Source organism: Tripterygium wilfordii, chromosome 4 (genome assembly GCF_013401445.1).
Source record: "Tripterygium wilfordii isolate XIE 37 chromosome 4, ASM1340144v1, whole genome shotgun sequence".
NCBI lineage: Eukaryota > Viridiplantae > Streptophyta > Magnoliopsida > Celastrales > Celastraceae > Tripterygium > Tripterygium wilfordii.
This window is the reverse complement of record NC_052235.1, coordinates 9,799,450-9,871,538: the sequence shown is the minus strand read 5'-3', so window position 1 is coordinate 9,871,538 and position 72,089 is coordinate 9,799,450. Positions and strand designations below refer to the sequence as shown.

Sequence of the window (72,089 nt, the reverse complement as noted above, 5' to 3'; positions counted from 1 at the left end):
TGATTTTACATCTCAAAATGCTAGAAGAGTCTTATTTAATTAATATATGAAATTTAAATTATTTTTTAAAAGATAATTTTTTTAAAGTTCGTCCACGCTCCCGAGGACTCTGGGATGCCAATAATCCCTGGACAAGAGTGAGCCCTAATCATAACATATGGGGACATGTTGTAATTGCACTGAGTGTCTAAAAATTCTATGTGATATAACTTGTTACAGTATTTCGTTATGTCATAATTTATACATTCAAGAGCGATGGGCAGAGGACCATTCGATTTCCTTGAAAGAATAAAGGGACAAGTAACGAAAAGGCCCATCTACTTACAAAAAAGGGTCAACCAGACCCCTCTATATTTTTTCGTACCAACGAAGCCCCTCTACTATGAAAAAGGGGCCACATTAGCCCTTCGAGCTCATTTTTCATCAAATGATGCTGACATTGCCGTTAGTGGATGATGTGGAATTTAATTGGTTAATTTCAAAACTTGAATTATGGAATTCTAAAAAGTTATAATTATCAATTGTTTAAAGCCCTTATACTTTTAAAAATGGGTCAAATAAGCCCTTGAAGTTTACAAAAAAGCGTCAATTTACACACTCATTTCAACCAGTTACAAAAAAAAGGCCTGTATTCCAAATATGTCAAATTAAAACCAATCAGATAACTAACATGCTTCAATTAACCAGAATACTACAAACTAGACATAATCCATGAACTTAAACACATGCCAATACAAATCCATATCAGTGCTAGGTACCCACTAGATGCTCCCTGTAACAACAACAGTAGAGTAGTCAAAACAGCTCCATATCATGTGCAAACTTAAACCAAAATCAAACTAACCTCATCAACTGAAATATGTCTTCTCACAGCTCTGCTCTTTCGATTGATCATTTCAATGGAATAAACAATAATATAGATCCAATATAGATGGATGAAACCTGAAAGAAACACAGGGACGAATTTGAACCTAACATCAAAAACAACCTAAAATCCAAAAATTGAAACCAATGACTGAAACCCACATAACAAAACCCAAATTCGAACACTAATACCTAATTTGAAACCCCTTAAATGAAATCTAAGTCAAATCGAAATCCCTAACCATGAACTACAAGCCAAAATCGAAACCCATACATTGAAACCCAACATCATTATCCAACCCAAACCGAAAGAAATGGCATAGCAACGACAGAGAAGAGAGTTGGAACCAGAGTGAATACAAACCTAAAAAAGAGGGAGAAGAGATCTGCAACCAGAGAGGGGCTAGAAGAAGACGTGCACAGATGTGAAAGAAGAAGAGGATAATCTAGGGTTTAGCTCAAATGAAGAAACACACCGTACGTCTTGATATTTGTTACAATTTACACCTATTTTTCGTTTCAACTTATAACAAATTCATGTAAGATAATGAGATCCATGTCAGCATCATTTGACGGAAAATGAGCTCAATGAGCTAACGTGGTCTGTTTTTCATAGTAGAGGGGCTTCGTTGGCACGAAAAAAAGTAGAGGGGCCTTTTTGTTACTTGTCCCAAAAATAAATAACGCATTGAAATTTGTGAAGAAAAATTCATTCAAGCAAACAGCCAAACACCAAAAGTTAGGGACTCTTTTCAAAAATTAATCTTCCACGTCATTGTTGATGGTGACATGGCATTTGCGTGTTAGTTGCAGATGCGAGAATGTCTGTCCTTACATACATGATAGATGTAATACCCCGTTCTAATAAAAAGGAAAGAAAAATATAGAATAATAAAAATAAAATGAATAAATGAGACTGAGTTGTGGAAAATAATAAAATTTGTGGGATGAAGTTAGAATGTTATGAGAGTTTAAAGAATAGCTGAATTAAAGTTAGGGTCAAATAAGTAAAAGAACAAAAAGTAATGGAAAAAAAATAATAACATAAACAAACAAAACAAAAATAAAACAAAAATAAATATAAAAAAAATAAAAAAGGGTCAAATGGGTGAAGGCGCAGATGCCTTCACCCGAGTAACCTTCTTATATAAAAAAAAAGGAGAAGGTTGCTTTGCTTCTTCTCAAACCACACCACGACAGCTCCACTTTCGACGACTTTCCGATGAAGCTCCAGACGATAAGGGCGCTCCAAGCTTGAAACCTACACCCACACTCCATTTGGTTAAAGAAGAGAGAAGGATTAAGGTAAATTCTTGGTTCTAGGGTTACGAGTTAAATGGGTTTTGGGGATTTTGATTCAAAGGGAGTTTTCTTTATTCAATAACTCGAAATTAGGCTCTAATCTTCCTATATTATTAGGTTCAAGGGTGGTTCTTGAACCAATTCAAGAGGAGACTTTGCTTTCTTGATTTGGTGAAACTAACAAGTTTCAACGTAAGATTTCTCGACTCAAAGTGTTCTAATTAAAATTGGGTTAGGATGAAAATAATATTGTGAAATTTTAATGGTTTAACCTTGAAAAATTAAGGTAGAATGTGAATATTTAGAAATGGGTTGGATTGTAGAATATGGAATGTGAGAGTTGAATGGATTGAGGAATATGAAAATTTAATGAAGCTTATTTTATTGAATAGGTTAGTGAATTTACGTGGAGTATACATTGCGGTTGTGGTAAGAACTTGAAATTCGCTTTGAGGTAGGGAAATTCCACCCTTTGCTATTCTCTTCGAATATGTCCTCCTATAAGAACATTTATCTTTTCTCATTGTTCATTATGATTCTCGTTCTCGCCTTAATTGTCCCTAAGGGAGAACAACCCCATTGTGTTTACTTTGTTATATGACTTGAGTTTTATTGCATACCCTACATGTTCAGTCTTTTATTGAGCATGGATTATTCTTGAACATGCATTATGTAGTAATATATATATATGTAGGTTGTATGTATACTTCATTGTTTGACCATGTTGGACATGCATTGTACTTGCACGGTTGATGTCGGGTATGGACCCGTACATCTCTTAGGTTTGATTGATGTGAAATGTGGAATGTCGGTGGGCAGTTCAGGTTCCTATGAATATGGGAACGTCGATGGGCCTAGTTAGGATTTCACATGTACTTGAGGCACCATGCGGTGATGCCGTTGGGCTGTTCAGGGTCCCGATGAGTATAGGGATGCCGGTGGGCCAAGTTAGGATTTCGTATGGTGTTGTTATCTACTTGTGTTTTGGGTGTACATGATGTTAGTTATCATATTGTTGCATTTATGTTTTTCCTTAATATTTCAGCCTTGTATTATTCATTTATTCTTTATTATTCCCTACCGGGCCTTTTGCTCACCCTTTTCTTCTCCTTATTACCTCCTCGCAGGTGAGTCTAGTTTCGGTACCAGGGTTACAGATCAGGAGGAGCGTGCGTGACATGGATAGGCCCCTGGAGAAGAATAAGACTAGATGGTTCCAAAATTTGATTATGTTACTAGTATTTTATCATACTTGTTTTCCTTGATTGAGACATGTTGTGTGACACCTCAATTCGATGATTGGATGGACGGTTGGGAGGGTGCTCCGTATGATCGGGACTCCCGAACTGGATTTGTGGACTTCGTGTCTTAACAATTGATTATGCATACAGGTTGTATGATTATACATGTTATTGTGTGTGAAAATTTATATGTGATTGTTAGGTGGCCTGAGGCCCTACTTAGATTTGAGAATTTATCGATGATATGATTAGTTAGGTGGCTTGAGGCCCTGTTTAGCTTTGAGAATTTATTTGTGATATGAATTGTTAGATGGCCTGAGGCCCTGCCTAGGATTGGGAATGTAATTGTGATATTTGTTGCGCATTGACTCTAGGTTGGCATCCTCCATAATAGGGGAGGTGCTGCCGAAATTTTCGGTGACTTAATGATTGAATTAATTAGGAGATTGATTAAGATGATACCAAAAGTAACACATTCCTGGTCGGGGCATTACATTTTGGTATCGGAGCGTTACGAAATATAGGATATGTGTATAGGTCCAGGGAAGTGTGTATAGTATGTTAGTGAGTCTCCAGGCCATGTCACGACCTCCACTAATTCGGTATGTATTATTTCTCCATAAACTCTTGTTTGAGTTGATTGTTGAATTGCATTATCTGTGGTGATGCAGATGGATAGTCGTAGGACGACTCAATCTTCTCGTACTACGGAGGCCACTAGTGTCGAGGGCAGGCGAGGGAGACCGAGAGGCCGAGTTAAGGGCCGAGATGGTAGGACGACACGTACTACTAGGCATACTTCCAGTACACAGAAGTTGGTACCTGATTCTGATACAGGGAGACGGGAGAAGGGGATTGTGCAGGACGAGCCACATACAGGGAGTGGTCAGCAAGCGAGGACCACGATTATTCCACCAAGGTAGGTGCAGGAGACCCCAAGAGTGCAGGTGACCCTCCCTACTATTGAGGAGCCACCAACATCTATAAGGGATATTGTGGAGATAGTGAGGTCACTAGCTCACGTGGTACAGACTCAGATGGTTAGGGCACCAGTGGACCGCAGTGAGGGGCAGATTTTAGAAGCTGATATTGAGGATAGAGTTGTGCCGAGGCCGGGACGAAAGTTATATGAGTTGGAGCAGCTGTGTAAGACAAATCCCCCGGAGTTTTCTGGAGAGGCGGAGGGTTTTGAGGCTGGGGAGTGGTTGCACCAGATGAGCAGGCGATTGGATACCTTGGCTATACCGGACAATAGGAGGATGATGTTGATCTCATATTATTTTAGGGGGACAGCTTTTGAGTGGTGGGATTCCTTGGATCAAAGGAAAAATGATTGACTTGAGTGTCCTTTGAGTTACTATTTATGCAGTGGTTCATGCCACGATCTTTCCAGGCGAATAAGGCCAAACAATATCTTGATTTGGTGCATACACTTGAGATGACAGTGTCACAGTATACCAAGAAGTATGAGGAGTTGTACAAGTATGGGAATAAGTATACTCCATATGATGAAAGCAAAGTTGAGAAATACCGAGACGGTCTACTTCCAAGCATCTACAGGATGGAGATTGCTTCTTGGGTGAGGACTTATGATGAGACGGTGGATATGGCACTAGAGTTAGAGCGAGAAGAGTACAACTCCCGCCAGTAATGGGATGTGCAGAAAGGTCATAAAGCTCAACAATTAGTGACAGTGGAGGAGGTAGCTAGAAGAAACTGATGATTGAGTTTCAGGGCTTGAAGGGCCAGAAGGTTGATTAAGGCAAAGGTTCGGGGCCAAGGGATTGCAAGATTTGCAAGTGCAGTCGGGAGGGCCATAAGAAGAATCAGTGCACCATCATGGGAGTCAAGTGTTATGGGTGTGGTATGATCGGTCATAGGAAGCATGAGTGTCCACAGAGTGGTAGAGCTTCGGAGCAGTCACAGGCATCGGGTTTACCACCACCAGCTCCTACTCTAGCTCTTCCTTCTACTGTTTCGTCAGGAGGGAGGGGGCGAGGTGGGGCTAAGCAGTAGACATCATTGACTCATGGGAGAGCATTTGCATTAGGACACTAGGAGGCACCTGAGCATCCTAACTTCATTGGAGGTACCTTTCTCATTTGAAATTGTTGGGTAAATGTGTTATTTGATTCAGGAGCTACAACATCATTCATTTCTGCATCCCTTGCACGTGCATTGAGTTTGAAAATCTCTCCAATGAGGTGAATGTTTACAGTAGACACTTCTTTTGGGCATTTCACCTTATTGGAGGGTATAGTTCTTGATTGTGTGTGTCGGTTTGGTAGTATAGTCCTAAAGGTTGATTTGTATGTCTTGGACTTCAAGGATTTTGATGTAATCCTTGGAGTGGATTGGTTAACAAAGCATCATGCATTTTTTGACTTTTGGGAGAGGAAGGTTACTCTTAATGTACCAGAAGGAGGGGAAATACAGTTACACGGATCGAAGGGGGTCCCATGTCCTCACTTCATGGACAACCCTTCATATCAAAATTGTTGGGTCACAAGTTTGATTACATCGGTACCAAGGGGTGATGTAGCTACTTCGACACCTGTGGTAGAAGAGTACATGGATGTATTTTTGGATTAGTTACCCAGATTACCACCGAAGAGAGAGATTGCCTTTACCATTGAGTTGCATCCGAATGTTAAGCCAATTTCGATTCCACCATATCGGATGGCTCCGGCAGAATTGAAGGAATTGATGACTCAGCTAGAAGAGTTGCAAGACTTGGGGTTTATTAGACCGAGTGTGTCCCCATGGGGAGCACCAGTATTGTTCATAAAGAATAAAGATGGCTCGTTGAGGATGTGTATAGATTGTCGGCAATTAAACAAGGTTACGGTAAGGAACACGTATACGTTGCCACGGATAAATGATTTGTTTGATCAATTGAGAGGTGCTAGGCATTTTTCTAAGATTGATTTACGTTTGGGGTACCACCAATTGAGGATTAGAAATGAGGATATTTCGAAGACGGTATTTAGGACACGATATGGGCATTATGAGTTTTTAGTGAGGCCATTTGGGTTGACAAATGCTCCGGCAGTGTTTATGGATTTGATGCAAAGGGTCCTTCGTCCATTTTTGGATAGATTTGTGGTTATGTTCATTGATGATATTTTGATTTATTCTCCGACGATAGAGGAGCATGAGGAACACTTGAGGTTAGTGTTGCAAACATTGAGGGATAATCAATTATATGCTAAGTTGAGCAAATGTGAGTTTTGGGCTACGGAGGTTAAATTCCTAGGTCATGTGATTAAGCAAGAGGGCATTGCGGTAGATAACTCTAAGGTCGAATCCGTGTTGAATTGGGAGAGGCCTAAAAATGTTTCGGAGATTAGGAGTTTCTTGGGATTAGCGGGGTATTATAGGAGGTTTATCCAAGACTTTTCACGTGTTGCTGCACCTATGATGCAACTCACGTAGAAAGGTACACCGTTTGTGTGGTCGGATGAGTGTGAGAAAGCTTTTGAGGAGTTGAAGGGTAGATTGACGTCTCCACCGGTATTAGTGGTTCCGGAGAGGAGTGTAGGATACCAAGTGTATTATGATGCTTCTAGAGTGGGGTTGGGTTGTGTGTTGATGCAAAGAGATAGGGTAGTAGAGTATGGTTTAGATTGTTGAAGATACATGAGAAAAACTATCCGGTTCATTATTTGAAGTTACTGGCAATTGTATTTGCATTGAATCAACTTAGATATTATCTTTATGGCGAGAAATTTGAGGTCTTTTCGGATCACAAAAGTCTTAAGTATTTATTTACTCAAAGAGAGTTGAATTTGCGACAAAGGAGGTGGATGAAGTATTTAGGGGACTATGACTTTAGTTTACAATATCACCCGGGTAAGGCAAATGTGGTTGCGGATGCATTGAGTAGAAAGCATATAGTTGCTAGTTTGTTTATATATGAGTGGGGAATTGTAGGGATAATAAGTCAAAATTTGGTTTGGGATTGCAAAGTATAGAGGAAAAGGTGTATTTGGGTAGTATGACTTCTAGACCGATGTTGATTCAAAAGGTGATGGATACACAGAATGGGGACCCGATTTTTGATACATTTGAGGAGGACTCCGGATGGGTTCGGGGTGATAATGGAGGTGTGAGGTTTGCGGGGAGATTGATAGTACTCGATGACAAGGAGCTACAAGAGGAGATCTTGAAAGAAGCACACCATTCTCGATTTGCTATGCATCCCGGAGGCACGAAGATGTACCAAGACTTGAGAAGAAACTTTTGGTGGAGAGACATGAAGGCCGATGTAGCTAGATTTATGGCAAGATGCTTGACATGTCAACAAGTGAAGGTGGAACACCAAAGGCCGGCGGGTTTGCTACAACCCCTACCAGTGGCACAATGGAAATGGGAGATGATCACTATGGACTTTGTGACAGCATTGCCGATGACACCTAAGCAAAATGATAGCATTTGGGTGATAGTCGATAGATTGACCAAATCAGCTCACTTCCTATTGATGAACAAGACGGACACCTTAGAGTCATTAAGCACATTGTACGTGCAGGAGATAGTGCGACTCCACCGAGTGCCACTATCCATTGTGTCAGATCGAGACCCGCGATTCACGGGTAGATTTTGGGGCAGTTTGCAGGAGGCCTTAGGGATATAGTTGGATTTCACTACACCATATCATCCATAGAGTGATGGGCAGAGTGAGAGGACTATCCAGATTTTAGAGGATATGCTACGTGCTTGTGTGGTAGATTTTGGTGGTAATTGGGAGAAATACCTGCGTTTGGCAGAGTTTGTGTACAACAACTCATACCAGAGTAGCATTGGGATGGCACTATTGAAGCACTTTATGGGAGGCCTTGTAGGTCACCATTGTGTTGGGCGAAGGTTGGAGAGAAAGCAGTATCGAGACTCAAAATGGTGAAGGAGGCGAGAGACGGAATTGAAAAGATTAGAAAAAGGTTGATCACGGCTCAAAGTAGGCAAAAGTTTTATGCAGAGAAGAAGAGAATGCCATTGGAATTTGCGGTTGGGAACAAGGTATTTTTGAAGGTTAGTCCACAACGTGGCATTCAAAGGTATAGCAAACAAGCGAAGTTGACACCGCGGTTTGTGGGACCTTTTGAAATCCTTGAGCTAGTTGGACTAGTAGCCTATCGTTTAGCGCTTCCACCAAAATTGGCTAAAGTTCATAATGTGTTTCATGTTTCTATGATACAAAAATATGAGCCGGATCCATCACATGTTTTAGATTGGACCACATTGGAAGTGGAGGAAAATGGAAGCTACACTCTTCAACTGATGAGGATTTTGGATCGAAAGGACAAGGTCACAAAATCAAGTGCGATACCATTGGTTAAAGTCTTGTGGATGCATCACGACACGGAAGAGGTGACTTGGGAGCTTGAGTCAAAGATGAAGGAGAAATATCCGTATTGATTCGCAAGTCTAGGTAAGTACGTAAATTTCGAGGGTAAAATTTTTATATGGAGGGGAGGATGTAATGCCCCTTTCTAATAAAAAGGAAAGAAAAATATAAAATAATAAAAATAAAATGAATAAATGAGACTTAGTTGTGGAAAATAATAAAAGTTGTGGGATGAAGTTAGAATGTTATAAGAGTTTAAAGAATAGCTGAATTAAAGTTAGGGTCAAATAAGTAAAAGAACAAAAAGTAATGGAAAAAAAAATAATAACATAAACAAACAAAACAAAAATAAATATAAAAAAAGAAGGTAAAACGGGTGAAGGCGCAGATGCCTTCACCCGAGTAACCTTCTTATATAAAAAAAAAAAAAGAAGGTTGCTTTGCTTCTTCTCAAACCACACCACGGCAGCTCCACTTCCGGCGATTTTCCGGCGAAGCTCCAGATGGTAATGACGCTCCAAGCTTGAAACCTACACCCACACTCCATTCGATTAAAGAAGAGAGAAGGATTAAGGTAAATTCTTGGTTCAAGGGTTAGGAGCTAAATGGGTTTTGGGGATTTTGATTCAAAGGGAGTTTTCTTTGTTCAATAACTCGAAATTAGGCTCTAATCTTCCTATATTATTAGGTTCAAGGGTGGTTCTTGAACCAATTCAAGATGAGACTTTGCTTTCTTCATTTGGTGAAACTAACAAGTTTCAAGGTAAGATTTCTCGACTCAAAATGTTCTAATTAAAATTGGGTTAGGATGAAAATAATATTGTGATAGAATTTTAATGGTTTAACCTTGAAAAATTAAGGTAGAATGTGAATATTTAGAAATGGGTTGGATTGTAGAATATGGAATGTGAGAGTTGAATGGATTGAGGAATATGAAAATTTAATGAAGCTTATTTTATTGAATAGGTTAGTGAATTTACGTGGAGTATACATTGTGGTTGTGGTAAGAACTTGAAATTCGCTTTGAGGTAGGGAAATTTCACCCTTTGCTATTCTCTTCGAATATGTCCTCCTATAAAGAACATTTATCTTTTCTCATTGTGCATTATGATTCTCGTTCTCGCCTTAATTGTCCCTAAGGGAGAACAACCCCATTGTGTTTACTTTGTTATATGACTTGAGTTTTATTGCACCCTAAATGTTCAGTCTTTTATTGAGCATGGATTATTCTTGAACATGCATCATGTAGTAGTATATATATATGTAGGTTGTATGTATACTTCATTGTTTAACCATGTTGGACATGCATTGTAGTTGCACGGTGGATGTCGGGTATGGATCCGTACATCTCCTAGGTTTGATTGATGTGGAATGTGGAATGCAGGTGGGCTATTCAGGGTTCCTATGAATATGGGAATGCCGGTGGGCCGAGTCAGGATTTCACATGTACGTGTACTTGAGGCACCATGCGGTGATGTCGTTGGGCTGTTCAGGGTCCCGATGAGTGTGGGGATGCCGGTGGGCCAAGTTAGGATTTCGTATGGTATTGTTATCTACTTGTGTTTTGGGTGTACATGATGTTAGTTATCATATTGTTGCATTTATGTTTTTCCTTAATATTTCAGTCTTGTATTATTCATTTATTCTTTATTATTCCCTACCGGGCCTTTTGCTCACCCTTTTCTTCTCCTTATTCCCTCCTCGCAGGTGAGTCTAGTTTCGGTACCAGGGTTGCAGATCAGGAGGAGCGTGCGTGACATGGATAGGCCTATGGAGAAGAATAAGACTAGATGGTTCTAAAATTTGATTATGTTACTAGTATTTTATCATACTTGTTTTCCTTGATTGAGACATGTTGTGTGACACCTCAATTCGATGGTTGGATGGACGGTTGGGAGGGTGCTCCGTGTGATCAGGACTCCCGAACCGGGTTTGTGGACTTCGTGTCCTGACAATTGATTATGCATGCAGGTTGTTTGATTATACATGTTATTGTGTGTGGAAATTTATATGTGATTGTTAGGTGGCCTGAGACCCTGCTTAAATTTGAGAATTTATCGATGATATGATTTGTTAGGTGGCCTGAGGCCCTGCCTAGGATTGGGAATGTAATTGTAATATTTGTTGCGCATTGACTCCAGGTTGGCATCCTCCATAATAGGGGAGGTGCTGCCGAAATTTTCAGTGGCTTAATGATTGAATTAATTAGGAGATTGAATAAGATGATACCAAAAGTAACGCATTTCGGATCGGGGCGTTACAATAGATCCTCTCTCACTATCAAAATAACTTTAAATGTGGAAAATGAGGCAAATATCATTAGGTTTAGTAAACTATGATTATTACGTCACTAAAAGTGTTTTTCTGGTTAGAATCTACAATCTAAAGATAATTCAGAGAAATGATTTTCATTGTTTAACATAATACAAGCCAGAGATATATATACAACTAGTAGTACTGATACCGACGGCTAGAAGAGATAAGACAGATATGTCAGAATGCAAGGCTGACATTATCAAGATAGCAAGGAGCCGTTGAGACTCTGACTAGGGTAACTAGAAAGGAGAAACTACTTATGATAATGTAACTAAGTGGGCTGTGTAGTTTGCTAAAGAGCTTGGGCCTTAGAATGATAATGGGCCTTAACAGTGTTATGTTCTTTACAATCACCACTATTTTGTGGGTGTACACTTGATAAGCCTGCATAATAAGATACAAATTATATGTGTTAGGCAAATTTATGAACAATTCACGTGTAAATTCATCCATGGAGAAGATTGAGCCCCGATGATAGCCTTTAACCAACCAATATACAAAAGAGTGTATTCATTGATTCAAATGGTTAAATTGGCTATTTGAACCTCTTAGCATAAGTGCGTGGGAGGTCATAAATTCTAACACTTACTCTGGTATGATTTGATGTTATTTCTGTACTGGGCTTTGGCTCACTTATCTAGCCGATGTGATTTGCGAATATTGCATGTGACACGTAGGTTTACCATTAGGATAGAGTTTGATGAACTGTTTTTTTCAGTGATCCCTTGTTAAAAAAATTGTATTTGTTTGAATTGTGAGGGTTTGTTAGATCATTTCAATAGCTGAGAAGTCTATGTGCGAGAGGTCAAACGTTAATATATTAAAAAATAGGTCCAATCCATATAAATAGGGAAATAATACAATAAATTAATTAATAATTAATGTAGTACACGTCATTGCGACATATTCAACGACTTTTAACAACCCTCCAACTTCAACTATTCATCTACCAACCCTATTTTGTGTTTATTAGCAAAGTCAGCACAAAAGAAGAAAGGGTCTTGCTATTTAAACTCCCTATTTTTACTATATACACTCCCTATTGAAAGGACATAATAGGCATTCTTACAAGACAAATAATTGTGTCCGTTTTATTATTAAATGATTGTGTCAGCTTTTTTTTAAAATTTCAATTGTGGGCCCACAAATCATTACACACAAATTACTTTTAACAAAAAGTAATGTGGGTCCAGTGTTAATAATATAGAGTATAAAATTGATGGATGATTTCATAACACACGAGTGTGGCTTTATTTAATAATATTTATTTTTATAAATTAATTATTAATCTTTATTTTATAAATTAATTAATTATCTGTATTTTACAAATTAATTATCTTTATTTTTAACAAATTAATAAATTTCCTTTATTTTATAAAAAATCAATTGTCTTTATTTTATTTTAATTAATTATCTTCATTTTATAAATTTTTTTATATATACATTTATATGCATATGTTACAACTAAAATGCATAATAACCCTGCACGTAATTTGTCATAAAAGGGGTGTAAAAAGTAACGTCGAAATTTAAAACAAATGGTCTATGACCTTTTTTCTTTTTTTTTTTGGTAGTGTTTGAAGAATTTTGTTTTAGCTAGCCTAATAATATGATTTGTGAATAAATCCTAAAATAGATAGGGTTTATAGTATACTAATTGGTGTAGGTTCGGTGCACCACAGAGTTTGTTCTTGCATTTCTATGATCTTTCGTATATTTCTTCAAAGACCATTATTGCTGGCTCATCTCATCAATTACAGCTAATTTGACAGTTCTTTATAACATTTTGCACTTACACAATCATTTAAGTTTTTCATGCATCTTCTTTGATGAATTTAATTTTTTATTCAAGATAAAATACAACGTCAGATTCAAAATCATTGAAATGTATAATATTTTTGAGAATTTTTTAAAATATTGGCATAAAAGGTAAAGAAAATGAGGAGCTGCAATATTTAGCATAAGCACAAATGTAAGCAAAATTTTTGTAAAAAAATCACATTAATTGCTTTTGGATGACACATAGAGAAAAACACAACAAGTGATTTAGGCATGAATATAAAGCTGTAATTATGTAGCTGTTAAAACAAACATCAGGATTTAAAAATTGTCCAATAATATTTCATGAATTCAACCAGGGAAGGGGGTCAAAAACTCCAAAAAAATCCATAATGCATTGTTACACGAGTTGCTAGTGGCAACTTCGTGATTAAGGCGGCAAAGAAGGCTAGATTACAGGCCAACCCAAGATCACATGTAGTTGACTGATTTGTCATTTTCTCACAATCATGATGTGACAAGAGGTAGTGAAAGAAGTAAAAAAGAAAAATTGTGGTGAAAATAAGAACGCCGTTTTTACGGCCGTAAGAGTAAAAGAAAATGTATACGTGTCTACTCGTGATTGGGTTTTAAATAAAATCCCACCAGACTTCCTCATTTTGCGTGTTTGTATATAAAAAGAATTAAAGTTGTTCTGATAAAAAGAAAAAAAAGGGTGAAAAAAGTAGCGTCGTCAAATCATTTGTCACTTGTCAATATCAAAAGGGGGTTTATATAGCAAAAATGAGGGTGTCAATAGTCCCGCCAAAGAAGAAAATAAGTGTGAATTCATAAATATATTATTTTGTATGTCAAATCAAATCCGCACCAACTAATAGGTTGATTGCTTCTCCATACACAGATTGACATGATCGTTAATCAAATGATATAACAAGATGTCTTGTTAAGCTCCTCTACCGGGCTCCAAACAAATTTTATTAGGAAAAAAATGAAATTATTTTTAATAAATTATGAAATACAAGAAAGACAACAATTCTGTCCCATTTATTCCTACACAAACAAAAAAGAGATCATTTTATTACCACTCTAATTATTACTAAATCCCAATATTTAGTTCTTGACTTTCTTTCTTTTCTTGTCATAACTCTTGAGACCCCATTTTTCCTCTCTCTTCCAAAGGATAACCTAAGGGATTTAAAGGGAAATATTTTGGTACATAATTATTTTTTATAAGCCAGGGACTAAAGTTTTATTAGTAAAAAAATAAGCAACAACACAAAGGAACAAGCAAGAATATTATTACAAATACTAGCATCAAGAAATAGACGGAAGATTTTGCTACATTATCGTGTCCACGAAATGATTGACCAGCTCAACATTATCACCAGTGATAATTAAATCGTCATCATAGACAATGAGATACATGATGTGGCCATCAACTTTCAGAGTAAACAATGAAGTATCAACATAAGAATTGTGGAAACTAGACTGAACAAGAAAGGAGCGTAATTCATGATGCCAGGCTCGAGGAGTTTGTTTTAGACTATAGATGGCTTTCCTTAGCTTGCACACATAAGTCGGATGGTCATGATCAACAAATCCTATCGGTTAAGTGGCCCTGTAAAAAGGCATTGTTTACATCTAGTTATCGTAGCTGCGAGTCACCGCTAAGCTGATGACCACCCGGATTGTGGTTGGTTTGACAACATGACTGAACATGTCATGGTAGTCCACACTAGGACGCTGATGAAAACCCTTTACCACCAAGCGGGCTTTGAACCATAGTTTTTAAAACCGACCTGTGTATCGAACCGTCAATGTCGAAGGTTCAAGATTCAACCGTTAAGATTAGGGTTAACCGCTAGTTTATAATACACTATAAATTAATATATATTTAGATATATTGTATTATTTTATATCTAAATATATTGTATATACATTATATAATATATATTATATTATATAATATAATATAGGATTATAAAGTCTTCTACAACTAGACTCTTATCTCCCAAAAAAAAAACACACTAGACCCAATATATATTATACTGTAATAAGATTCTCCTATATTATATAATATAATATTTTATATGATAATATTATAATGGAGCCTTCTTTTTTTTGAAACGTATTAGAATACAATCCAATACAGAAATCACTTGCCGTGATTACTTTCTCTGCCCACTGGGCAGACGAAAACCAAACACCTAAAGCCAAACAAAGCAAAACAAAATACATCCAGAAAAAACCACAATACACTAGACCATTAGACAAGACAACTGCTTGAAGCTCTTGTGGAAGTTCTTCAATCCAAGCTTGGAACGAAGAAGAAGATAGACCTCTTTTAGCAAGCAAATGGGCAGCAACATTCGAATCCCGCCGCACATGCGTAGCCTGCCAACTACAAAAATTATTCAACACCATGAATAACTCTTGAACAATTGAACCCCAATCCGACAAATTGACATGGAGATCCCTCACATTAAGCGCATTCATAAGAGTTAAGGAATCACCCTCCAAATGAACTTCACTAAAACACAAGTCTTGTGCAAATAACACAGTAGAGAGTGCAGATACGGCTTCGGCCAAAAGAGGATTAAAAGCCACAGGTCTACTATCTGTACAGGCTGCCATAGGAAAGCCTTGACTATCCCTGATAATACATCCAAAACCAGTAATATTATGATTGGAATTCACAGCAGCATCAAAATTAATTTTAACCAAACCCAGCTGAGGAGGACTCCAAGAAGAAGCAGGAGGAATAGTTAACAGAGAAGACCTGCCCCTTGTAGCTTGAACATCAATCAACAGACTACGGATAGATTCAGCAGCCAGATTAAAAACTCCATGGGGAAAAGGGAGCTTACCCCCATGCACAAGAGAATTCTGTCGATGTCAAACTATTCGAAGCATCACAGCTAGTTCAGCCAAAGCCGAAGGACCGAGCTTCTCATGGTAGTAACACCATGCTTCTCTAAATGAGGACCCCACCAAAGGAAGTTTTTGAAGCGGCTTGGAACTAAAAGCAAAAACCTCAGAGGCCTTGGAACACAAAAACAAGGCATGCATAATGGATTCAGAATACAAATTACAAACTGGGCAAACATCAAGCAAAACAATCTTCCTAGAACAAAGATTTGAGAAAGTAGGAAGGATATTGTGGATTGCTCGCCACATGAAAACTTTGGTAGAGGGAGGGGTTGGAAGTGACCAAATAGAATTCCATATATTATCTATCTCAGGTGCAGTAGAAGAACTAGGCTCTAACATCTCGTGGAACTCCAAATCCTATGATAACCACTCCGTACAGAATAGACCCCATTCCGTGTTCCATCCCAAAAACGTGTATCCACCCCCCTGCTAGGACAGACAGGGAGATGAAGAATCACCTGGGCTTCCGCAAAAGAAAATAATTCCCCAATAAGCTGAGTATTCCACCAACAAGTATTGGGATCAATTAAAGCATGGACAGTAGAGTTCCTAGAAAAGCCCATTTCCAAAGCTTTCGCATTAAAATGGAGAGACCTGGGAACCCATTTATCCATCCATATCCGAGTGGAATGTCCATTCCCAATTCTCCTATAATGGAGCCTTCTGGATGCCCTAGTTGCTTCTTTTTCCTACATTTTCTTTTCACATAGAGATAACCCAAAGATATAAAATTATTGAAAATAGTCAAACAGAGGCGTTCATCTCCACTTAATTTAAGAACAGTGAAAAATCTTCATTGCAGACGCCCTTTCCACCTCTCTACCAAGGTCTTTGTCCCTTTCTCTCTTACGCAAATCCTTCCTCTCTCTCTGAGAAATCACCGAACCTTCTCGCAAATCCACCACCGGGAACACCGTAGTCGCAATCAACACACCTCTCTTTGCTCGACTCAGCCGGAGGAAGCAACCTATTGATGCCTCTCGCCGAAGGGAGCAACCCAGTTGCTAACTCTGTTTGCATCATCTTCACTCATCCTCTTATGAGGCACGAAATCAGTGTCACGTGTGGAGCGTCTTCGCTTCCTCCACCAGAATCATCAATAGTCTTTACTTTGCTCGCTGATACGAAGAGATATGGAAGAACAAAAGTGGATATCTGCAAATCAGCGGGTGAAAATGAAAATCATCAGTTCATGGTTTGACGGGCTTCTCAATTTGAATCATGGTTCAAGCTAGTTCAACTCTCAAACAGTAAATTTCTAACAACAACACGTGATGGCCACTGGTTCACGGGTTTCACGGTTGAACCAATGGATCGGTCCGGGTTTAAAAACTATGCTTCGAACCTGTCAATGGAACAATCATACTTGAGTTTAGTTTTAAAGATCCAATTACAGCCAAAAAGATTATAATTTGAATAAGGTGGGACTAGTTCCCAAGTGCCATTTCTGACTAGAGCATCATATTCCTCAGACATGGCTTGACGCCATTTATGATCTTTGAGAGCTTGGGTCACTGTTGTTGGTTCCAGGTCACCGTGGGTGGAAGTATGGGCATGAAGGTTCATTTTACGGATAGGTTTGTGAATGTTGTTTTTGCCTCTAGTAGTCATGGGGTGGGTAGGCTGTAAGGGTGGTGAAATGTCGGGTAGTGGAGGATGATTAAGATTAAGACGGAAGAATAGATGGTGTGGGTTCAGGCATGACTGAGTGTGATGTAGCTTCACCGAGGGACTACGAAGGTGCTTCCACTATAGATGGGGCACTGAGTGGCGGTGTGATAGACCAGTATGGAACATGTAGTCGTGGTGGAATCCACATGTTTATGGTGTTGGAAGTTGGACTGGTGGACTCACTCGAGAGGGATTTGAAGGGAAACAAGGATTCAACAAACTTGACATGCCTCGAGACATAGATTTTCGACGTAGAAGGATTAAGGCAGTAATAGGCACTTTGAATTAAGGAATAACCAAGGAAGACACAAGGTTTGGAGCGTGTGTCTAGTTTGAGGGAGGATTATGGTTTGAGCCAAGGATAGCAAAGGCAACCAAAGACTCGTAGCTTGGAATAATTCAGGGTAGTACCAAAGATGGTTTCAAAAGGTGAGCGGAGATTAAGTGTGGGAGTGGGCATGCGATTGATAAGGTAGACGGTTGTGGCAAACGCATGAGACCAATAAATGAGTGGAAGAGAGGCATAAGATACTAATGCTAGACCTGTTTCAACAATATGAAGATGAAGGCGTTCAAAAAAACCATTGTGCTCAGGTGTGTGAGGTGTAATGGTCAGGTGAGATATACCATTGAGTGCAAGGAAATGAACAAAGGATATGTATTCACCACCATTATCAGAATATAGAGTTTTGATGGTGGTGTCAAAGTATTTTTCATCGATGGTTTTAAATCGAATGAGAACATCTTTAACTTTATATTTGTCCTTGAGGGATAGAACAAAATATATTTTGTGAGGTGATAAATGAACACAACATAATATTTGAAGCCTTCGTGGAAAAATAGTGGAGAGGTCCGTACTTCAGAAAAGATAATTTCAAGTGTTTGACTTGAGACAAGAGTTGAGTGGGAAAAAGATAATTTATGGCTTTTATTACAAAAGCAAGCATTACAAGAGAAATCAGAAGACAATGATGAAGTTAAATCTAAATGATTGTTGGAAACAATATGCTTAAGAATGGAAAATGCTGGATGACCTAATCTATGGTGCCACGCAGAGGAAGATGTCCTTATGCTAGCCACTCATATACGCCATCTTTAGTTTGGCCCTGTAGTAGTATTGTCCCAGTGCGAAGATTCTTCACAAAAAAAAAGTGAATGGTAAGAATTCAATAGAAGTATTATTAGAATTGCAAAATTGGGAAATATTGGAGATCAAATACTTTTTCATGAGGAATTTGGAGATGTGTGGAACTAGTGTGAGTAATGTCATCAGAACCATTGTATGGGGCATACAACGAGAGATTGCTTATGTCAGATGTAACATGGTAAGAGGCATCGCTATCCCAAAAGCCACGGAGAGTTGGGGATATTTACAACAAAGTGAGCACGGAGCTGTCATGGTGTAGTAGGAGATGACATTGTTGTAGGAGAGTGGGTGGGTGGCTGAACAAGAACTAGACGGAAAGGACATCTTTTGGTAGAATGGCCTTGAAGGCTGCAAATTTGGTAGTGGCCCAGATAAGGATGGGATGGGCATTCTCCGCAAGAAGGGTTTGTGTAGCCAGTATTGGGGCTGCGGGCTGGATTGTTGGTAACAGAAGTGGGTGTGAGGCACCAGCCATTATTGATGCGAGTGGTAGGATTGTCAGTGGTTGGGAAATAAGATGGGGTTGTTTTGGGTGCTTGCAAGGAGGCTTCAAAGTTGAGGAGTTTTTCATGAAGTTCTTCAAAGGTGATAGATGTGTCCCTGGCTTGAACTGCCTGGACCAACTCCTTGTAAATATGATCAAGACCTTCAAGAATTTTTTCTCTGAGGTCGTCAGTATCAATAGAGGCTCCGAGAAGGGCAAGTTCGTTTGCCCTAGCTTTGACAGTTTGTATGAATTCATTCACAATTTGGGAGTCTGTGATCTGTTTGAGTTGGCTTTTGACCTGTTTGATACGACCGTGAGAGGGGTTGGCATATGCGTTGGCCAGGATGGTCCATACCTCATGAGAAGATTTGACAAATGTAATAAATAGGATGATGGTAGGGGAGAGCGATTCAATAATGGCATTGAGAATTAGTTGGTCTTGGAGAACCCATATGTGGTGATCGGGATTTGGTTGAGTGATGGTGTTTTGAGTTATGTTGGCTGGTGGACAAGTCTTTGATCCGTCGATGTAGCCAAGGAGATCATAGCCAATAAAGAGTGTATGGAATTGGAGTTTCCATGAAAGGTAATTGTTGGAGGTAAGTTTAAGAGGAGTTTGGGCAACTATGTTGATATTGATAACGGTTTTGTATGGGTGTTATTGGTATTATGAATGGTAGGAGTGGTGGAAGAGTTGGCAGTGGTGGTGTTGGTAGTGGTGTCTGTAGACATGGTCATGGCTGTGAAAGAAAAGAGAAGAAAGCCAAGGACGTTTGAGACTAGGTTTACTGCTCCAATACCATAACAAGTTTGAACAACTGATTTACTGTTACTTTGATCATTGATTGTAATTGTATATATACAAGTGAAGAGATTAGCTCTCTTGTCTAAAGCTAGGCTTACAGATAAATGATATCAAACAACTACTGTAGATAAAGATTACAACAACTGATGTAGTAGAATGCCTTTATCTGATACACGATTACAACAGCTGATGGTTGTTGGTCTGTTAACTAAGACCTTGAAAAATGTTGGAGAAAATTACAAGAACTTTTGGGGAAGCCAAGAGGCTGCTTGGTTTGAGCATTTTTCATTGTCCTTTTTTAAAATATTTCTCGAACTAACTCTTGATTGGCAGCCGTTCTTGTTTTCTTGGTGTTCTCTAAACTTTCTTATGATTTTCATTCATGATGATGTGTAACTAAATATTTTTGCTAGGGAATGATGAAGTCTTAATATGATTTTCTAGTTTGTTTATCGCCCTTACATTTGACTGTTCTTTTGATGTTAGATTTCCAATCACCATGTTATATACTTGTTTGAATGCTTGGATGATTGGCCACCAATTAGGTTTTCAAGTAAGTAATTTGATGTAAGCTCGCGTAGATACCATATGGGGTTTGGGACTAGCTTGTAGTGATTAGGAATTGGAAACGCCTAGGGTAGATACCATACTCCTAGGGTTTACATGGCTCATTAATGAATTCTTGAGCTAAAAGATATCTGGCATGTTTATATTTATCTAGATACCATATTGCATTTTAAGATAAACAAATTATCCTAAATACCATAGGTAATTCATGTCTTAATGGATTCGCCAATAACATCGTTGAGTGGATTAAAGGTGAAGTTAAAAATAACTAGAGAGGATTATTAAGATTGATTCATTGTCCTAGTTGTTTTTATAAATTTACTTTTACAATCAAAATCAACTAAATTGTGTTTTTCTTAATTTCTTTCTTACTTTGTTTTCATTGTCTGCGTATCTACAATAAATCAATTCTCAAAAAAAAAAAAATTTCGCTAAGTTTGGTACAATTGTTAATCGTTTTGTTTGTCCAGTTCTTGTGGTTCGGCCTTATACTTGCATAACTTATTCTACTATGATCTTGTACGCTTGCGAGTAATTGAATTTGGGATTTTTGTTTGCTTATTTATATTATCGAAAATTGCTATCACTCATCAGAAGTACCAGTCGACCCCGATGTGTGACCATCTGCTAAGACTTTCATTTCCATCTCTTGGCGCAAATAAGCCACTCACGAAATCAAGCATGAACTCCAATGATGTTGCACATGTCCTAACCTCTCCCTTCATAGAAGTTCTCTCACACTCGAACATCGTGTCTTATATATATATGTATGGCTTTGGCTCTCTCAGAACCTTTAGGGACTGAGAATATGTTTAGAATGTTTTGGATCTTGGAAGAGGTAAAAGGATTGAATCAGCGACTTCTTTAGGGAGGAAATGGTGGGAAGATGTAATTGGATTACCGAAGTTAAATTTTATATTCTTTTAACTTTTCCAAACATGTAAATCATCTATGTGTATGAACATTATCATGCTTTGGTTTAATATAGTTGTGGAAATCACTTGGGCTTGAATAGAGGTAGACATGGGCTGGTTATTTATCACAATTTTCAAGTTATCTCGTGGAGTTTTTCTTACAACAACATTTTTGGTGGTAAAGATCTATAAACAAAAAAAAAACCCATCAGTTAAATATGTTGTCCACGTAGCTTGGGGAGTACTGTTTCTTGAATTGTATTATAAAGTCCTTCTAGGTGATTCCCGCCTGATTATGTTGTCTTTCCTTGTATAGGGTTCACCACCTAAAAGCATCCTATTGTAACAAGAAGCAAGCAAATTCCAACTTCTTGACATCGTCACATTTGAGCATTTCCAGTGCCCTTTCTACATTCCTTAGCCATGACTCAACTTCACTAAAAATTTTAATCCCATGAAATTACTTCACGCCAAATTTCAAGAATCGTTCATATGACACTTCCTTTTCTCCAGCCTTGGGTGTGGTTTGGGTGACATCTTCTACAATCGCTTTCACCAAGTTTAAAATTTTAGTTTTCCTGTCAACCCTTGAGGGTTGTTGCACAGTTTGTTCCCCGTATATCTCCCTTGGGGCATCTTCAAGGCTCTTCCATCATCTCTTAGACCACTGCCTCATTCACATCATCGGCCAAGTTGTTGTTCACAGCTTCTTCAGAACTTGCTTGAACATTACTCTCCTCTATCTCATCTTCTAAAGATCCATGATAGGAGTCTTCTTCTTCTAGTAGGTTAGCGAATTCATTTTCCTCCGGAACATAATATGGATCCTCATCACTATCGTCATAATCCACCAACAGTGGATTTGGTTGAGACATCTCTCTTGGATAAACTTGATCCTCATAAGATGAATAAGGATGGTTACAAGTATTGGAGCATCTCAACATTCTACAATCCAAACATGTCATGGGTAAATTATTTTATCAATCAAATGCTACAATAGAGTTCCAATAAATCATCCCATTTCACTTATAACATCATTCACGTAGAATCCTAACATGATTTCGTAATTCAAACCTTTGTCATATATACTAAATGGTTTTAGATATATACTCAAAATTTCTTTAATCAACGACCAAAATTACTATCTATTCCTCATCTATCCCACTAACTTCCCCATCTACATGATCATTCACTAACGTATTATCTTGTAAGGGATCATCCCATATGGGATCCCTAAGAATGCATCCTCAATTTGATCTTCTTCATCATCAGAGTTTTCTTCTTCGATGTCTCCTTGTATCCCTCCAGTATTTTCACGTAGGCTTGCATCTCATTTAGGTTAGCTATCATAATTTGGTTATGTTGCTGCAAGCCATCCACTTGCTCCTCCAGTTGAGTGTTCCTCTGCTCCAGTTGAGTATTCCATTCCTATTGCAACTTCTTCTCTCTTTCTAGGTCTATGACCTCTCTCGTTAACCTTCGCTCGATCTCATTCAATTGGAAAATACGGCTCTTGTGCCTCATTTCCTCCTTAGTCTTGTGGTGCAGCTATCTCTCTAGTCTCACCATCTTGCTCTAGCTGAGGTCTTCAATCACGACAATAGCATATCGCTTTATTTCCTTGATCATAAGTCCAGCAGCATGATCGTAATACTCATGAGTCCTCGAAATTTTCTTCACTACTACGCTAAGAGCGTGTCTAGGGGTGGTACCTTCACCCCTTCGTGTCACTGTCTACAGTTCTAAATCTTTCGTTGGCTCACTCGAGTCATGATGGTAAACTGGATCCTCATAACCCAGCTTTCTAACCAAGTCATCAAGATGTAGGAACACAAACGTAGGACTCCTTAACATCCAGATGAATGTGAGCTAAAATGAGAACCTTCCAGTCATTAAGAATCCTTCACAAATCAAGACAGGGCCTTTAATAAGCTAAAGTGTCCAGATACCTCCACCAGCTGTCCAGACACCTATTGTCCAGACTCCAAAACAGTCGTCCGAACACCTTAAAGTATACATCAAAGTAGAGTCTTCGCCAAAACTTGTTGAAGATTCGCTATCTGGACACCTTCAAGAGTCGTCTGGACATTTGTAGTGAATCTGCACTTTCAAGACAGAATTTTGAGGAACTTTTTCAGCAAATCTCAATTGTAACCAATGGAGGACGGTTTTGTAACGGTAGATAGGTATTTTTAGACATAAGAAAGAGACTAAAACCCTAATCTAAGGGTTGCATCTCATTCATTCTTCATTCTCTTAGGAGTAGGAGTAGTGTAGATTTGTTTTCTCACTCTAGATTTCTCTTGTTCTTTTGGCGCTTTCTCTTGATTTTGTATAAACTCTGATTTAGATGACAATAGATTGGATGTTTATTGCAATAATCATGAGTGGCTAGTTCTATTCTCTAGTTTCTAATCCCGAAGGATGAATGCGATGTTCGATTGCTCAAGGTATATTTATAGAATCATAGCTTCGATTTTTCTCTTTTAATTATGTGATAGTTATGTGTTGGGTGCATATGAATGAGCATGTTTTTATTGTGTTTTATTGATTCGGAGTGTGAATCGGGTTCGACGACTAGACTAGGCTAGGCTAAGGGGAATATTAATTCATAAAAATTGGTATGTTGTGTGTTATGTATTATCGTGTAATCTAGGTACTCACTTTAGAATGCTTAAACAGAAGTCTTTAATGCCAAATGCATGATTTCCCCAATTGTTTGAGCCAAATTGCATACCATTGATTATGTGCATTGATGATTGGTTTTTGTGAAATTTATGGAATGAATAAGGTAAAGTTATGGTGATTTGATTTTTAAGCGTGGAATTAAGGTGTTACCAAAAATGAGCCAACATTAATATATATGATTTGGTAACTACCCCTAAACTTTCATCATCATCAATGATTAGGGGGTTTTTTTATCCAAAAAATGTTTCGTGTCCTCCCAATGTCTTAACTCTCATTTTAACTAACATTCATCTGTATGTCAAAGAGTCCTAGGTATGTGTTCCTACATTTGTGTTGTGTTCATGATCAATAGATATCCCAGATGCCACATGAATTGTAAATTAAAATGGAGACAATTTTTGGTCTGTAGCATTGCTCATAAGATCCATTGACTTATAAAGACAGAAAATATAAGCCATAACTGTTGAAAAATACATGCTTATATACATGTTATGCAAAATTTAGGCACACAAAAAGTAATAAACCTGATTTAATTTAACAATTGGTATACAAGAATATAGCCGTACCCTAAAAACTACCAACACTTCTACAATTTCTTAAGAGAGAAGCTGACCAAAATATTTTTACAACACAAGAAGATGGGCGCCTATAATTACATTAAGATGGCGCCGCGAAGACTTCAGAGGGTCTTATGGGGGGGGGGGGGGGGGGGTCACGTATGATTCCTATCAGTTTAGGTGGTCATGCTTTTCAAGACAATCTCATGAAGGAAGAATCTGCAGCTGCTCACTCGCGAGGCCTAGCCAGCCAGAGAGAGCTGAGGGCTCGGAGTCGAGAGAAATAGTCGTTTATTGCGAGAAGGGCACGGGCCGATTGTCGGGTTGTCAATATTCGATGCATTTGTTGTAATGTTTGTTGACGTAGATTGTCGGCCTGGTAATTGCACAAGCAGCACAGCCATGAGACAAAGGTGGAGACAAACAAATTATGTTATGCATATACACTAAAAAAAAAAAAAAACTGATAATTAAAGGTTAAACTACCGCAAATGGCCCTACCACAGCGGAGACGCGGTTAGGGAAGGGGCAAAATGTGCACAGGCTTACCCAGCACATTTTGGAGAACTATTTACAGGTTTTGAACAGGTGACACCAGAGTTTTGGTGAACAACTTTACTACTAGGCTGCAGCCTGCAGGTTACAAACTTAGTTATAGTTTAAGAGGCAGCTGCATGATACATTGTGCGTCAGCCGGTTAAGTGTCATATAAACCCTCATCTGATTAACTGTAAAAGCACTTGACTTAAAATAACATATTTGATAAAATAAACTATGCAATTACTTCTAGGACTTGAACAAGGACATGGTTCAACAAGAAGGCCAGGTTGAAGAGCACCCATGTTTGGCAACGGCAGTTGGCCACATTGCCGGTTTTTGTCATGATCTTAGTATATGATTTACAGTCACCTCAAACACCAGTTATCAGGCACAAACTCCATAATTTCAGTGCCTACTTGCCAATCCTTCAGCGGATGGTAAACAGAATTGAGGAAGTTCATTTTCGGTATGTGAAATTAAGAAGGAAATTACCTGACGAAGGAACCCCTCAAGAGTTCCGAGCTTTCCCATGGCCATAGCCATTTGACCCATGTAGTTTGCCACGTTCCCAGATGAAGATCCAGGTGAGCCATTGGCCAATGTCTCAGCCAAAGATTGCTGCAATGCCTCCATCCCTTGCGACAGAGCATCTTCAGCCTGTTGGGATGATTGCTGCAAGTTGTAGATGGCCATCAACTGTTGTTCAGTGAGAGGCTCTAATTGAGTAACAAGGAGCTGTACCAATTGCAATTGATTAGGAAAGCATACTGAGTCACTTAGAAACAAACTAGCACACACTAACAGTACCATAATTCTTTTTTCTCAACAGGATAGAATCAGATAAAGGCAATCATGTCTTTCATTGATCAGGAATGAGAAGTTCAAACCCCAATGACAATAGAAACTAAAAACAGAGGTACAGTTAAGGGTGGCGGGGGGTGGGCGGTGGGGGGAGGTGATTTAGTTGTTCATCATACCATATAATGAAATGAGAATGTATGAATATCCAAAAAAAAGAATCACCAGAATGAATAACCCAGAGCAGAATCACAACTACTAGACTTTTACTGTGCTTTCGGAGCATTTTCCAAAGAGAGATCACTGAAATGAGAGACCAACAAATAGTATTCAATTCTGGATTCAAATATGAAAACAACTCAGTAACTATGTCCAGATCCACAATGTTAAGATCCATGGCAAGAGCCAAATGTTCCCATTTCCCATACCCTACAAATATTGCATTCTTGTCGCTAGCATGTACACATTTCTTGTACGGGATCATGTTGGATATGAAAAACCTTGTATCTAAAATCTAGCAGCAGTCAGAGGTCTATTCGCATAAGAAGACAAAGGAATTTGCATGATTAAAAGACCTGGGTATTGGTTGTTTTGGGACTATTGGATTCCACGTGACATGGTATGTGTAGAGTTTGACAATTCAGTACGCTAAGGTGGTTTTGAGATTTCAAGGTTGGAGAGCTCTCTAGCATATATCTGCTCAGTTATGGTTGCTTTCTAATACGTGATGTATGATGGAGGAAAAAGAAAATTACAAAACCTTACCTTGAGGAGTTCAGATGAGCGGAAGCCACCAATCCACATGAAGCACCGCTCTGCTGGTGTCTTCCACATTCCAGACAAGATGCGGAAGACATCAGCTTTTGCTGCATTGCCTTTAAGCCTGAAAACATCATCAAATTGTGTAATTATATTGTCAACAACAGTGCGAAGTTCATTGTCCCCCGCATGTGAATTGACAGCCGCCCTTAGCTCACTGATATGTCTGTTGTGTTCCTCTAGCCACCGAGCATATTCTACATCAAATGCTAAGGCACCTGAAGACCAAAAAAATTTATTAGAACACAATCTCTCTTAACACAGCAGTGCAATAGCAGAACCAAGAAATTAAGAAACACAAGCAATAGGTATCCACCATGTGAACAATAACATCAAAATGTATAGATTACCAAGAGGAATTTAAAACGCTCATATAATAATTCATAGAAAAAACCTGTGGCCCAAGAATCAAGGAAAAGTCAAAGTAGGTTTATAGTTGACACAAAAAATTAACGGTTTTACAGGAGCATTTGGTAAGTGCATAATAACATACCACATGAACACAAATGATAACAACACTCACCCAATAACAACCAGTTAAGTCAAATATGGAATCTACACATGCACCTGAGATGGATATTCAAAAAAAAAATATAAATACCATGAGTTTACAGGACCTAGTTCAACTTTCATGAGTATTAACACAAATTCATCCAATTATACTTCCATGATTTTACAAACAACTTTAAGAAGTTTGTCTACTGAACTTATGTCACTATGAATTACGAGAAGCGAACCTACGTAATAGTAAATCAGTTTCCAAAATATATGCTCTCTTCAATAAAGGATTGCCTATTCTATTCCCCAAAAAGAACAAACATAGAAGAAGAGGAGGCGGCCAGGGGGAGGGGGTGACACAAATGAGAGAGAAAAAAATTCATACCATTCCCATTCGTTGAGTGTGATTGGTCTCCAGAACTCGAAATGAAAACACCCTGCATTGAAGAAAATTTACGAAAGCACATGAATACAATGCAAAACTATGTCCACTGATCTGCAAAATTATTTTATGAAACAGATAACCCAAAAAAAACCTGCTGGCGAGCTCGCTGGAGCTCTTGCTCAAGTTGGGTCAGTTTCAGTCCACTGCTCTCTAGTTGTTGTACATATGCCTGAAGAGCAAAATAGAAAACATAAATGAGGGGAGTTCAAAGATACAATATTCACCATGAGCGTCGCCAATGACATAAGAAATTTAAACCATATAAACCATATATGCCATCTCCCCATTGCAGGAATGACCTGGGCAATAAAACTAAAAAAGAGGTACAGGAAAAAAATCCAAATCAGAGAAAAACCTACTTTTTTCCTTAATCGACTTTTACGGGCCGCTTCACGATTTTGAGCCAGCCTACGCAGTATCTGTAAGATAATGATTTAAAGCTTTTTACAAATTTTTTTGTAAAAAAAAAATGTAAACCAGTTAATACATAATCAAACTTAAAAGAACTTATTCAGCTTTCCAGTTTGACCTTTTGATCCCCTGCTTTTTCTTTGGATTTGCCCCTGGAATCCGACGCCAGAATAGCTGTTGACTGACCCCTATCACCCTGGACATAGAAATCAATAAATTAAGATCCAGAACTAGGAAGGACCATGTGTGTGTGTGTGTGTGTGTGAGAGAGAGAGAGAGAGAGAGAGAGAGAGATCAAAGATGCGATCACAGAAAAGAGTAGGCAAAATGAAGAAAATAAGGACCATCACCCTTTGAATTTTTTCATCCGTATCATCTGTAGAGGTATCAGTTATAGGACTTGCATCTGCCATATTGGACTCTCCCCAGTTCTCACAATGACTGCCAGGCATAGAAACCAGATTTGGTTGTATTTTCTTCTGTGATGCTAAAGTTTGGGAACCCACAACGGCAGCAGAGATGTTCGTATCTGTGGGTATAAGATGCTAACCGCAACATGCGTGTGTTTGAGAGGGAGAGGGAGAGAGAGAGAGAGACTGACCAGAGTTCGAAATCATTAAAACGTAATGAGTATAAAATTCACCTTATTTAGAGCGCCAAATTGAACGTTGGCACCTACTGCCTGACTTCTTGACTTTAGTTGATTGAACACAGGATCTAAAATTATTTATTAAACACAAAATTGGTTAGTATCTAGAGTCGAACCATGGAGAAACAAGCAACGAAGCCAATATTCACTATTTACTTTCATAAGCGAACGTTCAAGAGAGGACCAAGTTCTTCTACTCCATGAACACAATTGATGAGCTAAGCTAACATAAGATCATAAGATGATGATCCCATGTGCCAAGTAGAATAATCTTCCATATTTATAACACATATCTGAGGCAAACACTTTGCAGAAACTCTTTCAAACTTAGTGCTTTTCGCACATTGAGCAAAGGGACAACCACACATCTTATTGTGATAATAATTTTTTGTTCACAATGTACAAGAAAAACTAGAGGAATGTTACAGAATGTTGGGTAAATGTAGAAGAGTAAGTGGACTTCTTAATCCAAATGGGCATAAGAGTCCATAATCTATGTGACATGCTTACTAACCAAGATGACAAGTAAAGTGTATCATGTATTCTTTTTGTACAAAAATACCCCTAGTTATTCAAAACAACCAATCCTGATAACATCACAACTTTTTACCTTTTCTTTTCTTAAATGAAACTTCAAAATATTTTCTCTCAGCATACATGTTAGATTTCAAAAAAAACAAAACATATTCGGATTAAGCATGTAAAACTCTTTCCAAAAAGACCCATTGTTGATAGGTTTAACCTAGGCGTTCTTAATTACATTGTTTTTGAAACAATGTATAAAATCTGGAACACTTAATAACAATGCGTTATTACATCCTTTATTTCAGTGTAATAGAAAACTGCATTAATCAAAAACAATGTAATAAGAGTATGTGTTTAACGAAAACAATGTAATAACAGTTTGCAGTAATCAAAAACAATGTAATAAGAGATTGTTTTAATAAGAAAAAAAAAATGTAATATGACAACCCATTTGAAGGCTAAAATAGAAGGCAAATAAAACAAATGCATTTCTAGACAGCAATACAATCGAATCAATTCCACTGAATTCCCAAATCTAGAAGTCACAAAAAGAGCAAGTTCATTTCAACAAAATTCACACCAATAACACTAAACGAAACCCATAATAAGAATGAGCAAAAAAAATCAATAGATCAACCTAACCAAGTACTAAACATATATCGTTTAACCTACGCAGTGACATCAGCTACGTCGCTCGAACTCAGTCGATCCAATCTTGCCAAAAAAACAACTATTTCTAAAGGCCCAAAAAACATAATTTTTATTATTGAGAAATTTTGGTTAGCCCAAATCGTGATCTTTTCAAGCAGGTGCTCTCCACTGAAATCCAATCAAGTGCTCTCCATTGAAATCCAACCCTTCACTAACTCAGACCCGTGAATCTTATTTGATAACTTGTGGTATCCATTTGACACGTAACACTATTCACGAACCTTGATCAACACCGATCGAAGATTCACTCTCATTGTCGCCTGAGAAGGAAGCAAGACAACACGAAGATGATGCGACACCGCTAATGTTTGTCAAATTTGGCTTGTGACTGAGATCCGAAGTATCAACAGCTAAGATGGCAACGGAATTACCGCCTCCAATAAGGTTGATGAATTTCGTCTATGAGAAACAGGTATAGAATCGGCCAACTATCTATTTTTAGAGATTCCACCGTGGCCAGCTTACATGGCATGCCAAGTTGGTTATGGACGTTTATGGACGATTTCCTTATCAATACTTAGCATTTTCCATTTTGTTAGGCTATGAAAATAGTGAAATTAACTCCCAGATGGAGACACCTCCGTAACATTGCTCAAAAGAACAAAGCAAAAGCAAACAATTTAGTGTCTTGACAAAAGTTCAGTACTTCAGCCAAGAATCTTTTACAAATGCTGTGCATAGAGATTTCCCATATAGTTTAAAGGGAACCTAAAACGTCAAAGAAATGTCGAAATCTAAACTTGAAGAATGATAAAAACTTGAAGGATAAATAACAAAAAGGCCACCAAAGATGGGGAAAAGTAAAGATCTGAACTACATACTTCTACTAAGGTCAACAGCATCTTCTATCCGAAATCCAAGAGACTGCTCAAGTGTTGCAAAATCTGAGATTCTAGAGGAGCGAATATTGTTTTCTTCAGCAGCACTGAAAGCCATAGATCATCACCATCGTAAATGATAAAATTGAAACATAAATCTTAAGCTAAAAGGTTGGAAAATACAAGTGAATTCAATATATATCTGTCAGTTCAAAAAAGTACCAATGAACTCTACCATTGTACATACTCAGTTAGTAATGTATACAGTTGGAATAGTTTCCTGTCATCACAAATTACATGACCTATGCAATCTATCTTCCCCACTGAGACTGAACTGGCACCATATTTGATCCAAGAAGGGCAAATCCAATACCTAATTCGGAATCACGAAGGACCAAACTATCATACAAAATTGAACTAACATTGCGAAATAGATATGTAGATTCAAAAATTTACTGCCATGAGATAGTAGATGAGGAGAATACGATCAGGCTCAGCTAAACAAAAATTTACTGCCATGCGATAGTAGTTGAAGTGAATAACCTATAATAATAACTGTATTCACTGTCATCTTACTTCTGATTAACTGTTTCCATCTACTCCTAATATAAATTCCAGAAGCTATCATCGATTAGGACACCATTAAAACATGATTTAGCTTATTGGGGCAAAAATAACAAACGTGAAGGTGAGCAAAAAAAGAACTATCTAAGCATCAAAAAACCAGCTAACAACCACATAATATCATGCACAACTTCAACAAACAAAATGAAAGGAGGGAATTGGTAAAAAAAAATTCGTACAAGGTATGATACTCAGAAAGGGAAGAACAGAGTTCATATTAACAGGAGTCACTTTACAGGAAGGTACGCACATGTGATTTGAAGAAGGAAAAACTGGAGCAATGAAGCTCGGCATGCCGGTCATAGCTTTATTATCGTTTTTTGCCCCAATATCTGCTGCTTTACTACCCATGAATCACCATAATCGTGAACTATATCGGTATCTTCTCCAATTAAAATCAAAACTTTCACTTCACTAGGTTCATTCCTAATCAGCACACTCAACGCAAAATTTGCAAGCTTTACAATACAAAATAGTGAAATACCTCTACAAACAAAAAAACCCAACAAATTACAAAAAGAAATGGAGAAACAGAGCTTTTGATACAAAAAAAAAGAAAGAGAAAAAACAAACAAACAAAACAAAGTACCTTCAGACTAAGCAAACCCAAATAAAAAAGCAGAAATCTCTTAAAACAAACTTCACAACACACTTCTCTTGGAGCTGAAACAACAGAATCAGGGAGTGAAATAAACCCTCAAAGCAGAACAACCACCATGAGAGTCACAGCTTGAGAAGTACTGAATCTTATCTCCAATTGAGTCGACCCAGAAGCAGAAATTTAGGAGGAGCCCCAACAATAACAAAAACCCTAACCAGTGGGTCTTGTTGATGATTAAAATTGGAATCTTTTTTTCTTGATGGGTACTTATTGTATGTATACTTTTGGTACGTATACAACGAATTTTCTAAACTCCTTGAAAATTGAGCCTATTTTGTAATTTTGTTTTCTACCAAGGTTTTCGAAGAGAGTGGGAGAAGTGTAGCGTACAAATCCGATCCTTCCAACCTGCTTCTCATGTACTTCTCTGATGCAAACTTTTCTTTTTCTTACAAAGTTGCCCTTCTTTTTTCTTTTTTCTTTTTTTGTACTTTTCTGCGTTCTAATTTATATATTATCTTTATTTATTTATTTTCTCCTTTTATAAAAAAAAAAAAAAAAAAAAAAAAAAAACCAGATAGATATACACCGCTTTTATTCGCATTCCTTTTCCTTTATAATTCTCTTCATTTCCTTTGCTTTTTCATTCTTAATCTTAAAACCAAAAATAGCAAATGTCCACTTATGATGCACTCATTTAGGGGAAAATGAAATATTAATCCCTCATTGCCATGCTGGAAAGTCTACTTGACATGCGACATGTTTATGTAAGTTTATGGATGTGTAGTGCTTCCGTATTCCATTACGTTCATATAGTTTGAACTAATATTCCAAAAAAAGATAAAAAGTTAAAATATATGATTTTACTATCTAAAATACCATCATCTTCATCCTCAAACATGGCACATGACTCCTGTACATGATTCATCTCTAATCTCAGTCGAAAGCTTTATCTCAACCCCTCATGGCTTATTCGAGAGTTCAATGACATTTTTTTAGTGATTTTTCATCCCAATTTTTGTTGTATTCACTAGATCTACTCATACTCACCACGAGACTTGTAGATTTTGTTGTTTTCCTTTTATCTGTCATCACATCATTATTTTTGGCATTTTCTGTGGTGATTTTCATGGTTTTTTTTTTATTTGGGATCTGTAGACTGGAAGTGATTTGTTATCTGTTTCGATTAATTTGATATTTGTGATAATGTTATCTGTTTTGTTAAAATATTATTTGTCTTTAATGAAATGTTATCTGTTTGAAGTTCTGAAACAGATATAATATCTGTAGATTATCGGATTTTAGAAGAAAAAAAAGAGTTCGAAAAAGCAATCAAACCTCAAAGGTGATGCGCCTTGGTCCGTGGAGTTGATTCGGGGTGTTGATGGTCACTGGCGTTGGTCGTATTGGTCGAATCTAGCTCTTTTTCAAATGGTGGCCATGATTTCACGAAACTTTATTGGCGACTCAAATGATAATTGGTTGTCGGTGATGATCGGGCTTTAATCGAGCTAACATAGATATGATGGCGCAAGGAAGGAGGAGGAAGAAGAAGAATTAAGAAAGGATATTTTGATAAGTTGGTAAGCTATATCCTTTTTTCTAAAGTTTTTTATGTTGTCTTTGTTGCAATACAAATTTTAGTTTTTGTCCTTATGGATAAAAACCCTTTTTTTATTTGAATTTTCTTTTTGGATAAAATATGGCAACTCCTACTAAATTTAATCAATATGGCGGATTGACCTCCTTAGTTTCAAGCTTTGACATTACTAACAGACCCCGTTACTTTTTTCTAATTTGACACTCATAATCTCCTTCAGTTTTTCTATTTCAACACTCAAAAGTCAAAACCTCATAAATAAATGTGAAAATGTACATATCACATGTTTAATCTGCTAGTCAATAAACAGATGAGACTTAAGAATAATTTCGATTTGTTTAGGGGGCTTAATTGTCAAATTTAAAAACCGAGGGGTAAATTGACAAAAACATAAATCTTAAGGTTTGCCCGTGCATTTCACCAAAAAAAATTTAAATTTGAATTGTTAAATAATGCTTGAGACCTCTAAACAGTGATTTCAAAAGACCCCCATTTAATGTGGACTGTTGGATGTGAAGTGGGTCCCACAAGTGTGTTTTTAATCAATGACAATTTTAATACCACATAAATTTAGGGAACTTTTGAGGGTTATATTTTGGGATTCTAGCATTTGAAAAAGAGCTAGATTTGAATGATTATAATCTAGCCACAATGCGTCGACAATTCAAAATTCACCTTTTTGTGTCCGATAAAAAAATAAAAAAAATTATTAGTCAACTACGTTGGTGGGGAAAAGTCCACCCAATTATTGCAAAAAAGTTGATTCCAATTATTGTTTCTTTGGCTATTTATAGTTAGAGAGATTATATATTTTTCTATACAAATAAAGTCAATGAATTAATATAATTATTAATGAATTTTTTATTTTACAAAATGTGTACATAATTTACAAATCGGTAGTGCTAAATGACCCAACAAATTTTATCTCAATTTCTCCCACTTCTGCATGACATTCTACATCAACAGCCACATCACTATTTTGTCTCTATATAAACACTCACATTCTCTCTCTTTCTTCTATTTCCTCTCTTTCTCTCTCCGATCAGAGCCGTCGACCCACTGAATGAAAGCGCCCTACCACCACCATCATTTTTCGACCCTCCACGCCACCTACCGTCGCTCGTATCGTCAGAAAAAAGCTCCCAAATGATGAGATCATCACGGCACAAATCGCGTCGATCCGGCCACCTTCGTCGACATCTCCGATAACTGACTTCATATTTGGCCTCCAGGCGTCGATACACACCTTACCCATCCATTTTTTGGTCAGATAGCTGCCAGATTCTGGGGACCCGAGGAAATTGCATTGTTTGAAAAACAATGTAATTTGTCAATCTGGGCATTCAGCCACCTCTAATAACATCTCCGGCCACCTACAACAATGTTGCCAGCCACCTCCAACGACAATGTAATTTTGTTCTCGTTTTTTTTGCATATTTGGAAGTTACACTGTTTTGAAAACAATGTAACACTGTGTTTACAACCATTTGAATGATTATACTTTTAAAACAATGTATCTATCTTGTTATTATTTTCTAGTTTGTAAACTAATTTTTCTGTAGCTTATATTTGTCTAGTATGAAAATTACATTGTTTTAAAAACAATGTAATCACAAGTCTGTATGCAAAAAAACAATGTAATTGCATGTCTGTATGCAAATAAACAATGTAATTGCATTCCTTCACGGCAAAAAAAACAATGTAATACCATTATTTTTAATATAATTCGTGAATATGAATGATTTACTTGTCTATTTGTGATTAAATGAGATATGATAAAATAAAGGAAGTGTGGGAGAAAAGGAAAGTGGGAAATAAAAGAGGAATGTTTGATCTTCAAATTTTAAACAAAAAAGAATGGAGAAAGAAGAGAGAAATTTGATTTTCAAAAAAAATAGGCTATATCAACAAAATTCCTAGTCAGCATGATTATGTGGTAATGCCACCTAGACTTAGAACAACTTGGGTTAAAAAAAATTGGGTCATTTAACATTTTCATTTACCAATCAAGTCCAAATTGTGGCATTCAAGCAGGGGTAATCTGGGCCACTCATTATTAATATGAGGACATATTGGTCAATAAAATTCAAATTGTGGTAAAATGGTCCTCTCAACCACAATTCCAAAATGCTACCAAAATTGTATCTTTATTGTGTGCCCAACGAACCCTAGGTTTACACCATTTTTAAAATTTTCTAATTTACATAAATATTCTTGTTTAGAATGACATATTAATCATTAACTAAAAATAAAAAATAGATTTATATTTATATATTGAATTAGAAAAATATTAAGTCTACACTGAATTCTCCAAAAAAAGGCAAAGTTTACACACCAAGAAACTTTGAAAAAGATGATAAAACTGATGCAGAAGCAAATGATCATATCAGCTTCATAAAAACTCATGGCACTAGCGTTAAGACTGGATGCAATCTAAAAGCTTTGCTTTTGAGCAGTCCATCATTCGTTAATCACGTTGAAGAGGCTCTTTGACACCAATGTGAGTTGTCCTAGAATTGCAGCAGCATCTAACGTCAATGATTCTTGGGTGGCTGATGTGAATCTCTTGTTAGATTATGCTGATAAATTCATTGAACTCAAAAGCCTTCAAAATTTACGAGCAGTGCATTCTCTGCCAATGAATAAAGTACAGATTTTGAAAATCTTCACTACTTTAGATCGATTAGCGGGGGAAATATATATGGATTCAAGGCCCTGAGAAGCTACCGCAAAGATGGTGACAAAAAACTTTCTACTGATCGGTAGGGGAAGGGAAGCGAAAATTGTGGTTAAAATGTGTGTAAGCTTAATAACATCCTATCTAATATTTTACAAGTCCAGGGCATTTTGGTCTATTCATTTGATATTGTGTGTAAACTTATAAAATTTGTATGTAAACTTACAATGTTTGAGTAAGTGGTGTAAACTTAGTATTTTAGTGGTGTACGCATAAAATTTCTCCTATATTTATAGTTTTTTCTGTTAGCTGATTATTTTTTTAGAGTCCATGATGGGTCATTTCGTTAATGAGGCTAAATCTCTAATGGAGTGGTTGGGTGTCTCTTTTTGTCAACATGTCCCTCGGATTGGTAATTCTATTACTCACTCTTTAGCTCGTATAGCTAAGTTTTGTAGTAGAAGAACTATTAGGCGGATTGGGTACCTGATGAAAATTAATTCCCTTGTTTAAAGGGAACTCTTCCAGGATTTGTAATCCTCTCTTTGTTAATGAAAGATTTCTTCTAAAAAAAGTAGAACCTTAAATATAGGTACTAAATTATATGACTAACATCGGGATGGTTGGTGCCAAGTCTTGTGATACTCCCATGATTTCGAGTAAAGTGACTCCTCGACGAAGGTGATTTATTTGGTGATCCAGAACGATATCTACAACTAGTTATAAAATTAAATTATCTTGTGCTAACTCGTCCCGACATTGCATTTTCTTTTAAGTATGATAAATCAGTTTAACTCACTTATTTGAGCATATGAATATATGATCTTTCACTTATTTGTTGTGGGCACTTGCATTTGAGTAGGTCGTATCTCTCTCTCTTTGTGCAATTTGTCACGCCCATATATATAAAATTTTTTTCTTCCCTTTTAACGCTAGGGCTTCTTTTCTATAGGTAAAATTGCTTGATATATTTGATTGCTGCCATGAGGATTGATTTGTCTCTATAGTCTCATTATGCCCCCTCAAGATTGGGCTTACATCAATACGACCAATCTTCGTACGAAGAGAGGGAAACTTGACGTCCGCGAGTTGATTGACAGTTGAAATATGACAAACTTGAATGATCCATTTGTGAACCAAATCATGAAGATCAATAGCAATACGTTTCATTTTAGAATGGTAGACTGGATTAACGCTTAACTGTGTGGCACTAAGATTATCATATAGCAGAAGCGGAGTTTGAGGCAGAGGAATACAAAGCTCCTTGAATAAGTGACTGAGCCAAACCAATTCAGATGCTGTTGTGGCAAGAGATAGAACGAGATTCAGCCTCAGTGGAAGAACGGGCAATGGCACGTTACTTAGGGGAAATGAGATTTTGACCAAGAAAGATAATGTAAGATGAGAAGACGAGCAATCGTCAGGATTTCAGGCCCAATCAGAATCGGAGTAGGCACGAAGAGCTGGTGAACAAAAAGCACTGAAGGTGATGCCATGATGAATAGTTCCTTTAAGATAACGAAGAAGAAGTTTACTGCAAAGCCAATGTCTAGACGGGTAAAAGACAAAATATTGGAGACTTCCAACCAAACCAATTGTCGGTACAGGGAAGCATCTGATAAGGGGTGCCGCTATGTTGAGACAAGTTGGAAGGAAGAAGGTAAAGGAGTATCCACAGATTTACAGCCAAGCATGCATGTTTGAACATTCCAATATCTCACGTATGTATTTGTGCTGACTAAAAAACAGATGATGAGTGGTTCGAACAGCTTCAATGCCTAGAAAATAGGAGATGTTCACTAGTAATTCTGTGAATAAAAGCAAGGTTAGAACCAGTAAGCAAGAGATCATCTACGTAAACCAGAATATACGTCACGGTGGAGTTAGAGCAATAAATAAATAAGGAAAGATATGCCCGAGAATTAATAAAGCCTAGTTGGAGAAGAGAATCACTAAGTGCAGTAAATCAAGCACGTGGTGCTTGTTTAAGACCATAACTTGATTTTTGTTATAAACACAAGTGATTGGAAAAGGCTGAATCAGGGAAGCCAGAAAGTTGTTTCATGAGGACGTGCTCAGTTAACTTGCCATGCAAAAATGCATTGTTGGCATCAAGTTGTTTGATAGACCAGTTGGACATGACAGCAATGGAAAGAACTAGCCTAATTGTAGCAGACTTTACAATAGGGTTGAAGGTCTATTGATAGTCTAAACTTGGTTTTTGAAGATAACCTTGAGCAACAAGACATGCTTTTATACCATCCAGATTACGTACGTTTAATGCGAAAGACCCACTTAGACCCAATAGGTCATGAGGATGAATCGGGAGGAGCTAATGTCCATGTTTGATGATGATAAAGAGCATTAAGTTCAGCTTGCATAGCAGCAACCCAATGAGGTGATTTCAAAGCTTGATAAATAGTGTGAGGGCCGAGTCATAGTGTGAGGGCCGAGTCAGATGAAGTGTGCTGTGATTAAGTATTTAAGGCTTGTAGATATGATTCATGGACCAAGTGACCAGGAATGAAGACGAGGAGGAGAATTACAAGGTTCAGAAGTCGAAGTAGTAGGGGAAGCAAGTGTGGGAGAATGAGAGTTTATTGGATCAGGGGAAGGGAGGAGTGGGAGTTTGGGTTTGGGTTTGGCAAAGGCCCTTGTAAGACTAATGACGAGTCAGAGGATATAGAGGAATGATTTTCTTGAGGAGAAGTGCATCCAAGACATGATCTCGAAACACAACATGTCAAGAGAGGAAAAGTTTTGCAGCAGTGAAGTCATAGCATTTGAAAGAACTTTGGGATGTGGAATATCCCAAGAAGAGACAGGGAGTCAATTTAGGTGCTAATTTTTGTTAGGGGTAACAAAAACACCCAAAGACTCTAAGTTCATGATAATTGGGAGGGGATTGAAATAGTAGTTGGTATGGTGAGTGCTGTTTTGTGGTGGTAGTTAGAGGTAGCCGGTTCAGAAGATAAACAGCAGACTCAAAGGCAAATTTCCAGAACTGAGATGGCAGATTTGCTTAGATCAAAAAGCATTTCAGTTTCCACAAGATGACGATGTTTGCGTTCTACAATGCCAACGTGTTGAGGAGTGTATGGTGGTCAACGTGTTGAGGAGTGTATGGTGGTGATTGCATCCAGAAAATACCCAGCTGATTTAAGTATGGCTGCTGCAGCTTTACATATTCACCACCTTTGTCTGTGTATAGAGTTTGAATCTTAGTATCAAATTTCCTTTCAACTATGCGTTGGAACTGTAGAAAAATGGACAAAACATCAAACTTATTAAACAAGGGAAAGATCCAAGTATACCTAGTGAAATGATCTAGAAACAAAACATAATATTTGTGACCAAGTAGAGATGCTACGGGAGCTGGCCCCCTAACCATCATAATAGATAATATGCAAAGGTTTGGTGCTAGTGACAGTAGAGATGCCAAAAGAATTCTCATGACTTTTATTGATATCACAGGCAGTGAACAATAGAGTCTGAAGCTGAGAAGATTCTACATTAGTAAGTCTAGCCAATTTTTAACAACTGAGATAAAATTGATAAAACTCCTTCAACGCATTTATCAGAGGACTGATTTGTCTCTATAGTCTCATCACAAATATTACGTAGTTTGAAAAAGGAGAGGAGAACTAATTCTATCAACTTTTATTATATGGTCGATCCAAAATGTACAACACAACTTCTGACCTCTCACCAAATATCAATCTAAATTATTTAAATCACGTTAGCATAACCAAATAGGAGCAAGGCTCAAAGTAAAAAAAACAATAAGGCACACAGCCTTATTGTTTAACACTGGCGACTGGAAACATGACATGATTTAACACTGGAGACTCGTCTCATCTCCAGGCAGCATGAGATGTCATAATCTCTTGACACCGTACAATGCCTGCTGCTCCTCCATAGCACAACCATCTCTCACTGCCCTTGTTCATATTCCATCTCACTCTATGCATTGCAACCGTTTTGGAAGGGAAATCTTCAGTTTGATTACTTTTTCCCCCTTTTCCGTTTTCTTTGTCATGCATATCTGGCTCTTCATCTTCACATACAAATCCTTGATCGTCCTTTGCCTTTTTCTTACTGCTATCCTCATCCCTGCATAACAATGCTTCATCATCCTTTGCATTTTTCTTACTACTCTCGGATTTTGGTCTCGTTTTGCTCTTGCAGGAGGCCAAAGTTTCATCAGTGCCACATTCCGTACCAGGATCATCTCCATAACAAAGGGCTGCAACAAAATCCATAAAAATTCAAAAGTGATGTAATAGAGAGGCAAGAAAGAATGGATTGCCAGTGAGGTGATCTTGTCACAAAATGGTTAAGCCTTACCTAATGTGTCATCATCTAGAATTGGACCTTTGGCCTTCTTATCATTACACCGTTTAAGATGATTTGGTGGTGACAAGAAATCCCGCATGGATCTTGGGGTCTCCGCACTATCGTTCGTTGGCTTCTTCAAGGTTAAAGCTGTATCCGCTAACGAAGAGCAAACCACAAGAGCAGATTCATCCACACACAGGGATCCACACACAAAATGAGGGGCCCGATTTCGTGAAAAATCCTTTTCCACTGCTTTACGTGTGAGCTAATCATTGAAAAATACCCAAAAGTGGTAAACAAATAATTAGCAACTTCAAAAACAAAATGCATAAAGTTTTTCCCTATTTAAGAATTTCTTCATTGTTTGAGAATCTCATCCAAATATTGAATTAGTTGCTTAAAATTGCTTGCTTATAAAAAGAGAGAATTATATGCTACCCTGCTACTCTGCATCTTAAGATGTGTGAAGGTTTTGTAGAAATTATGACTGATGTACTTAGATCTGTTTCTCCTTTCTTGGTAAAAGATAATAGTACAATAATGAGAGGACAAACATATCCGGCAGCGTATAACTAATGGCAGCCAAAATTACCTGGAAGCGGGTGACAGTACCATCTGCACTGCAGTATGCAACCATGCCTACAATTTAAAGCTGAGATGCGTGAATAAGATGGTTGTGATGATAAAGATAAAATTGGAGTTTAAAGTATTCACAATATTCAGCAACCTAGTCAAGAATTACACGAGAATGAAGATTTGATAAAACCTACCCCATAGTTGTCAAAAGAAACACCTACACAAAACTGAGGTCTTTGTCCCTTGTTTTTTCTCAATTATTAAACAAAAATATTCTGATAAAGATGTTCCTTAGTGATATCATCAGTGACTCGTGTCACTTTTTCTGAAAACATAGCCGGTCCTAAGACAAAGGAGAAGGGCTTGTTTGAATTATATATTGTTATTCTAAACATGAAATCTTGTATTTATGATACATTGTGCATATAAACATATTTTAATTTACTATAATATATTGGGTAATGAGTATGAAAGCATACTCCTCCATACCACATCCATATCAGATTGGATATGAAACTTTATCATCCATATCCACACCTGCAAGCTGAACAGGTTATCCATATCCATGTCCATCGGCTCAGGTATCCATCAGATATGGATAAAATTGTCATCCCTATTAATAGGTGCGACTTTGACAGTTTTCACGGTGAATGACATACTCTTGCGTGTTTTCCTATTCATTGCTATTATACATACGTGAAAAGAATGAACACATGCTTCAGGGACGGATTCAAATTAGAACAGGAGAGATTACCAGTCAGCCTCGACACTTGAACATTCCAGATAGCAAAGGATGAGCAATTAAACGTATGCAGTCCTAGTTGTTTAGGCCCAACAGTAAGTTTTCCATGAACTGGGACATCATATGCAGACTTGACAAAGCTAAGGAGCCTCATCGTTCCATCGTCAAGGGACAAAATAACACAACTGAAAACATGAATGATTTAGGCTTCAATAACAGGAAAAGCCATGATATATTTTTCCATTGAAAAAGATAATACAACACCTTGGATCTGGCAGCCAGTCCAAACTGTAGATAAACCTTGGTGCTGGATGAATATCCCACAAGGGACGAAAAGGGTCACTGCAACATTAAAGAGATTGTTACTTATATCCTAAAGATTTAATAACCACATCATTTTTCATTAATCATCTCTAAACTAAGTTTGCACCATCATGTTAGTGGTCTTGTCTTCTAACTTTGTGAACTCAAATCACCGACTGGTAGAAGAACAATAACATTTTATTTATTCTTCTTACTGTTTGTTATATAAGATTGAATGATGTATTACCTAACAATGACAGGGTGCTCTTAAAGGGGAACAAAATACAAAAGGGGTTTTAAAGTTCGGTCACTCATCAGGCGGTTCTTAACATAAGCCATAGGGCAGTAGGAGATATTTTCATTGAAAAGCCATTTGAAAAAGATGTAGTCCAAACAAAAGTCACACACCCCCTCACCGGAGAAGTAATAAAGCAAAAAATTTCAACTATTGATAAGCTTCAGTATAAAGAGAAATTTGAGCTCATAGATTTTAATCTTTACAAAATAGAAGTTCAACACCTCTTCTTACGCCATTGTTGGGTCAGACAGTTGTGAGAGAAGGCTTACAAAATGTTGCTATTATCTTGGGTGACAATTGAGAGTTGGTTGGACAAGAACTATAGCTTGGAGTAGCATATTCACTTGTGCTAGATGAAAAAGGTCATTGGTTTTATTTCTCTAACAATCAATGAAGGAACAAACAGCAGTAGAGGGGAAGAAGTTAATGATCTCTTGAAGTAGGATATGTGAAAACAGAACAATCTGATGGCAGACAATTAAATCATAACTTCTATACTCACAGCGTAATCTAGAATTTATGTCCTGGTAAATTGATGCAAATCATGTATCTATTGAGCAAACAAAATAATGGGGCAAACCCTGTGATTTTTGTATCAAGAGCAAGGATGATGACTACCAAACAGTTGCGTGCTCGAATGCTTACCGAATGTCCCAAAACTTCATGCTTCCATGTCCAGCAGTTAAAATAACATTTGCACCCTCTGGATCACTGAAATTCATTTAAACAGAGCATATTACATATGATAGAAAAGGGGGAAACAAAACTTTGCCTCCAAGATATCACAGTCAAAATAAGGAACTTCGCCCCACTAACAACATCGTCATCATCATCCAAGCCTTAAGTCCAAACAATATGTTGGGGTTGGCTACAAATCCATATGAGAGATGAGATGAAGGAGATGACAGAAGAAGTTAGTGTTCACTAATTGTTTTCAGCGAATAATCACTAATACAAGTGAAATCCTACCAGCAAAGGCTGGTGCTGTGCCAAAAGATTGGTCTTAGGAATCATGACTGTTGAAAGCCAAACAAACCCCAACAGTTTGCACAAAAGAGCCATGAACATAAATATTTCTATACAATTAGAATAAGTGGTAAGTGTTTCCACACAAGGCTCCAGCAGTGGACACAGGATCAGGGAAGAGTAAATGTATGCAGCCTGATCCCTGCAAGCAAAGGTCTTGTTTCCCTGACTTGGGTTGTATCTACTACTGGGCCACAAGTTTGGCCCTTCATACAATTAAAATAAGACAAAAAAAACATTCAATCTACTTCACTGACCTTCCAACTGGAGCCCATGCAACTGCTCTGATGGGGAATGTATCCGCACTGAAACAAAGCAAAGGTTTTGTATCTGCAGATAAATGAGTTGAAAATCAAGTTAGCATCTATTGCAAAGCCTTATTATAGAGAAGTTCAGATAGAAAAATAAGGGACATGGCAATTTGCAATTACCTCCAGATGAACCACCTGCAGAGAACTTCCACAATGCAACCTGACAGTACCGTGATGATATCAGAATGCAAGTATGGAGAGGTACTGCAGAATAAATGATAATCGAGCAGAAAATAAGTTTCAATTAACTTATAGTATTTGCAGGAAATGCTGATTTTTCAAGGTCTGGCATACATATAGAAAAACACAATGATGAGGGGAAAAAACATTCTTATCCAAATTAGTTTAGAGGAAACAACCGCTGCCCCATAAAAGCCAGGTTGCAATACAACTTAAAACTAAATATAAAGACTAGATAAATGCAAATCACCGTTCCGTCGTGGCATCCAGCAAGCAAGTAATCTTGGAGGGATGAAGTTGACCATTCTACTGTCAAGGGTATGCTACAAAAAGAATATTAGAAATAAATCAAACATCATTAAGCATGTAATACGGCTAATAGAATTACAAATAGTCTTCAGGAAATCTATTTTTTAGAGCCACAAAGAAATTTTATGAAGAGCCACTAAGAAAGTGAAACCCAAGAAGTCAAAGTAGAGTACAGGAATAAATGAATAATCTATAGAAAACTAGATAAGAGCTACAATACAGAAATAATTGTGGAAAAAAAAGGAGAAAAACATTCCAGGCACAAGACTTGTACAGGGAGGTGGGGACTGGGAAGGACAAATGTACATAGCCTTACCCCTCCATAGTAGAGAAGGCAGTCTGTGCACCTTGAGTTATAGGTTGCAGTGAAGCAGTTTTACCACTCGAGGAAGGTTTGCCCTCAAGTGAATAATTATGGAACTCCAAAAAAATCTACAAGGAATTGCTGAACGTTTAACAGGCATCTTTAAGAAATCTTGCACATAGCATTTCTCTAATCTGCTGATGGGGTTTCTTGACTTTAACATGTCACTTTTAGAGTAAATCTTGCTAGCCTTGTACTTTATATTTGAACACTCGTGTAGAATAAATGTTAAGCAACTACAAGTACATTTAGGAGTTGAGGCATGTCATACCATATTCTCAAGTTCCAAGTTGTTTTATGTATGCAAAATGTCAAAGCTTGTTTTAATAACACAATGGAGAAGGAAAATTCGAGGTAAGATATTACATTGCAATTCAAGACTACAAAGTGGAAAGAGAGGTTAAAAGGGAACGAAAGCTCTAATTACAATGCTAGAAGCAAGAAAAATGCAATGTCCAGTAAAAAAAACTCGCTCTCTGCCCACCCAAAGACATACCAATGGGACCCAATCTCCTTAGTATGTGGCCTAGTGGTAGACTTGCAGTGATGCAACCTAGGGATCATAGGTTCAATTCCTATAAACAGCCTCTCCACTATTATGTGGGGTTAAAGTCTTTGTAAATTATGCTTGTCCTCGACCCCGCCCAATATGAGAGCCTTGGGAGTTGTTTTTTACCCAACCTCTTTAGTCTCTCACACACGTTTTAAAATATAAAAAAATATTTATTTTGACTCTACATCATATAGGGACTAGAATAATCTTGGCCTTCAATTAAGTAAAGTTTCAAAGTAATATTGAAATAATGAAGATAAACAATAGAATACCTCTGAATACCGCCAGACTTCACCATTGAGCATCTAAATACAGGTTCCAGTTTTACAAAGCGAGGATCCGTTCCCTCCTTGCAAGAAGAAGAATATATAGATTTCATGGCATGCGGAAGAGGTACATCCCACCTGCATTTTATAAAGAGAATCAAAGGAGAGCATCAATTAAAATCACCATCGTTATACATAGATATCTTAACAATATTCAAAATTAACAACTTTAAGTGAAACTGTGATGAAATGAAGGGATAAAAACTCAGACACAAATAGCATTGTGTCATGCTAAATTTAACTGAGAAAATATGTCGGACTATAATGCAGTAATTTGAACTTCCTAAACACCCACGTTACACTCTACTGAACGGCTTTTGATTGTAACAGTGTCTCTTATCATTTGACTAAGTTTCACCGATATTGATTAAATAGCTTCTCCTACCAACTAATATTGCAACTACTCCAATTATCATCCTCTATGGCGTGGTTCATGCTACAGAGTAATTAAGATATAATTGTCTTGTTTTATGGAACCACATGTTCAACGTGTGAAGATACCATTCGTAGTTCATACAGTAACTGTACTTTCCTGTATGCATAGTCCTTCATACTAAACTTACTATGTCTAAGAAAAGAAATTCTTACCGCTGAAGTAACGAGAAAAATGTTAACACATAAATCATTAGACAGCTAAAGTGCATATCTTACACTTGCAAAGATCCATTCCCTAGCAAAGCAGCTAGATAGCCCATCCGATGTATGCATCTAAAATCTGACTCTTTAAGTGGTCTCCATTTCACATCCCAAGCAACTTTGCCATCATGAGCTAGGCATAACACAATTCTTGGCAAAGCAACATCATCTGGAATGGAACAAGCAGCTGATGAGCCAATATCCATGAAACTATTATCTGAAACATTATTAGAGACCACAATATCCTTCCCAGATGTCTCATCAATTTGATAGTCTGTAGTAGAAGATACTTTGTCTTCATTTTCAGTCAATAGTGGCTGAGACACATCAGCAACATTTTTACTTGACCTTGCTTGTCTCTTCAACCCTCTCTTTTGCATGGAATTTTTAAGATCTGAATCACAAGCCGGCATACTTAGAGTGGAACTTTTTTGTCTTTTATCATTATTTTCTCTCACAGAATCCTCTTGTATATTCGCTGATGCTCCCTCTATAGCAAGAAATTCAGATGTGCCTTCAGGGTATTGAACAGCAAGAGCTTGAACAAGTTGATCGTTGCAATTGATGCTATCAACTGATTCATCTCTTGGATACTTCCTGGGTCTTCCTCTTGGCCTCTTAGGTTGAGTTAATAGGTTCTTATTGTCCTCATTCACTGGTTTCTTTCTAGGTCTTCCTCTTGGCTTCTTTGTGTCAGTTGGTTTATCCTCTTTTGGCTTCTTTTTGTCAGTTGGTTTGTCCTCTTTTGCCTCCCTACTCACACCGATATTCAGAACACACCATATCTGAATCATACCTCTCCCAATGAGCGGAGCACCAATCTTGTGATAAGTAGAGTCGGGTGGATGAGCAGAAACAGCGATAAACTGGAGGGAAAAAAATATAAAAGAATTATTAGCAGTCACACATGATGGTATAGTTGCACAAAAACATTAAAAAAATTAGAAGGTAAAGGCATAAGATACTTAAGCTAGTCTTCTTAAAAAGTCTACCTCCAATCATATGCACACAAACACACTTCACAATATTTAAGGACCCAAATTATGATGAATGTCTATTCATAATGAAAACACGACTTTGCCAAAACTATAATAGGCTAATAAGAATACCAACATAGACATAGATAGTTAGGGCATCAAGGGTCCAAGTAACACAACACAAATATGCCAAACTTCTGTGATCAATTACCCCAAACAGTGAGATCATCACAATTTTGCAGAAACGAAAAAGGAGGTGAATGTTATTAAAAACTCAAGCCCCTCCTGTGCAAATCGGCCAGTCGGGTGAATTCATTCAAGACATCAATATATCTAAATTATGAATGAAGTGAAGAATTGAATTCTATCTCGCTATTGATTATCAAGGTTATTTAAAGATCTTCGTACATCATGGTATGATTGGGATGAAGTCAATGACAACAAAGTTCCAGTGTTGTGTTAAACTTTCAAGATTCATCATCATAAATAAAGCATCTATCCTAAACAATACATTGGAGACGCCTACATGAATCCAGTTGTCAAAGGCGATAGGCGCACTCAAGGCGCAAAGGGTCTTCTATCGCCTAGGCGCAAGGCGCACTTAAAGCGCACACCCGAGCAAAGCAAGGCGCAAAATTAAAAAATAAAAATAAAATAATTCTAATAAATAGAGAGGGCTTGGCATTCAGGTTATTATTTCACGAGGGCTTGAAATAATAACCTAAATGAGAAATTCAAGAACACTTGGTCTTAGCCATAGTAAAGAAGACAGAGGCCCAATACTAAACTAAGACCCACATCAGAAATCTGTTCAAGACTCCATGGAAGATCGCAGAAGCTCCTCATCAAAGATCTAATGAAGACTCCATGGAAAATCGTAGCAGTTCCTCTCATCTTAACATATATGCCCCTAAAGTCATCAGGCACTGCGCCTGTGCGAGCGCTTTTTGCGCTTTTGACTAGAAATTAGTGACTAGTGAGAATCTATAAAGTAAGTCTCCTTTTCCATTTGTTCCTATCAAGCGCTATACTCTCAACTAATCCCACAGAGTTCATGTATCCTACCACTTCAATCCAGGTATCCCTCCTCTTTTTAGTAAGACTGCATGCAATACCTGGGTGATCATAATGAATAAATTATTACTGCAACTTCCAATAATCATGAATGTTCACTAATTTTTTTATTTTTTTTAAAAAAGGAAGAAAATCAGTACCTCATTTTTTATAGGAAAGTCAGGCCTTTTGTAAACTCTAGGGCACCAATCTAAAGCCCAAACAGGTCCTCCAACATAAAACATAAAGTCTTTACTGCACAGAAATTAATGAGAAACATGTAAAATATGCATACTGTAGCTTAATCAATTAGGATTTAATAATAGCCAAGCAATGCTGGATAAAGTCCAAAGTTGAATATCAGGATGTAAAATGGAACTCCCATGATGTGCAAAAGTTACTAACAACAAATACAGATAACTAAAATTTCTTCACAATGACACAGTAGAAGTTTTTGTATCAATTGGAATGACCTCAAATGCATTTATAAATTAGCGGCATGCCGGCATCAATAATTAATTAGAATCAGGGGATGGAAAAAAATAAAAGAACAATGACAAGCAAACTGCAAAGAGTAACTAAAGCCACTACATACTTCTACAGAAATTATAAATTAAATCTGGAGGGTAAATGCCATTCTTGAAAAGCAAATATGACTAAGAGCGACAATATAAAAACCCCGAGTAACGACCTTAACTGAGTTTCATCTTATCAAACCATTCGCAGTAGTTGCACATTACATGATCCACCAACAATTTCCTAAAAACAATCTTTGAAACCAAGCCCACTCTTGCCAATTATACATATTCAGCTCCAAAATCACTTACACTAATATAGTTATCCATCTACCAAACTAGTCGCTCATGCCAATATTCACATTACCCCAGTTATCACTGGTTTAGTATGAAAATCCATATTCTGACCAATTTGAAAGCCTAAAACCTTATTTGATACCATTAGGCCCAAGTAAAGAACAAAAACATAGTGCTTAAAACCGAAACACTTAAACATGTAGGTTCATACCTGGACTTTAAATACTTGGTCTTCTCATGTGGTCCTTCCTTGTGTTTCAGAAAAGAGACTAAATGAGATAAACAAATCTTACCAATAGTAAATGTGGCAAGTAGAAAAAAATAGCTTGAACTTTATTTATTAGTTTTTACCTTAGGAACGGCGGCAGATGATAATTGAGGTAAAAATATGCTGGAGGCCTTAGATTCTGAGCCAAACCTAATAATTCTTGGGTTGTAATTGTAATAGCTCCACTCTCTGTATACACAATCAAAATATGAACATAGCATTGCATATATCACAATAGCATACCCAGAGATATACTTACATAGTTACATGTATATACACATACAATAACACTACAAGATTTAGGCTAATATCAAACTCAAAAATGACTTCAGATAAGAGATCTCATAAACACAACTTTAAAAAACTGACAGAATGATTAGCCATCGTAAGCACCATGAGGATGAAAAGCAAAGTGTACACTCAAGAACAGAACTCATACACCAAATTAATTGTATATTTCACAGTAAAACTGAGAAAAAATCACCTTAAGAAAGTGACTGAGTTAGATAACTGTTGAATTTCACATTCTTCAGCCGCGAAATTCTCTGCCTCTCCACAGAGCTTCGAAATTGTGTCAACTGCTTTGAAGTGATGCTCAACCGAGTAATCAAACAAAGAAACCTTAACTCCATAATCATTACCTCCCAGCGATTCTTCTTCCATACTCTTTAATTCCTCTGCTAAATAAAAAACGAAAAAAAAAAAAAAAAAAACCTATTCAAATGAGAAATCAAAACCATGCCTCTAGGCAAAGAAATCACGGAAGACTCCGGCATAGCGAAGTTTTCCTGGAATTGGGATTCTCCAAATTTGCAAAACCCTAATCTGTAAGAACAACAATAACTTTTGAATGCGCTTACCATGGTTGCAAAAATTGCTAGTCGGCCGCTAGGCGGTTTGCAGGGACTAGGGGACTAGTCGGGGATTAATCGGATTAATTGTTTTGAGTTTTTTTAATTAAAAAAAAAAAATATATATATATATATATGCAATACATATCATATGTATATGTGTAAAAACACAATATAAATGAAAATAATACCTTGAACACATACATATTAATGACAAATTATCAACCATAACAAATATTTCATCACAAAAACAAATTCAAGGTAAATTAAGCAATCATCATATGCAATACCAAACCAAATTCAATACTAACAGACTCAAACACAAATTAAAGTTAAACACTCCAGTGTGAAACATAAAGGCATAAAGCCATTAATTGACAAAAAAAAATTAGTTGAAGACAGAGCATGTCTCTACTCTGTAGTGGGGGCACATGTTCGTAAGATTTTACATACTACGTAAAAATAAGCATAATTTTCAATACCATGACATGTTACAACAGTTGCTCACGTACAGATGTCTAGAAATTATCTATTATATTCTATCTTCCTCAGGCACAACGGCAGATTGGTGGTCTTTCGGTGTCATCTTATTTGAACTGATTGTGGGCATTCCTCCTTTCAATACGGAACACAACAGCGGAGAGGGTACAGAACAGCAAAGAGGGTACAGAAGACAACAGCTTGAATCGAAGAACACAACAGCAGAGACTAACAGAACACGAGAGGGTACAAGAATAGCAGATAGAATACAGAACCTGAGTCGACCAGCAGACTAGAACAAGCGACGAACAGGAACACCTCTAGAACCAATGAAGAGAATACAGAATAGCTCCAGCAGAGACAAGAACAGGCGACAGCAATGAATAGACCAAGCGAATAGCAGAGAATAGCAAAGAACCGAGTCAAAATCACCAGCGCCTCAGTCGTTTTGTACTCCCCGAAGCAATCGGTTGCAGAAAGAAGCGAACATACATATGCAAATTTTAGGGTTCCAAGCTATCTGCAATGGAAAGGTGAAGTCGCGTCGCTTAGAAGACTGGAAGAGGGAGTTTTTGGGCTGTTATGACTTGGACTTGAATGAGAAACTGGGCCAAAAAAAGGCCTAGTCAAAAAAAAAACCCATGCCCAAAAAAAAGGGTCCAGTCAAAAAAAAGACCCATGCTCAAAAAAAGGGACTAGGCCGACTAGCCCCGACTAATCGGTATTTAATCGGGTCACCGATTAAGTGGCCCGATTACACTCTAATCGAAGTGACAAGTCTCGACTAGTGACTAGTCAGCCGACTAGATCGATTTTTGCAATATTGACACTTACAAACACCGCATTACCTCAAAACTCAAAAAAATCAATTTAACTCAAAAAACTACCCTCTTTTTGAAAAAAAAAATTCACTTCGATTTTTTTGTGATAAGCACTTCTGATAAAGATTAAAGAGGGTATCGATCTAGAAACTTCGCAGATATTAGTTTATGAAGGGAACTGACAGTCCCCCTAGCAACTCAGGAGCATAAAAAATAAGATGGAAATAAAGGAAGAGATGAAATCAAGATAAAGAAAGAAGGGGCTTTCTGAAAAAGAGCAGAGGAGAGCCTTGACCAAATAGAATATATTAGGTAATAAATATCTGGGTAAGTTCCACATGATGATTATACAATCATTGCGTATATAAGAATGATTGTAACTTTTATTTGTTCATTTCTGTTGGCACCAAAAATATGTTGGGCCAAATGGGCTTAGAACATGTGCAATGCCCATTGTGCTACCTATTATGATTTGGATTGTTATGGCCCATAAGCTCATATTGTTGTAGAAGAGAAGCCGAGTAACTGTCCAGGTGCAGTTGTGCTGAGAGTGATCCATGAAAAGAGGAAGAAGTTGTGACAATTATAACAAGGTGGTCCAGGTGGCAGTTTGTGAGAGATTTAAGGGAAAACTGACATGAAGAGGTGGTAATGGCTTCAAACTGACAGAAAATGGCACAAATGAGGGGTAACTGCAGTGAGATCATGGTTTATGGAGGAGATTTTCGTGCAAGACAGGAGGTATAAAAGATGGTAGACAGACAGACGGAAGACACAACCTTTTTTGGCACACCTGGTGTGATCGGAGAAGAAGCATCTGACAGCTATCATGGCTCCGCGCACTCGCTTGTTAGGGAAGGAACCATTTGCTGGGGAGAATCTGCAGGAAGAAAACCCGCTGGTAGAAATGGAAGAGGCTGCCAATGATGGTAGTACTGAAGAAAAGCAGGAGCTCATTGAACGACCAGCTGGCTTATCCGATGAAGCTGCCATTTTGTTTGAACATCTGGTCAAAACCGTTAAGAATCTGGAGGTACGTTCAAACCAAACAATTGAAGATGCCATGAAGCAGATGGAGCGAAAGTTGGAGCAAAAGTTTGAAGATATGACTATGGGGGGGCAATTCCCATCACAGAAAGGAGCAAACTACCAGGCTGATGGTGGTTACAGTAAGTACACTCCTCCCCCAATGCGCTCTCCATCTGGTAATGGTCAGAATTTCAGTCCTGTTGCATATGGGAATACTAATCCTATGAATAATCCAACTGTCTATGCAACTACTGAACCTGCTGGACCAGGAGGCAACGTTGCTGCAGGAATGGGTACTGCTCGTAGAGTTCAACCTATTATTCCACCACAAACACCACCTGTTGATCTGGAGACTCTCATACAGTTAGTTCAAGATTTATATGGCCACGACCTTAGACAAGTTGGTCGGCCAGAGTGTCACAAACCTTATCCAGCTATTGTGGATAGGGAGAATCCTTACCCAAGAGGATTTAGAGTACCTGACTTTACTTTATTCTCTAGAGAAGAAGGGATGTCCACCGTGGAGCATATTGGTCGTTTCACTGTGCAATATGGCGAATTGGCAAACTATGACAACTTTGACAACCTTCGTCTCAGATTGTTTCCAAACTCTTTGACAGGAGCTGCTTTTACTTGGTATTCCACATTACCAAGGAATTCCATCAACACATGGTGGGAGATGGAACGGTCATTTCATACTCAGTTCTTTAGAGTTGAACCAGAGGTGTCTGTGGCTGAGCTATCCAGATTGGTGCAGAAGGCAGGAGAAACCACCGATGCTTATATTGCTCGTTTTAAGCGGCTGAGGAATAGATGCCGCATCTATCTGCCTGGGTCAGAATTTGTCAAGATGGCCCAGCGAGGATTGGACATTAAACTACGCAAAAAATTTCAAGGTATGGAATTTTATGACTTTTATGAAATGGCAGCGAGGGTAGCAGAGTATGAAGAATTGTTGAAAGAAGAAAGTAGGAGAGAGAAATCTTCTATGGGAACTTACTACCAGGAGATGGAGATGGCTGCTGCGGAGGTGACTTCAGAAAAGAAAGTGTGGGTTTGTCCCGCATTATCCAAACCAAAAGCAACGGAGCCAGTAAAGAAGCAGCCTATGGGTGGTAACATCAATTGTACTTTTGATGTGACCAAAACGGAGGAGATTTTTGATTTTCTGTGGCAGGAAAAGTTTGTTACATTTCCAGCTGGACATAAAATACCATCTCAGGAAGATATGAAAGGGAAGGAATATTGCAAATACCATGACCTATGGTCCCATACCACCAACAACTGCTGGACTATGAAGAACATGATTCAGGAGAAAATAAACAAGGGTGTCTTATGATTCTCTGATAAGGAGTCCACGCTGGTAGATGAAGATCCATTTCCTCCGGTGGCAACCACAATGCATGCAATTGATGTAGGTCTTCGTGACTACCTAGAGCTTAAAAGGACATTGAAGGAAAAATCTCAGGTATGGGAACCAAAAGCTCATAATTCTCAAAATTCTCAGGTCTACAAGGAGAAGAAGGGATGGAAACCGCGCTATGTGCAGTCACCAGCTAGCACCATTACCAACAGATGGCAGTTGGTGAAACATAAGAAATTTCCAGCACCTCTAACCAGAACTCAGTTGAGGAGAAAGCAGAGATAGTATGTTGCATATATGAGGAGCCGTTACAAGTCTCCAGTGGCTCAACATAGAAACTGGACATGGATTCATAAAGAAAAGAAGCAAGAGGACAACCACCAAGTGAAAAAAGATCAACCGCCTGCAAAGGAATTTATGGTGGGAGCAATTCAGGTACCATATGAATGTTCTACTACTACTTTAGTTTTGCCAGCTGCTTGGCAGGCTAAGAAGCACATAAAGGAAAATCAAATGTCAAAGCTTGACTGGCTAGGGAAGGGTGATCAACCTTTTAGTTCAGTGACGGTGTAGATAGTGGATGAAGAGACCCCCAAAAGGGTTATCTTGGAGAAACCTTCAATCCAAATGTCACAGCACATCAAGCCATTGTATGTCAAAGCACAAATGAATGGCAGGCCGATTGACAGAGTCTTGGTGGACAACGGTTTTGCGGTCAATATCATCCCACGATCGGTTCTCAGGTTGCTGGGTAAGAAAGAAGATGATTAAATTCCAACTGACGTGACTATGGCAGGTTTTACAGGTGAAGTTACTAAGGTAGTTGGTATACTGCCAGTGGAGCTGACTGTCGGGCAAAAATCTTCCATGACTGCCTTCTTTGTCATTGACAGTCAGGCCAAATATCAAGCTTTATTGGGAAGAGATTGGATTCATTCCAATTGATGCATTCCATCTTCACTACATCAACTCTTGGTGTGCTGGAGAGGAAATGATGTGGAAATCATTTGGGCAGACAACCAACCATTCAAGACTACATCAGATCAGGTGGAAGCTCGCTATTACCATGCCCAATGTGGACCAATCCTGTTTGGAACCAAGAAAGAAGAGATGCAGAAAATTACAGAACAATTATTGCAACCAACGACCATTGTTCCTTACAGGCCGAGGAGGTCAGAACCAATCATTGAAGAAGTTCCATGATGTGGTCGAAGGATGAAGAGAAGATAGTGGCGGCTGCAATAAATAAGATTATAGTACAAGCTGCCATTGATAAAGTTGTAACAGAAGAAATTAGTGAAAAAGAGATGATAGTAGAAGATGATGGCTGTTTAGCCACTAATAATAAAGAGGAGTTGAGTTGGAATGATTTGCAAATAGCACCAACCAAATTAGATGATTTGAAGGCCGAAACCCAAGATCCTTTGGAAGAAGTGAACTTGGGGGGGGGGGGCAAGAAGAGTCTAGAGTTACCTACATAAGTTCTACCTTGGATCCATCTATCAAGGTAAAACTAATAGCTTTACTTCACGAGTTTCGTGATTGTTTTGCTTGGGATTACCAGGAAATGCTAGGATTGAATAGAAAGGTGGTAGAACATAGACTGCCTATCAAGCCAGGATACAAATCATACCAGCAACCATCTAGAAGAATGTCTTCAAAAGTGGAGTTGCGTGTCAAAGAAGAAATACAGAAGTTGGTTAAGGCCGGCTTCATACGGCCAACCAGGTATGCTGAATGGTTATCCAATATTGTACCGGTAGTTAAGAAAAATGGCAAAATTCGTATCTGTGTTGATTTTCGTGATTTAAACACTGCTACACCTAAAGATGTGTATGTTATGCCAGTTGCTGATATGCTGATAGATAGTGTGTCTCAACACGAGTTACTATCTATGATGGATGGTTATTCTGGGTACAATTAGATATTTATTGTAGAAGAAGACGTTTCAAAAATGACATTTAGATGTCCAGGAGCATTGGGTACATATGAATGGGTAATGATGCCCTTTGGCCTAAAAAATGCCGGAGCAACCTACCAACGAGCAATGAATGCTATCTTTCATGACATGATAGGCTAAAAACTGGAAGTTTATATTGATGATATTATTGTCAAGTCAGTCAAGGCCAATGACCATGTGGCCGATCTCAGACTCGCATTTGAAAGGATAAGGCAGTACCAACTAAAGCTCGATCCTTTGAAATGCGCATTTGGAGTTAAAGCTGGAAACTTCCTGGGGTTTTTGGTTCACCAGAGAGGCATGGAGGTTGACCAAAACAAAGCCAAAGCGATATATCAAGCTCAACCACCAAAGAACAAACAACAACTACAAAGCTTCCTTGGTCAGGTAAATTACCTCAGAAGATTTATTTCTAACCTTGCAGGTAAGACCAAGGTGTTCTTAGAATTATTGAAGTTAAAGAAGGAAGATGAATTCAGATGGGAGTCAAAACATGAAGAGACCTTTCAAACCATCAAGGCCTACCTAAGCAAACCTCCAGTTCTCATGCCACCTACCAGGCATAAACCATTGAAGTTGTATATATCAGCTACTGACGATTCCATTGGGTGCCTACTAGCCCAGGATGATGATTTTGGAAGAGAAAGAGCAGTCTACTACCTGAGCAGATTGCTGACAGATACTGAAGGACGATATTCTGTAGTGGAGAAGCTCTGCCTTGCATTATATTTTGCATGTACCAAGTTGAGGCAATACTTGCTTCAAACTAAGGTGTACGTGATCTCAAAGACAGATTTGATCAAGCACATGCTGACCAAGCCATTGCTAACAGGAAGGATAGGTCGATGGTCATTGACCTTGACCTCAAATGGAGACCATAACAGGCAGTCAAAGGGCAAGCACTTGCTGATTTCCTTGCTGAGCGCCCATGTCTGGAAATTCCTGAGACCTTACAAGGCATGATAGATGCGCACACTACACCAAACTTTGAAGATGAAGGTGAATAGGTGCTAAAATTCGATGGGTCTAGTACAGAGATGGCTGCTGGAGCTGGGGTAGTCATTCAATCCCCAAGAGGTACAAAAACCACCTTAACTTTTAATTTGGATTTTGATTGTACTAACAACCAGGCAGAATATGAAGCACTGATCATTGGCTTGGAGATTTTGCTTGAACTAGCCAAAAATATTCTGGTGGTTGGAGATTCTCAATTGGTGCTAAAACAATTGGCTGGAGAATACAAATGTGCTAGTTTTACGTTGGCAACATACTACAGTACAGCCTTGCAATTGCTTGATGATTTCCAGGAGGTGGAGTTGAAGTACATTCCACGAGAACAAAATCATGAGGCCAACGGATTGGCCCAATTAGCTTCTGGTTTAATACTCCCAGAAAGTTTGATACAACAAATCATCACGGTGGAAAGATGATCTCATCCATCTATCAGAGAAAGAGGCATGGCAGTTGAATGCCTAGCTCTTGACGATCAGATGGAAGATTGGAGGAGAGATATCATTAACCATCTGTCATATCCCAATGATCCAGCATCCAGGAAGATCAAAGTGATGGCACAGAGCTATGAAATGATAGAGGGGGAACTCTTCAGAAAGGATCTGATGGTTTGTTACTCCGCTGCCCTAGTTTTCTTGAAAGTATGGAAATAATGCAACAGGTACATGAAGGTATCTATGGTGCACATCAAGCCGGTCCAAAGATGAGATGGTTGATAAGAAGACACGGTTATTATTGGCCAACCGTCCTGAAAGATTGCATTAAATATGCAAAAGGCTGTCAACAATGCCAGAAATTTGGCAACATTCAAAAAGCACCAGCAGCAAACATGCAGCCTATCATTAAACCATGGCCATTCAGAGGGTGGGCACTTGATATCATTGGAAAGATCTTTCCTGCCTCATCTAAAGGCCATCATTTTATCCTGGTGGCTACTGACTATTTTACAAAATGGGTAGAGGCAATACCCCTGAAAAAGGTCGAACAAGTAGAGGTGGTAGATTTCATCAGAGAACACCTTATTTTCATATTTGACATTCCAGAAACCATCACAACTGACCAGGGGACAATGTTCACTGGAGGGGAAGTTAAAGCATTCCTAGAAGACTATGGAGTCAAATTGCTCACATCTACTACATACTATGCTCAGGCCAATGGACAGGCAGAGGCTTCAAATAAGGTAATCATTTCTATTTTACAGAAAACTATTGAGGATAATCCTAGAGCATGACACAAAATACTACAAGAGACATTATGGGCTTACCGCATATCCAAAAGAACAACTACTGCAACTAGTCCTTTTGCTCTCACTTATGGGCATGATGCAATACTACCTATGGAGTTGGTAGTTCCATCTTTGAGGGTCATGAAACAACATTGTCTATCTATTGGAGAATATTCAGAAGCCATGAACATGGAGCTGGAACAGTTGGATGAAAGCAGGATGGAGGCTCTAAATAGGATGATAGTCCAAAAGAAGAAGATAGCAAAGGCTTACAACAAGAAAGTGAAGAAGAAAGTGTTCCATGAAGGCCAAATGGTGTGGAAGGTGATCCTACCACCAGGAATTAAGGACAGAGAGCTGGGCAAATGGTCTCCAAATTGGGAAGGACCCTTCAAGGTGCACAAAATTCTCAATGGCAATGCATACTGGTTGGCAGACCTAGATGGTCAGTCACATAAGAGATTTATTAATGGCAAATACTTAAAGCCATATTTCCCAAGCATTTGGGAATCTATATCTGTAATGGCATAAAGAATGTAAAAGCAGGCTATTTAGCCGCAGCCATGAGCTGGCCTTAGCGGCCGCATATTATGAATAAAAAATAGTAGATGGCCACAGGCCACACAAAAGAAATTGCAAATAAATGATTAGCAATTATAAAAGAAAAATATCCAAAATTAAGGCCAAGTAATGGCCAAAGTCAAGTACTAGAAGCCAATACAGATGGCAATAAAATAAACCAACCAAGGCCAAACAATGGCCAAAATCCAACAATTAAGTTAGCATATGCTTTAAGGCTGACCAGGTATTCTGATGAGCCTGAAGAAAAGCTTGAGTCAGCTGTAAATCTGAAGACCAAGCTTGAGCATCAGGTAGTCGTGACTTGATAGAAGAACCTAGAGTATTAAGGCTTTGCTGAGCCTCTTGGGATTTTTCATGCACCTGGCCTCTTGCATCATGCTGCTACGAAATCTTATCCTTCAAACTTTGGATTTTGAGCTCCAAAGCTTCAATCTCCTCTTGAGCAGCAATAATGTTTTTTTGAATCCCAAGGTCTTCAGCAGCCAGACTTTCAGAATTGGCAAGTAAAATCTCATAAGCAGCTCGGTCTTTAGATAAACCCTCTAATTTACTGGATAAGGTCTGTTCCAGAGAGTAGTCGTGATGAAAAGTAGTGGGTAGATGATGCAAATCATGCTCCAAACGTATGAGCCTGCTTTTACTCTTTGGAGCTATCTGAGGATCTGCCAGCAGAGTCCTCACATGCTTCAAAGCTTCCTTACCATCTGTTTCTTGAACATCTGGAAGGTTTATCTCGAAAAGCTGGCCAGTCTATTGGTTGCATGCTGTAGTTCTTCCTCAGTTGGCACTTTACTAGCAAGAGGAGGTGGAGTCAAGAAGGAGAAATCCAGACCTGCCAATGGGTTTACTACGCTGGCTGGGATGATGGAGGTAAGCACTTTAAATGATGTTGCTGCCTGCATACATATGGTACTGTCATAAGCATCAAAGAATTATTCATGGTTGTAAAATAAAGAAAGTGAAAGATATCAACCTGGGAAGAGAGAGGAGTAACTGAGCCAGCCGGTTGGTTAGAAATTTTGGGAGTGACAATTGGCTCATCTGATGAAGGAACTCTTACATAGCTGGTGGAAATTTTTTCACTCTTATCTCCGGAAGCTTCACTATCATCATCTCCTGAGATAGTAACAGGCTCTAAACTGGATTGTGTGGTCTTCTTGACTCTAGTGGAAGATCGTTGAGATCTTCTAACAACCACCACCTTCTTATGAGTTTTTGGCTCATTCTTGGGAGAAATTGGCTCATTCTTAATGTTCAATTTTCTAGAAGAAATTGGAATAGCAGGAATAGCTGCATACCATATGGCCAGATCAGGACTTCATAGACAGACAAGCAAATAAAAAGGAGATCAAGAAACATACCAGGTGTAACATCTGCAATATCTGCCTCAGATTCAGTATTGAGAGGAGGTAGTGGATCAAGTGGAAGTAGATTTATGTAATATCTTTCCCTCCAGGATTGATAATCAGAAGTACTACCAGGGCTGAATGGTGGCAGCAACTGGAACACAAATCTCCTCAAAGCGTTATTATTGGCAGCCACCTGGTTTTCAATCCTTTCTCTGGACTGAACAATGGTTCTCTCTTCTCCAGGAGGGTTGTAATGGAAAAGGCCGTTAAGAGGCACATTTTGGGTATAACCCAATTGCCTAGCACAGAGCTGAGGATTGTAGGCTTCAAAGCCACAAGGAGGGTTCATAGGATTATCAATATTGACACCTTTATGGAGATACCTGGGTGTAACAAGACTGGCCCAAAAATCACGAAGGAAATGGTCCATTACCATAGAGATGGTAACTTTTGAAGACAACAAGGGCATCAAAGGACCACCAGGCAGGGCATCAGTAAACAAAAAATATTCAGAATCAGGTCGGTCTCAAGGCAAGGATAAGAAGAAATTGAAGATTTCTACAAAAGATCTATCACTAGTGCAAGCTAAGACAAACTGCCCATAGGAAGTGAATTTGGTAGGTTGTTGATAATCAGGAGAACGTAAAGCAGAGAAGTAAGTGAACAACCAAGGCTGAAGAATCCAAAGGCTGCCAGAAAAACGATGGTAAAAGGGTTTTTCAAAGGTGAGCAAAGAAAGACAGTGATAAATACGGCCTAGCCAAATACTACCCAAAGCTACATTCTGACCTTCTGCTAGGGCACAGGCAAGAGGAAGATAGTCTTTGGCAGATTGATTTGCAAAGGTACCAACGACATACCTGCATAGCAAACACCACAGGAACAGAGTATGCTCTTTGAAGGTAGGTTCCCCAAAATGCCTTGTGGAGCTCAAAGGAAAAAGTTTTCTTTTCCTCCATTACTCCTACCTCAGCGATCCTGACAGAAGAAAAGAGGCAGGGAGCATCTGGACCTGTGATGGGCAATCTAGTTAGGGCATACATATCCCTCAACGTGATGGTCATATGGCCACCGGGAAAGACAAAAGAATTTGTCGAACGAGACCAGAAACAGCAGGCCACTGAAATTAAAGATGGGTCGAAAGGAATTGGCTCCAGGGTCATGTCAATAAGCCGATCAAGTCCCTGCTTCATCCATTGTACACTGAAGGTAGTTCGAAGTCGATTGATCCAGTCTCTCCATCCCAGAGGAGGTTTGGGCCAGGAACGATGTCGTTCCAGTAAAGGTAACTCTTTTGCATGATTAGCAAAGAGTTCTTCACGAAAAGATGATGAAAAGCTTGTCAGTTTTTCGGGGGAAAGGTGAGAGTCAATAGGAGCAGTATTTGGAAGGATAGAAGCCATTGTTAAGAGAAGAAGAAAGGAGAAAGCTAGGGATTTCTCAAACAAGTGAGGAAGTAAAGAGGCGTGCAGGAGAAAGAGATTAAGAGGCATCAGCTCAAATTAAATGAGGTAAGAGAAGAGTTTGAATTTTAAATGGATTTTATTTGATAGTAGTTGATATTTGAATAATTGTTGAGAAGGGCCGAAAAATCAGCTTGAAATCCAACTTTGAATAGTTGAAATTCAAACTGGGGGGGCAATTGTTGGCACCAAAAATATGTTGGGCCAAATGGGCTTAGAACATGTGCAAGGCCCATTGTGCTACCTATTATGATTTGGATTGTTATGACCCTTAAGCCCATATTGTTGTAGAAGAGAAGCCCAGTAACTGCCCAGGTGCGGTTGTGCTGAGAGTGATATATGAAAAGAGGACGAAGTGGTGACAGTTATAACAAGGTGGTCCAGGTGGCAGTTTGTGAGAGATTTAAGGGAAAACTAACATGAAGAGGTGGTAATGGCTTCAAACTGACAAAAAATGGCACAAATGAGGGGTAACTGCAGTGAGATCATGGTTTATGGAGGAGATTTTCGTGCAAGACAGGAGGTATAAAAGATGGTAGACAGACAGACGGAAGACACACAATTTCAAACACGAACATGACATGGAGCTTGTATCTCATAATGCACCAACATCAATGCAAATGCTAGAAAAAAAAATGAGAGCTTGATGCATTGTTATGAGTTCTCCACAGCCGTTTAACATGGAGGCAACATCAACGATATCCATAACACTTTCCAAAATTAAACGAAATATTCATACCACTAGCAATTCTTTATTTAACAAATAAAATTCCACAACAAATTCGATATATGGTACAGCAGTGCACCTAAAACAACAGAGATGCCCACGAGACATTCCCTTTTTGTATGACAAGTTGATAACGCTCCATCTAAAAGGCAGTCAATGAATTTCCTAGCATCGCCAAGAATATCAAAATCCAACTATAGAATCCCACATGACTATGCATATGATAAACGCTAGGTGCAACAAAAAATAGAGTTCAACATTAACGAACCCTACTTGAAAAATTTAGGTCAATTGAGCTCAAGAAAAATCTGGAACGATAAAAAATAGTAGTGCAAGCAACAAGGTAGGCAAAATTGAGATTTTACCTAAAATCAGAAAGAGACTATAAAATTCGGAATCATAAAATCATAAGATTTTTCGCATTCTGTAGAACTAAATATAATTATCATTAATATAATGCAAAAACAATAAGAATCTTCTACAATCAGTCAATCACATGTTTCAAACATGATATATTGTAACATAAATATAGCATAACTTCATAATCATCACACAATGACTAAAACAAGTTCAAGTAACATGTTCCAAGTTCCAACATAAATAAACCATAAATTTGAGAATCAATTGTGTTTGACATGTTTTATTCAATTGTCACGTGACCAGTCTTTTTGCCCAAATAAGGTAGTTTCTTGTCTTCTTTATGATCAAAGGAAGAGAGAGAAAGGGAGAGAGATTATTGTGTGCAAAAAAAAAAAATCAAATCAGATGTGAAGCTGAATGGGATTGAAGAACCACAAATTCCAAACACTCTTATTTCATGCAAAATTTGGTTTTAACTTTAAGACCAAACAAACACAGAGAGAGCTGTAGCGCTGTATAAGCCTATATACGTAATTTCAACACTGTTCTCCATCATCCCTTCCAGAGGACTAGATCTTCTCTAATGGCAATAAAGGGTGGAACAAAAACAACAAATACTTGCACTTGCAGCATAAGCCCATTGAGGAAAAACCACCTGTTTTTATGCTATAGTCATAGCCATTAGAAACAAAGCAAGAACAATCGACACGTAGGGGAATTGATAGAACACGTGTACATAGATGGCCAAATAAAGTTGTGTTCATCACAGCTCCACAAAGACCAACAAAACCCTTCAACAGAATCAACCTAAACAACTCTACTTTTAGGGAAATTCTTCACACAAGTTACAAGCGCACCTGTATTGGCGAAATTCTGCGAATTGGCTCCAACACAGATGTAATGTAAGCACACATGCACCACAGTTTAGGTTTCGCAATTATTCGGTTTATTCACTGGTCAGCTATCGACGGAAAGCCGCAGGAGGCAGCAGCGTTGAGGTTTCCGGTGTCTGCCTAGGCGTAGGTCTGCGGCCTCTCTTGTCTTGTCCGTGTAGTGATCTAGGTTTTCTCAACTCCTAAGGTCTGGACTTCAGAACTGGTACTCTGTCTGGTAGTAGAAAGAAGTCTTAGAATTTAGAAACTCCAATAATGGCCCGTTTGGATAACATTGTTAGTAGCATTTATACTAGCATTTATACTATTTGTTAGTATAAATGCTACTTTCAATCCAAACGTGTTTTTTTGACACGTAATCTAAGATATTTTTATTAAATATTTTATGTTATTTTTGCATACTATTTGTATAAAGCATTTTAATAACATTTCATTATCAAAAGTCAATATTATCCCCATTAATTTTTTTATTCCATTTATACCCTCACTTCATGTGTTATTATACATTAATTAATAAATAAATAAATTTATTGATATTATAAAATATTTATCATTTAATATATACTACTCAGCAAAAAATGTTACCAGCAAAAGTTCAACCAAACACCAAACAGCATTCGAGCAACATTTCTGCTACTAAAATTCTCCAATATTTCTACTAACATATCTGCTATTTTCAAAATACTTTATCAAACAGACCAATATATTTCGGTTTTTCTTGGCACCGAAATTTTCTCACCAAAAATCGAAAATTCAGAAATCTCAAAACCGAATCTCGCAGCGAATTTCTCAAAACAATCACAATTGAATTTTCACCTTATTTTTAATTTTCAAAAACAGACTACAGTTTTGGAAATTACAAAATTGCCACCGGTATTTGACGCATGGAATTAGAAAAGAAAAATGCTCTTTTTACTGAAGTTGTACAATTTGGATTATACCTCCCAAGTGAATAGAAGAATAATTAACATTATTTGCACACCAAATTTGCTAAGTACACCCCAATCTTTATAAACCCCGGATAAAAATATAACATTACCAAGTACAACCTTTTTTTTGTTTTGGAGTAAAAACACAAACTGCACCCTATCCCCAAACCCTAACTCCGCCCGAGGAACCCGATTTCGCAGCAGTATTCGCCTCCCAACGCTTCTTCTTCTCCTCCCTTGGCTGCTTCAACTCCATCACTGACTCCTCCCACACCACCACCATCGCAGCTAAAACTCCCGTGCCTCACTTTGAGGTTAAACTCTCGTGCCTCCTTTATTGAATACCCGATTTGAACTCCCTTGCATCTTTCTCCCAGAACTCGCTTGCCGGGCTTAACTTACAGAGGTGGGCTAATTCATCAAGAAAGAAGGAAGAGAAGAAGTGTTCATCCATCTGAATCCAACGATTTCCCATGTAAGATCTTTGTCTGACCTGGATTTCTGGAAATCCATGCAGGAAATGGTGGAGGCCCGTGGATTTGTCGATCTTCTTGTCACTCTCATGTCATTGTCGGTGAATAAAAGTGGCCGCTGGGAAGATTCGTCTCCGGCAGATGGGATTTGGGTGGGTTGTTGGTCGATGAAGATAAGAAAAGGAACAAACGAGGTGTTATAAGGTTTGTGTTTCTCGCGATAAAATGGAGTTCCCTTAGTTTATGGCATACTTGATTCGAATTATCTAAAATTGCACCCATAATCAATCATATAATTCGTTAACAATCAAAACATTTTAGCATGAAATTTTCTATCTTGATGGGAGAATAAATTCCATGCAATTTAGTTCACATTAAATTTAATTGTCTAGACAACACACGGTGTCAAATGTAAATTTAATTAGTTAACTTGCTTTGGTCCTATAAATAATGGTATTGATTTCGATGGAAAATATTTCCATAATTTATAGTTACGTGTATAACCATTACTTGATCATAATCTCACCATCTTCATAAAATTTATTCCGATGGGGAAATAATTTTATAATAAATGACTACCCATTATGACTATCAAGAAAACTAATAATTTGAGATGTCTATAATCGAAAATTTCCGATAGAGAGGAAGGTCTAAGCCAACACACATTTTCAATTACATCTCTATTAAATTTTCTTACCAATAATCCAAACTTAAAAAATATTTTCGTAATTCCAAAACTCCTAGAATTGAGATATCTTAAAAAATGCATTGACCGGAATTTATGCATTTTGGTATCACGCCCAAAACCGAGATTCGTTACGGATTTTCTCCATGAAGTGAAATCATTATTGTAGCACCATAGGTTTTCAATTTAACGATTAACAAATTTAGCAACCAGATCGTTCCAAGGAAAGAGGGGGCATCCGAAAAACGGCGAGCAATTAAGTAACCTCAATCATCGACAGAACTTTCTAGACATTGCATTGTTAATCATAAATTAAAATACTTAAATACAGGGGTTGGAATTGCACACTTTGGTTCCGAAAAGAATCTTAAGTTAAAAACAGATTTTCCAAAAATAATACCGTAATCACATTTAATATCTCAACTTTCCCAAAATAATACCGTAGGGTGATGTGTAACCCTTCTCCCACTTAATATTTTATTTTTGGGTGATTGATATTTTAATTTTCCATGTTTAGATAAAATCCATAAATAAATATGAATCATAATCTAGAATGACATTTAATTACAATCATATATGCAATTAAAATAGGAGTCATAGTTAATATAGGAAACCAAATCAATTAAGAGTCCTAGCTATCATGGTCTTCAATAAAGCCCGAATCTCTACTCGATTAGGAATCTCTGTTTGGAACTACTCGAAACACTGCTACCTCGGACTGCCAGAACTGCCCCACACCCGCTGGCCCTATCTCCCACACTTGTCCAGTAGCTTCCGACGATGACCGTTGGCTGCAGGACGCACTGCAGCACCTGCTGGCTGCTGCTAGTAGTTTCTACCTGCGTTGGCAGTAGTTTGCTACCACTGGAAGGCAACTGCCTGTGCTGGCAGCCATAGCCGACAGTGATAGTAAGGCTGTCGGTGTCCTTCACCTCTTCGTTTCTTCAACTGTTTTTACAAAAAAAATCCTAGCAACCTCCAAACTGGAGTTCACAATCTAAAAATTCAATTTACAAAAATTCCTTCCCCTTTATTTGGAGGCAACAATTATAAAATCATAATTTTAAAAAAAACTAGACCATGATAGCCAGAATTTCTGCCTGCAAAAAAAGTTACCAATAACACCGAAAAACATAGGTTATGCTAACAAATTAAATTTGATAAATTTTTTATTTTGTTTAGCATCAATTATGTCACGCCCCGATCCGTGGAGCGTGAAGAAAAAAACAAATACACAAAACCATATGTATATCACGTGTTACGACCCAAACCAGCACAACTTTACCAAAAATTTCGACAGCATCTTCCCATAAATTGAGAAAACCCACCTGTAATCAAGACACAACAAATAAACACTTCTATTATATCCAAATCCACTGACCCTCAGGATTCACCATTTACTACAAATTTCATCATCAGTATCCATCATCCAAAATCATGGTATACCACTCTGGGTCATCCATACATCATCCATATCCAAGCATACATATAAACTCTCGTACTACAACCCGCACACACAAAAGTAGTATGCAAACAACACATCATGCATGAGTACCCATATCCGTACATGTTCATAATCAAAATATAGCCATAAACATATATATATAAATCACACACAAGTATCACGTAGATACACAAAACAAACTAATGTTCAGGCCACCTCCGTCACGTGTCCTCCTGCTGATCCGTAGCCTGTGCACTAGATCCTGTCTCACCTGTGGGGAGGAAAAGTGGATACGGTGAGCAGAAGGCTCAGTAGAGATAAATAATAGAATACAAGGAAAAATTGTATGGCTGAAAATTTATAACGAATAATCAATGCAACAATATACAGTGCAAAGCTAATGCACCCGATCAACCCAACCGAACCTCCATATCCTCCACCAATAACACCCAAGCCGGTGGATCAAATTCTCGTCCTGCGGCGATAAGCCGACGAGAATCCACTGCACTACCTTTCTCTCTAGCATCCAAACCATACCACAATCGCATATCCGTCAATCTCAAACCACTAGATAGAAGGTTGGCACACATGTGGTTGTAACCACTCACTGTTGGCCCCACAGTGATATCTCAGCCTGCCACGCCTGGCCTAGTATCACATACTAGCCAGCGTCGACTAGTGACAAATTCCGCTATGGGAATCCTCTGGCCTAGGACCATCACAAGGCTCCTAGCCATCATCCACGCACGTGCCCAAATCATCCAACACCTAACGTGAGCCCTAGGTCCATCCTTGGGACACACCATGCATCTAATGTAATTCCTACGATTCATGTCATTCATGCAACAATTATAAATTCAACATCCATTCATCATGATGCATGAAGATTACATAATGCCCGATTTATGACCGAGCATGTCATGTGTTATAATGCATAACAAGAATAAACTTTTAAGTAACAATGAGATAAACATGAATTAGGCTACGGCCTTTCTTTGGAACAAGCAAAGAGTGGCCCAAAGGAGCTTACCGAGTCAATCGAAATAATATTCAAGACTTGTCTTTTCTGAAGATTGAAAATAGCAAAGAAAGGGGAAATATCCCTACCTCGAAGTGGATTCGAAATTCTCACCAACAAGCAATGTACACTGCACGCCAATTCACAAACCTATTTAATGACATAAACTCCATTTAGTTCTCATATTCATCAACCCATTCAAATCCCACATTCCATACTCCATAATATCCTCATTTCCACTAAATTCATATTCTACCTTAATTCTCTAAGGTTAAACCATTAAAATCATACCACAATATTATTTTTCATCCAAACACAACCTTAATTAAAACAATTGGAGTCAAGAATCCTTACCTTGAAGCTTGGTAATTCCACCAAATCAAGATAACAAAGGATTCTCTTGAATTGGTTCAAAAACCTCACTTGAACCTAGAAATATAACAAAATTAGAACCAAAATTGAAGTTATTGAACAAAGAAACTCTCATTGAGCCAAAAACCCCAAAACCCATTTAACTCCCAAACCCTAAAACCAAAACTTTACCTCAATCTAATTTTTTTTTTGTAGAAAATCAAAGCATGTGTGTGTCCACCTAAGAATGACCCTTGCCGATCGGAGCTTCGTCGGAGAGTCACCGGAAATGGCTGACCGGAGGTGGTGGAGAGAGGGTGCAAAAGGGTCCGCTACCCTTTTGTTTTAAATATACTCGGGTGAAGGTCGTAAAGGTCTACGACCTTCACCCACTTTAACCTTTTTTTTTTAAAAATAAAATCTTCTCTTTCTTTTTTTTTTAATAACTAAATCCCTTTTATTTTTCATCTTTTAAATTCTTTTATTTTATTTTTTTGACCCCAAAATTGTTTCAAGTTTCCTTTTTAAGCCCTTATAACATTTTAAATTTCATCCCACACATTTTTTTTTCATAACGAAGTCCCATTAATTTATTATTTTTTATTCTATATTTTTCCTTCCTTTTCATTAGGACGGGGTATTACATCCTTCTCCCTTTAAAATTTCACCCTCGAAATTTATGTACGTACCCGTGGATATGAACAAATCCGGATACTTTTCTCGCATCTTGGACTCCAACTCCCACGTCGCTTCCTCCATCCCATGGTGCAACCGTAGCACCTTTACCAATGGGATTACACTTGATCTCGTAACCTTTTCCTGTCTATCCAAGATAATCAACGGTTGTAAAATATACTTCCCATCTTCTTCCACATCTAAAGTGGACCAATCCAACATATGTGATGGATCTGGTTCATATTTTCTCAAAACAGACACATGAAACACATTATGAACCTTGGATAATCGTGGCGGAAGAACCAACCGATATGCCACCAGTCCAATTAGCTCTAAAATCTCAACGGTCCAATATACCGCGGAGCTAGCTTCCCTTGCTTGCTAAATCTCTGAGTTCCCCTACGCGGACTCACCTTCAAGAATACCTTATCACCCACCACAAACTCCAATGGTCTTCTTCTTTGGTCGACGTAGGACTTTTGCCTACTTTGAGCTGTAAGTAAACGCTTTCTTATTCCTTCCACCTTCTCTTGAGTCTCTTTCACCAAATCCGGACCCGATAATACAGTTTCTCCTATCTCTGCCCAACACAATGGTGATCTACAAGGTCTCCCATACAAAGCTTCATATTGCACCATTTCAATGCTACTTTGGTAGGAGTTGTTGTATACAAACTCCAACAAAGGCATATGATCCTTCCAACTACCCCCGAAATCCATAACACATGCCCGAAGCATATCCTCTAATATCTGAATAGTCATTTGACTCTGACCATCACTCTCCGGATGAAACATAGTTTTGTTCCCAATGCCTCCTGCAAGCTCTCCCAGAACCTACTAGTAAATCGCGGATCTCGATCCGATACTATAGAAAATGGTACTCCATACAACCTCACAATCTCCTAAATGTATAATCGGCTCAAGGACTCCAATGTGTTTGTCTTGCTAACAGGAAGAAAATGTGCCGATTTCATCAATCTATCCACAATGACCCATATCCCATCATGCCGACGAGGAGATCTTGGCAATGCCGTCAAAAAATCCATCGTAATATGTTCCCATTTCCACTTTGCCACAGGAAGTGGTTGTAACAACCCTGCCAGTCTCTGATGCTCCGCTTTCACCTGCTGATAGATAAGGCACTTCGCAATATACCTTGCCACATCGGGCTTCATACCTCTCCACCAAAAATGTCTCTGTAAATCCCTATACACTTTGGTACCCCCTGGATGCATTGCAAATCTCGAATGATGTGCCTCTCTCAAAATCTCCTCACGTAACTCCTCATCCTTGGGTACTATCAATCTACCTGCAGATCTCACTCCCCCATCGATGCCTCTAGTCCAACCACTCTCCTCCTCAAAAAAATCAAATGTAGCATCCTCAATTTGAGCATCTATCACTCTCTGTATCAATACAGGACGGGTAACAATGCTTCCCAAGTACCTTCGGCTACCCTACTCCTGTAGCTTCAACCCAAAACTGTCAATCATCTCCAACATCTCCCACTATCGCACCACCAACCTCGCAACTCGGTTCTTCCTACTCAAGGCATCCGCAACTACATTCGCCTTCACTGGATGGTAATTCAATGAGAAATCATAATCCTCCAAGTACTCCATCCACCTTCATTGCCTCTGATTCAACTTCTTTTGCGTGAAGAGATACTTGAGGCTCTTGTGATCTGAGAACACCTCAAATCTCTCTCCATACAAGTAATATCTCTACTGCTTCAATGCAAATCTACTGCTGCCAACTCTAGGTCATGCACTGGGTAATTATGTTCATGTGTCTTCAACAATCGTGAACCATACTCTACAACTTTTCCTTGCTGCATCAATACACATCCTAGTCCAACTCTAGATGCATCACAATACACCTGAATCCCACATCTCTCTCTGGAACAATCAATACCGGTGAAGATGTGAGTTTCAGTTTCAACTCCTGAAATGCCAACTCACACTCCTCCGACCACACAAACGGAACTCCCTTTCGTAGAAGACGAGTCAAGGATGAAGCCACACGTGAGAAATCCTAAATAAATTTCCTATAATAACCCGCTAGTCCCAAGAAATTCCTTATCTCTGTAACATTCTTAGGCTGCTCCCACTTCACTACTGCCTCCACTTTCGATGCATCAACTGCCACTCCCTTCTGAGTAATCACATGGCCCAAGAACATCACCTCTGTCACCCATAATTCATACCTGCTCAGTTTTGCATACAACTGATGTTCTCTCAAAGTCTGTAATACTATTCTTAAATGTTGCTCATGCTCCTCTACGGTAGGCGAATAAATCAAAATGTCATTTATGAATACAATCACAAAACGATCTAGAAATGGGTGAAGAACTCACCGCATCAAGTCCATGAACGCTGTGGGGGCATTTGTGAGCCCAAACGGCATCACCAAGAATTCATAGTGTCCATATCGAGTTCTAAACGCTGTTTTTGAAACATCTTCCTCCCGAACCTCAATTGATGGTAGCCGGATCGTAGATCAATCTTCAAAAAGTGTCGTGCTCCTCTCAACTGATCAAACAAGTCATTGATTCTCGGCAACGGATACTTATTCTTCACAATCACTCCATTCAACTATCGATAATCAATGCACATACACAACTTGCCATCTTTCTTCTTCACAAATAACATCGGTGCTCCCCACGGTGAAACACTTGGTCTAATAAATTTCTTCTTATCCAAGTCCTCCAACTGTACCTTCAACTCCTAAAAACTCTGTTGGAGCCATGCGATACGGAGCAATCGAAATTGGCTTCATATCCGGAAGCAAATCAATGACAAACTTTATCTCCCTCCGTGAAGGTAGACCTGGCAAATCCTCCGGAAATATGTCTATGAACTCCTCTACTACGAGTGTCGCAGCAATCACTTCGCCACTAGGTGTAGAAGTAGTCAAACTCACCACTGAACAATTGGCGTAGGAGGGGCTGTCCAAAAAGTGTGGACACGGAACACCGCTCGATCCTCTCAATTGGATCAC

General features: G+C 38.2%; 3 protein-coding genes across 22 annotated transcripts; 1 reads left to right on the top strand and 2 right to left on the bottom strand.

Moving 5' to 3' along the window:
* The first annotated feature begins 1,953 nt into the window (after positions 1–1,953).
* LOC119997980 lies at positions 1,954–10,878 on the top strand. 4 transcript variants are annotated; one of them, XM_038845231.1, is made up of 6 exons: positions 1,954–2,169; positions 2,284–2,358; positions 2,559–2,620; positions 4,079–5,496; positions 10,136–10,294; positions 10,459–10,878. In XM_038845231.1, exons 1-4 carry the CDS (start codon positions 1,969–1,971, stop codon positions 4,356–4,358), a joined length of 618 nt encoding a protein of 205 aa, XP_038701159.1. In that variant the 5' UTR covers positions 1,954–1,968; the 3' UTR covers positions 4,359–5,496; positions 10,136–10,294; positions 10,459–10,878. The 4 variants fall into 4 exon arrangements, 1 of the variants encoding a protein (XP_038701159.1); XR_005468131.1 differs by lacking the exons at positions 2,559–2,620; positions 4,079–5,496 and having other exon boundaries at positions 2,109–2,169; XR_005468130.1 differs by lacking the exons at positions 1,954–2,169; positions 2,284–2,358; positions 2,559–2,620; positions 4,079–5,496 and adding exons at positions 6,560–9,325; positions 9,440–9,514.
* A 13,641-nt stretch (positions 10,879–24,519) lies between these two features.
* Positions 24,520–32,463, bottom strand: LOC119997477 (transcription factor HBP-1b(c38)-like). Of its 11 annotated transcripts, XM_038844525.1 has the most exons (13): positions 32,041–32,463; positions 31,702–31,937; positions 31,063–31,200; positions 30,831–30,934; positions 28,768–28,841; positions 28,469–28,669; positions 28,243–28,320; positions 28,073–28,132; positions 27,805–27,882; positions 27,654–27,705; positions 26,717–26,988; positions 25,646–25,888; positions 24,520–24,989 (listed from the first exon to the last, which is right to left on the bottom strand). In XM_038844525.1, exons 2-13 carry the CDS (start codon positions 31,800–31,802, stop codon positions 24,843–24,845), a joined length of 1,548 nt encoding a protein of 515 aa, XP_038700453.1. In that variant the 5' UTR covers positions 31,803–31,937; positions 32,041–32,463; the 3' UTR covers positions 24,520–24,842. The 11 variants fall into 11 exon arrangements, with proteins under 11 accessions (XP_038700453.1, XP_038700452.1, XP_038700455.1 ...); XM_038844524.1 differs by having other exon boundaries at positions 31,702–32,463; XM_038844527.1 differs by having other exon boundaries at positions 28,475–28,669; positions 31,702–32,463.
* A 7,417-nt stretch (positions 32,464–39,880) lies between these two features.
* On the bottom strand, positions 39,881–51,295 carry LOC119997075. Of its 7 annotated transcripts, XM_038843859.1 has the most exons (16): positions 51,008–51,295; positions 49,886–50,078; positions 49,485–49,590; positions 49,345–49,382; positions 48,483–48,576; positions 46,307–47,157; positions 45,602–45,733; positions 44,354–44,426; positions 44,044–44,083; positions 43,870–43,942; positions 43,232–43,297; positions 42,250–42,327; positions 41,998–42,170; positions 41,260–41,306; positions 40,677–40,932; positions 39,881–40,575 (listed from the first exon to the last, which is right to left on the bottom strand). In XM_038843859.1, the coding sequence occupies exons 2-16, from the start codon at positions 50,062–50,064 to the stop codon at positions 40,184–40,186; spliced, it is 2,598 nt and encodes an 865-aa protein (XP_038699787.1). In that variant the 5' UTR covers positions 50,065–50,078; positions 51,008–51,295; the 3' UTR covers positions 39,881–40,183. The 7 variants fall into 7 exon arrangements, with proteins under 7 accessions (XP_038699787.1, XP_038699788.1, XP_038699791.1 ...); XM_038843860.1 differs by lacking the exon at positions 51,008–51,295 and having other exon boundaries at positions 49,345–49,378; positions 49,886–49,901; XM_038843863.1 differs by lacking the exons at positions 49,886–50,078; positions 51,008–51,295 and adding an exon at positions 48,334–48,383 and having other exon boundaries at positions 49,345–49,378.
* Positions 51,296–72,089: the final 20,794 nt, after the last annotated feature.

Bases quoted from the DNA above. Each gene is read 5' to 3' on its own strand.
- LOC119997075 (XM_038843859.1), bottom strand. From the start codon at position 50,064: ATGGAAGAAGAATCGCTGGGAGGTAATGATTATGGAGTTAAGGTTTCT. The intron at 47,158-48,482 runs GTACTGATTTTC...TTTTCCCTCCAG, and splicing joins ACTTTCCTATAAAAAATGAG to TTTATCGCTGTTTCTGCTCA. The intron at 43,943-44,043 runs GTAATTGCAAAT...ATTTATCTGCAG, and splicing joins TGCAGGTGGTTCATCTGGAG to ATACAAAACCTTTGCTTTGT.
- LOC119997477 (XM_038844524.1), bottom strand. From the start codon at position 31,802: ATGGGTAGTAAAGCAGCAGATATTGGGGCAAAAAACGATAATAAAGCT. The intron at 30,935-31,062 runs GTAGAGTTCATT...TATGGCTTTCAG, and splicing joins CTAACTGAGTATGTACAATG to TGCTGCTGAAGAAAACAATA. The intron at 25,889-26,716 runs GTAAGGTTTTGT...CAATTGGTACAG, and splicing joins GCTCATCTGAACTCCTCAAG to CTCCTTGTTACTCAATTAGA.
- LOC119997980 (XM_038845231.1), top strand. From the start codon at position 1,969: ATGGGTGAAGGCGCAGATGCCTTCACCCGAGTAACCTTCTTATATAAA. The intron at 2,170-2,283 runs GTAAATTCTTGG...CTATATTATTAG, and splicing joins AAGAAGAGAGAAGGATTAAG to GTTCAAGGGTGGTTCTTGAA. The intron at 2,621-4,078 runs GTAGGGAAATTC...GTGGTGATGCAG, and splicing joins AACTTGAAATTCGCTTTGAG to ATGGATAGTCGTAGGACGAC.